We start from the raw sequence: 71,877 nt of genomic DNA, 5'->3' as shown, positions 1-71,877 counted from the left end.
CACAAATAAACCTATCGATTCTTGTCACTATCATGCAAGTTCCATCATAGTCAACTGTTATTTTATATACACATAAAACATCCGACGCGCAGTGCGAATCGTCGCTCACGAATTCCAACATACACTAATTACTGTCCAACCATCCATCTAGGACATATCTCATATCACCTTTCATGTGGTACAACTAATGCCACCATGTTACTTGGCGACACGACTCAGATACAACTATACTCACTTTAAAGAATCAAAGAAAATAAGTTGTTATAATTCAACAACAAAATATTTATAATAAAATTTTTTTTTTTTTTTTTTTTTTTTTTTTTACACATGACACCAACCACCTTATAAACAACTACTCACAATTTTATAAACAAGCAAAACATTACTCGGAAACAATCTTTTTATTTCGTGACATTACTCTTCCCCTCTAAAAGGAACTTCGTCCCCGAAGTTCACCACCCAAATACCAACGCATATTACTTATTAGTTGTATCTTACTCATTAAAGAAAACCGTATTGTTTATTATGGACATTATTCACTAATTATACACTCGTTAAATTAAAATCCTACCCACGTCATCGGACTAACTAGCCACCGATTGATAACATATATTAATATGGTACGCACAAACATACGAGAAGCTACAACTCCGATAAATAGATCGTAAAAGGCGCATACAAAATAAAAACAACAAGAAATTATTACCGCTTCTCTAATTGTGACAGATACGCTTATAAAACTTCAATCACGACTTGTAACATATGAAATTAACGGTTCAAATGTGTTACTATGCACTCGCAACAACTTTAAACATTAAACTCGCAAGTATAAAACCATTGAACATTTTTAATCTTCAAAAATCCCCTGTAACAGTGACACTCGATCGAGTAAGTAACGGTACTCGATCGAGTGCCATGCTACTCGATCGAGTGCCCTGGCTACTCGATCGAGTGGCCTACAGATCAGAAACTTTTTATCCCACTTTCCCGCAGCTACTCGATAGAGTACGGGGTACTCTATCGAGTACCTACAGGTTAAATTCCTTATGAAACCTGTCATAAGCTAACATATAACACACGATTGACACATAAACTGAGTAGGGATGGTGTCCCGACTCTCAATAATCCTGCAAAAGTTAGAGTAGCAATTCCGGCCTTAGGGCCAATCGTACAAATCCGACTAAGTCTGAAAGATAAAAGGAAATAACTACCAAAGTCTAACAACAACGTTACCATCTAACATCAACTACTATCAACCAATATGAGAACGAGGAGTATCACTCCCCCTGCTGCTGCTGCTCCAGCATCACCTCATCATCACCACCACCCGAAGTACCAGCCCCTGACGTCCCAATCCCCGCATCCACTCCTGCTCCTGCTCCTCCTGCTCCTGGGCCTGCGTACCATGGAGTCAAGCCACCGTAAGGAAAGGACTGAGGTGCTCCCCATGTCGACTGTTCCACCCCGTAGGAATGGAAAACCCCCGAGTAATTCCCAACGCCACTCCACCATACTGGATGCGGTCCCTCGGTCCCTATTCCCGAGTGTACGCCATCTCATGCATGTTCCGGAGTGTCAAGGTAGATGACACTCTCTCCGCTAGGTAATCGGATCGCGTCTCGGGGTGTCGAGGTAAGGGTAGTACGGGAAGGGCTGCTGCTGCTGCGGTGCCTCCGGCTGTGTCCTAGTCTCCGGGGCCCTCTCTCTCACTCGACGGGGTCCCCTCACCACCCTAGGCCTCTCCGCCACCTGAACTCCCGCGTTCTCACCCTTTGTCGGCTCCGGCATCTCCGTGAGGATGGTACCATCAATGAGATAGGTCTGCAGCTGGCGGGGTGTGTCCTCATCCTCCTCCTCCTCCTCCTCATCGTCCCCATCCACAGTCACCACTGTCGGCTCCAAGGGCTCTGTGGCTGGGAGGTGCTCAGGAGCTGGAATCCTCATCCAACTCATGCCAAGCACTCTCCATGCTAGGCTACCGTCAGCCAAGGTTCTCAACCACTTCAGGTCGAGGTAGTACTCACGATCCATGGTAGGCACTGGGGTAGCAAGTGGCACGTGCGCCGGAGAAGCCTCAAAGGAGGTTAGCTTTTCAGCTAACCGAGTGGCAATGGCACCACAACTCAGGTATCGAGAATTAGAAGAAGCCATTAAGGCAAGAGCAGCACAAACTATGGAAGGAGCATTGAAGACCACTTTCTTGGTCCGCTCCGGGTTCAGGTACGACATCAAAAGTAAGACCTCATGGTTGTTCAACTTACTGATATCCTTTCTATCATAGAGGAGGTTTGAAAGAGAACGGAGGAAGATTCTCAAGGTGATGTGCTGAACGTCATTAATCAGCATATTGCTCGCGGTGGGAGCTTGCTTCCCCGTCAAGCAAGGCATTAGGCGGCAGACGCCGCACTCAGCTGGGATGTCGGTGATGGAGTCCTTGGGAGGCTTGGCCAACCCAAGGTGAGAGGCAAACAGATCCATGGTTAACAAGAAACTGGTATTCATCAATCTGAACTCAACAGTTTGACCCGCTGGGTCATAGTTAAAGGAACTCATGAACTCAAGGGGGAGGAAAGGATAAGTGTGCTTCCTCAACCGGTACAAACCCGTAAACCCCAAGGTCTCGAAAATATGACGGACATCCGTCTCTATTTCCAACTCTTCTAACACACCGGTGTCAATACACTTTGTGGGTCTCATCTTGCGTTTTTGTAAAGCTACAAAACGCTCCCTTTGCTTAAAGTCAACAAAAACAATGAAGGGTACTTAAAGCTGCGGGTACTACCGGTCCACTAGCCTCCCCTCTCAAGTGGATCAACCCTTCCCCGTTTACTCTGACGGGTTCCAAGGTTTAGTCTCGGCATCTGTTTTAGGCATAAGTCCAAACAACTTGCATAAACATCCAAACACTTATTTCATGTAACTTGAATTCACATATCCAGCTAAGCACAGAATTTCCCAACAATTTTGACATGTGAAGCACATAATTCATATTATTAAACTTGAATATTAAGATAAGTGAACATGTTTATCAACGGTTTCCAATTTTTGACATAGCAGTTCAAGCAATTTGTATAAGACATGTGGGCATATACATCATGTAAATTGGGTTCTATATACTTAGTAAGTTTACTAATTCATCAAACAATTTCCATGTTTAAGGCACATAATTCATGTTTTCAAACTTAGTTGCTCAGCTAGGTACACACCAAATTTCCAACCATTCTCAGCATGTGAAGCACGTATTTCGCGTTGTTACTTTGGTTATGGAAATAAGTATACATGTTCTTTAGCAGTTTATACGATTTCAACACACTAGTTCATATTATTACTACTCATAAGGCATAGTGGTGTACGTAATTATCATGATGGCCGCATATGTTCAGCGAATTTGAATACCCTACCATGCTTCTGAGGGTTGTTCCAGTACATTGCTAGATACATGTTACTAGTTCGAGAGAATGTATAATTTATGACAAGTCAATATCACTCCTCACTATTATGTAAAACAACTCAATCAAAATTTTCAGACGGTCTTTACAGCTGTGAGAATTGTGGCATGTATCCATCAATCATTGTTTCTTTTATCATGTTGGAATTTTATTCATGCTTATATTGTCAATTACAACATCAATTTTCTCATTCTAGGTCACGAATTTCTCATAAGACACTTTTAAGACGGAGTTTTAAGGCAACTTTCTAAGGGTAAAATCGTTAAAATCTAACCTCCAACATGATATAAACCATAATTAAAGCTCAATTTTACTATCTAATCATTATAAAACAGCCAAAAATCGATTTCAAATTGGAAACCCTAGAAATTTCGGGTCCTACTATTGCAATTTCTAATCTAATTTACAGCATATAATCACCAACAACCATGAAAAAGAAGACATATGAGTCATATCTCAACAATTAAACGCACCAATTTGCTCATTATAATCGAAAATTTCAGATTACTATACTATTTTGACATATTCAAAATAACAAATCACATAAATTGAGAAGAATTACATACCTTGATTGATTAGTAAGATAAAGAAACGAATTAAACAAGAGAAATTAACCCAAATAATCACTACTAACCCAAGAGATAGAGAGGATTTGAGAGGAAATAAGGAAATTGAGAGTGATATAGGATGGTTGTGTCGAGATATGGGAGAATAAGAAGAAGAAATAGAAAGGTAAAGGGTTTTAAGAAAACCCGTAGGAGTCTTCGCTGATAACCTACTCGATCGAGTGCCTGGGGTACTCGATCGAGTACCACCCTACTCGATCGAGTAGGAGCTAAATCATCGAGTAACTGCGGAAAATTTCCCACATTCCGACGTTATAGCCTCCTAACTAGATCGAGTGAGGTCTACTCGGTCTAGTACGCACCCGCACTCGGTCAAGTATAGCTAAGTGCTCGATCGAAAGAACGAAGTAACTTGAAGGTCCCTGCAAAAACATCATCGCGTGTCGGTTCCAACTAAGTTCGGAATTCGACACTAATTACCGCATTCAATCACGTTTTATAACCATCGTCGCACAAAATACAACTTTCCAACAACTATGAGACATATCACATTACGTTATACAAACTACCCAACTCGGTCTACTATCACCGAGTTATGTATAAATCTGGCCGTGTCATTTTATTACATTTAAACCTACCTTTCATGCTATTACTAGACTCGTATTTACATTAACTTGAACGTATAGTTCACACTATTTCCCCATATTTACTTATCACATAATTATATCCATTACCAATCACTTAATCTATTATGCGTTATATGTTATTCTAAGCAATCTATTTTGCATAATTCAAATATTTCGCAGCGGAAAAATTCTAACTAGCTAATAGAGCAAATACACATTACCATGTACCGTAATTCGAATTATTACTCACCCATATTATAATTGTCATGAGTTTTACGACAAACCCTTACATGTTCGCTACTCCTATTACACATTCAAATGCACACTTTCACGCATTTCCATGACGAGGAATTTCGTCACGCATCCCATAGCTATCATATAGGCTCACAAATCATTCGAAGAACTCATCACTTCATCAACAATTACCACATTCAATCCAAACATTACCATTACACCGCCACTAATTCTAACAAATCTTAACCGGAGATAGCTCCGGCACAATTAACATTCCTAGTACACATTGAAACACGGACTCCACATTCCCATCCCGTGTGACTGGCTTAAGTGCCATGGGGCCAAGATTTTGAAATGAGGGCGCCTACTCACCCAAAATCTAGCATCAGCCGGGGCTCCCATTACACATACACCAGGTTCATTTTATTAGACTCTCTACGTTCATTATGTTCATTTGTTACAGGTTCCAAAATCGTCGCTCTGATACCACTTTGTAACACCCCCATATTCAGAGGAGCCTTAACTAGGCCTTCCTTAGCATATAAGGGCGTTACCATCTCGGTTGCCCGAGGAGAGTAATTATCATACGCCAATAAAAGAACTATTACGTTAATTTACAAGTGATTCAAACCAAAATACAACATAAAGGTACAACTCAAAGACTACTCGTTATGACCACCGTATCTCGTGAAGACTCATCCCTGCCCGGACCTCAGCTAACAACGACATCAACACCTGCTAAGACCGACTGCTCACCATAAGGGATCACGGCAGACACATAACAAACAAACAACCACACAAGGTCAGTACTGAGGCAAGATAAGACAATAGCAACCACAAACAACAATACAACCAACGACACTAGTCTCTACCCCAACCTCGACAATCCAACCGAACCTGTCACTGGCTGTCCACTGGACCAGCCCTGCCAGTGGGGGACCGCAGCCGTTCCCACCTAAGCCCCGCTCATCGAACGAGCGATAACCCTGCTCATTAATGTGCACATCCCTTCTGTGGCGGGTTCCACAGAAGGCGAAACTAGGGCGTGAGATCACTCCCGCAAGTGACCCCACTCAGCCGAGAACGCATCTCGAGAGCCATCAACAACCATAACCATAACACAACACAATTACTATGTCAAACGACCACAATACAATCACAACGACCGACACACTAGACGATCTACAGCTACTGAGTAGGCGAACCTACCTTACGCATCCGCAACCAATCCATGCCGACAAACACAGCATCCAGCGCACAAGCAAAGCCTATTACCACCATGCAAATATCTATTACTACAAGCAAAACCCTAACTATGAAAACAAAGGCACGGATGATGATTATGACATACCTATTAGGGAGAGACAAGGCAAAAGGCCGCTACCCGACTCAAGAGACGCTCTCCTAAGGCTCAAGATTCTTCACAAGGCATCCATGGAGGTTTTGAGGTGAAGGGAAGGGAAAGAGGCGGCTGAAGGATAGGAGGAAAGTGGCGAAAGTAATTTGCGGATTTAACAAAACGCGATATATAACCCTCGCTGAAAACCAGGCACTCGATCGAGTACCCAACACACTCGATCGAGTAACCCCCTACTCGATCGAGTGCCCTAGCTACTCGATCGAGTAGCCTCTACTCTATCGAGTACCACCCTTAAAACGCACCCCAAGATGGTTTGACATACTTCCCTAAGGCTACTCCCGCCCCCAAAGGACAGTCAATGCTGGTCAAAGGGATCCCTAAAAGGGCGGGTATTACAGCCGCGTCATCTTCGTTATTACCAACAATATCATCATCCTCAGACACAACATCAGGTGCTGTTCTGCCACGGCTCTCCACATACCCAGGACCAAAGCAATCTGGGTGCTTTACCAACTGTGTATCAATGAAACCAGAACCAAACCGATGAGCTCCCCTTTTTTCTTTAGATATTCGCAAAGATATCGCTTCCTTCGTCCATGTACATAATGTTGGGAACACCCGCTTAACTGATCTAGCCTTAAAAACCATCCTATCGAGGTAAATGAAAATTAAAACCATGATAGGACCTTTATAGATCTTCTTGCAGCTCCCATTGGCCTCCTTCTCCTTCTCATGTCTCCACTGTTCGACACTTGCAATTAAGTTTCTTCGGGTAAAATCGCACCATCTCAGTTTTGGAATCAAGGAGACATCGCTCAAACACTTGAGTATTCGCACACTTGGAACACTTCCCTTAATTCCCATAAGAAACGCAGACACAACATATACGATAAAATTTCTCTTGAAATCATCCCCACCTTGTCTCTGTTCAGCCATCTTATGCAATATGTGGGTGTTGGTAACTTTGTCAACACCCTCAAACTGAGACTTCCATGCAGTAACCATCTTTACAAACACCTCGGTCTGATCAAAACGAGTGGCTTGCATTATTTCTACCTCACCCATAGGTAACCCCGTGGCAAGATGAACATCGTCATCCCGAATAGGCAGCTGGTTGTTTAATAGGGAAGACGTGAATGGATCAAATCCGGAGATAAGCCAGTGTGCTAACTGCCCGGGAAGCATATCCGTTTTAAGGCACAGTATACCGCCAAAGCCCATCTCTTGAATGTCTGAGATTTGATTGTCGGAGAGGCCACTATTGATGAAATTTAGAAGACCACTAGGACTCATCCTTGTTTTCAATACCGGAAAATCTTCAGAAGGATCACATCCACCTTGTTGCATACTTGTGACAGGGACTTCTCGATGTCTGCTTGTCCCTTCTCCGTCTAGTGCCGACGTTTCTGAACGTGTTCTCTTCATAATGACACCTGTTATCATAAAAAATGTAGATGTCAATGTAATCAATGTACCTAACTAACAACAAATGCGTATGGGCATATGTGATAAACTGAACCTATATCTCACGGTGCAAAACACATAGTAGCCTCATTGAAAATGATCAAGCGAAACAAAAATAAGCCATGAAAAAGGTTTCCAAAAACAATATGCATAGGTACATTGATATACACAACATAAACTAAAAGACGTATCCAGCAACTCATTAAACGTACATATAACCCGTATTGACGTACATGACTGGCACATAACCCAATAAATGAACAAAACTCACATCAACACACAAACAATCCATGAAAACAAAAAACTCTCCCTACATACCAAGGGCACTGATGCAGTCATTGTTATTAAACTCAAAAATAACGTACGTATGGGCTAAATAGACGTGATTAACGAGTATTAAAGTGCACCTACACCCTAAACTACTCATTAAGTGTAAAACCCCAACTGAAACACACAACAAAACAAAAACAAATAAATAAAATAATACAAAAAGTCAAAAAAAGCATATAACGCACACACAAACTTATGCCAAGCATACAAAAATGCCACAAATACGTAGGACATATCAGAAAGTCAAACAAACCACATGAATGTACCTATGAACCGACAAAGTGTGACTGATAACAGTTGTGACGTACCTAGCTGATACGGAACCATTAAAACGTATGAAAAAGGCAGATAACGCACACACAAACTTAATTCTGAAGTAAACACAAGGACATAACGTGGAAAACACACATAAAATTAGCTCAACAAGAAAAAACAACAAAAAAAAAGGTTGTAAACAACACAAATTTCAGAAAGAAAAACTTCAAAACTACAATCATGTTAAACTTAGAATGCTAACACAGCAAAAAGGAGGAAAAAAATGTAAAATCAAACAAATAAAGTAGGGAAAATATAATACCTAGTTGAGAATACACCAAGACGACGATGCTCTTAAATTGAAACAGAACAAAAACCTACATGCAACCGAATGGAAGTAAGTATCAAATAAAATCAATGAATAAGCCGAACATAAACAAAAATATACCTAAAATTAATCACGACAGTAATAACAAATACCTAATTAACAGAATCTCAACCGTAACGCAGATAAACCTGCATTAATGATTTCGAAAGACAACAACGAAGTTAGATTCAGCTTATCAAAGGATAATTCAGCTTAATAAAACAAATTATCGAAGAAATAGGCATTAACAACTACAAGTTGAAGATCAAAACATACCAAAATACTTGCGAATTTTATAGAAATAGAGCGATTAAGTAGAGTAGAACGAGAAAACGGCAGACGAATGATAATCGATCATCGTTATCAACAATTAATTCACCGCAAATTGACGAACAACTGATTTGGGGAAGAAATTAGGGTAAACCTGCATTAATGATTTCGAAAGACAAATACGAAGTTAGATTCAGCTTATTAAAGGATAACTCAGCTTAATAAAACAAAAAAACGAAGAAATAGACATTAACAACTAAAAGTTGAAGATCAAATCATACCAAATTACTTGCGAAATTCATAGAAATAGAGCGAATAAAGGAATTAGAACGAGAAAACGGCAGACGAATGATAATCGTTCATCGTTATCAACAAGTAATGCACCGGAAATTGATGATGAAATGATTTGGGGAAGAAATTAGGGTTTATGGTGATTTGGGGGAAAAAGGTAGAGAGAAGAACGAAACTGAAAAAATGAGAGGAGAGAGAAGGAAATGAAAAAATCTCACAAATATATATGAACCGCGTAAAATAGAAAAAGTAGAAAGACCGTATAAAATCTGTTATAAAATCCTACTATTGTAGGTCGTTCTCACCGTTTGCACCGAGTGATCGTTCTCACCGGATCCTAAATCTATATATATATATATATATATATATATATATATATATATATATATATATATATATATATATATATATATATATATATATATATATTGGACTTTAATATAGGTTATTTATATTTCATACTAAAATTAAAAGTTTATTAGCTATTATTGTTTGATTAGAAAGTGTATTTTCTCAAATTTCTTATGTATTATAGTTAACTACATTAATTTTCTTGTATTAGTACCTTTATTATTAAATAAAACGGATTTTCAAATTTATATGCTCTATTTACTCAAGTTAATTATTTTGTATTATTAATTATAACGTTACCTAGTTCATGAGATCTCGATGATGAATGGTGAATGATTTGTTACACCAACCCGAGAGATTGGCACCTTTATATTTTTAATTTAATTGTAATTGGAGTGTACTTTACATTCATTTTTTGGGTATGTAATATTAGACCGTCATTTATATTTTTTGGGTATGTATTTTTGGTTAGGTAATTTATTTTTTTGGGTATGTAATTTAATTTTGTGTATGTAATTTTGGCCTGCAATTGTTATTTTATGGGTATGTAATTTTTTTTGGACTGTAATTAATGTTAATTTTGTTTATTTGGTACAGATTATTTTGGAGGTTAAATAACATTTGTTAAAGTCTGAAAATTAAGTGAACATGGGAATTTGTATTATATAATATAATCACATTCTAGTCATAATATATAATATAATCATAATATATCATAATAAAAGGGAATTTAATTATGCTGAAATGAGGAGAGAGGGAAATTAAGTGTGTAGATTAAACGTGGGTGAATTTTTTTTCCTGAAATCATGGAGCCAATGAGAATCATTTATTGGCTTCAGCTTTTATAGTAAGGGGATAACAAAAAAAGAAGATAAAGGAATAAAAAAAAGATGACTATGTCATCTCAATATCCGCAGCTACCCTACGAATATTTGTCGTTGGGCAACGGGAACGAAGACCCCGACAATTACTAAAGGGACTACCGAGTTTGACTGCCACTCCGGCTTTGTAGGCCCTATCTCACAAGCTGGGGTCGCACACTCAGGAACAACAGTTCCAGTAGTGGTGGTCACCGCTAAAAGAAGAAGTGAAACCTTCAAATAAAACACAATGTATTTTAATTAGCTTTCTTAAATGGATTCAAACTCGAAGTTTTTACATAAGCTTTTTTTACAAGTTTTGAGCTCACTCAATATGTGGCATGACCTGTGCATTTTTTATTTTGAGGGAGCACAGGTGAAACCAGGAACTTAATCTACTTGTTACTATAATAAAATTTATTTGAATTTAAGGAGACCCTTGTCATCATGTAATTAATTTATCATCAAAAAAATGTGCGAGTAACATAAAAGCAAAGCCATGTAACTATTCAGGTTACAAAAACTTAACTATTCAAGTTACAAAAACTTACAACTTAACTAAAGAAAGGACAATCAAATAAATGGATCCCCGTTATTTGTTTACTTATTTCGTTTTAAGGTATCTTAACTAATTAACTATCTTTCTATTATGGGAATGCTTTTGATGAACAATTTGATACTCAACCCTCAATTTAGTCCACTTATCTTCAAATAATTAATCTCTTTTTTTTCTCTTGAACTTTGTGCCAAAATCAAAGGTAAACAAATAATCGGAACGGAGGAAGTATATCATAATTAAAATTCATATGGTTAGTATTCTCTCTAAACTTGAATGAAGAAAATTTTCATGCAGTATAAATAATGTATTTGAAAAGAGAATCTTAATAAATGGCAAATGTATAAATGTAGCAAAATCGCAAACATAATACCATATAAGGTTTCGAACCCCACTCCAATCACTTACCCTGGAAAAAACACTATCACCACCAACCCACTATAATAACAAAGAAGTAGTTGTATGCTACATACTTTCGTATATGGAAATTTATTTGACTAAAAAAATTCAGGTTATAGCCTAAAGCAAAATGGCCTAGGTCAATGGGGAGTCGCTGTCAAGCTACTCCCCTTCATTTATACTATAAAATAGCAAAAAATATCCTTTATGTTCAGTGGCCATGTATGCCATAGAACAACTTACTTTGAAATTTAATGATTAAAAACAAAAGTGATGACCATATACCCTAATTCGTGTAATTAGTTTGAAACTAATACCATTTTTTTATACTTCAGGATTAAATTTCATTGAATATAGAAATATATTCCGTACAAAAAAGGGGGGAATTATGCGTTTCTCTAAGAAAAAAATATAAAGAATTACTTATGGGCTAATAAATTATCCATGCTTTGGCTAATAATAATACAAAATATAAAATAGAATAAAATGAGAGAATAATACAATGAAGAGAGATATACTCATACGTACTTGGCTACGACGTGGTCCAGCGGCAATGCCGAAACCAAAGGCACTGAAGCTCAGAAGAGAGGCAATTGCGAAACCAAAAACACTGAATGAAATAGGCAAATAAATTGCAAACATAATTGCTTATCAAGGGATATTTAAAATAGAAAACAAATAATTGACGGAGACTCTTTAAGGGGGTCGTTTGGTTCGCACAAAGGTATCGGCATGGAATTAGGAATTAAACCAGTGTGGTATGGGTTTGGAACTCGATTCCTCATACCTTGTGTTTGGTTCAATTCTGGAATGAGGAATCGAATTTGTTGTATGTTTATTTTATTGATAAAAAATGCCCTATATTCATATGTACTAGTTGGAAAGCCCGTGCGATGCACGGGACTCCAATTAGGATTATCTTTAACAATGTGCATGTTGAATGTTCCAAGAATTTTTTGAACAACATATTGTAAACGTTGGTTTACATTGCCATGTTTGGTAGCAGAAGTCAACTAAACTAAATATAAAAAAAAGTCCAAATATGTTAAAAATTGGAACGCATAAAACTTCTGGTTGATTTAGTTGATTACTGCTGGATCTTCAGTCCCTATAACGTAAAAGTTACTCTCTTTGGTATTAATTATATCACTTGTATAACATCCAAAGAGACAGTTGTATTATTCAATTATGTAGTTACCTATTTTTATTGTTGTAGATACCATCAGTTTTTAGTTAACATAAAACGGTATTGCCAAATGTGGTTTAATTCTACCAAAATAAACATGTGATAATTAAAGCTAACCTTTATGTGCTTCGCAAATTAGATTAACCTACAATATCTACCCATATATTCGACTTTGTAAGCATAAGACGGTGTAAAAGCTGAATGAGGTTACGCAAAACAACAGGTATCTCGATCATATATGTAGCATGTTTGGAGAATTTTTATATTTTTAACCAATATAATTTGTTTTCATAATTTACAATTAAGACTGATTATTTCCTATGAGCTTCATGTAAACAATATCTTTCGTGTGACATTGGTATACTTGTTCCCTATCAACAATGTAGAGCATTCATCCCTTGGTGATGTTGTTTTTTTACGTTGTTACTTAAAGCTAACCATGACTAAAATCTGAGTTTATATAAATTTCAACATGATTAAGTGACTGCCTCTTACCTCTATTTATCGTCATGGCGTAGCATGACCTCAATGGATATTGTCTTCGGTTAAACACGAAATATATTTTTGTATCTGAGAACCCATCATTACCCCCGTGTACATCTTTGAAGATATGAGTCATTAAAGTTGCATGTCTTATATAGATGTATCTTTATATCTTAGAGAATAACTAACTTCTTCAATAACTAAATACTCCATCTGTCTCAATAAAATGTTTACATATGCTTCATATACTCTCTCCGTCCCGGTCAATAGTTATCTATTTATATTTTTGGGTGTATCATTGAATAGTTATCTATTTCCATTTTTGGCAACCTTTTGTGGCTCATGTGCATGTGGTCAAATTCAATCATATTTATTTCCTTAATCTTTGTGCCAAAAGTAATAAATAACAATTGATCGGGACGGAGAAAATATATACATAAAGACCAAGGTACAAAGAGAGGGGAATTGATTTTATATTTTTAAAAGATAAAGTAGAGAGTATAAAACATACCTAAAACAGAAACGTAAATTATTGACTGAAACACTCAAAAAGGGATGGTGTAAACTATTGACCAGGGAGGGAGTAAATGTTTAATTTTTTAGAGTTTAGGATAGATAGTAGGTATTACTTGTAAATCCGATTAGATCTATATTAGTTTTATTAAAAAATTTGATTATAGGATTAGTTAACTGGCAATATGATTTATATTAACTTCATTGTGTATGTACTTTATTGTGAAATTTTCAAGAGCAAATTTCATCTTGCCGAGTCCAACTCAAATACCTAGTTAAAGTCGCGCATAATGAAAGTAAAAAATGACTCATTTAAAAGCAAGGATGTCATATGGAGAAGGGGCATGAACGATGGTGGAAACCATAACTGCCTCAAGAGTTATGAAGATGTAAATATTAGCTTTATGTATGTCTTAACGCCCATAGTTGACACGATGTACAATTTAATACTGGCCTAATAAATCGCCATTTACATTCACTCCAACCAAAACAAATGCACTGATATAATTGAACACTTTTAATAGAGTTTGCTTTCTAATAAAAGTGATTTTCTTATTGTAGTGCTAACTATTCTTATATTTACGATAAATAACATTTATTATGACCAATTGCTTATTTATTCCATTCATCACAATTATGGAGTATATACATATGTTTCTTTGTATTAATCTACTAATAATATTTACCACCATCATTATACAGCTATGTTTGGCTATATGCCCTTTTTTTTTTTTACAAAATATACAATGTCTAATTGATTTTGATTTTGACTATGCTTTTATAAGCGTTTTTTGTCAAAAAATTATTAAACATTTCTCTCATTTCCAATAAACTAAAGTACTTTGTATTTAAACATTTTTTCCCCTACTATCTTAATTATTTACCAAAATTTTGTTATACCCTGCCAAATACTGATTTTTTTTTTTCTGTGACTTGCTGAATATATTATTTTGGATTACAAATTTAAGGGTGGCCGAAAATTATTGAATCGTATCAATTCTTTTAAACATTAGGACTCACTCTGGTTCTCCTCTTCTATTATATACACCGTACTTAATAGTTTATTTTTCGAAATTTTAAGCGAATTGTGCATTTGGTATACTATTTCAATGCACTAATATAATTACCTTATTGGTATACATCAATAATGTAATAAAAGATTATTTATAGAATTAGGAGTCAAATTTGTATTATAGTCCACTTAAACTAAATTATATACGTACTTAAACTAAATTATATACGTAGTAGTAATAAGTCCTGACTTAGTAGTAGGATCAGATCAACGTCTAACATGGTTAGGGCACTTCAAAATCATACCTCTACCCAAAACTCATATACGGGGTATTTATTTATAGTTTTATACTGTCTTTTATGTTTAAGTAGTTTGCAGATATTAGATTTGCTAACATAACTTGAAAATGGTCGGCAAAAGTGAGATGTTATGCACATAAACGTCACTATAGTCTCAAACGAAGCATTAAATAATCCACTCATTCTATTTTTATTGACCTTTTTTCCCCAAAATTTATCCCAAATCAACCATCCTCTGATAATGATAAAATCGATGGACTATTACTATTACCCCTAATCTTATACTATTACTCATTCTATTAAGATGACATTCTCCCCCTTCTTTTTAATTAAGGTATAGAGTAGTAATATCACCTATATTTCTTTAATTTTTCAAAATGAAAATAAAACAATAAAAATGGAATGAATAACTATTATCTTACACTAAGTATACTCTAATTTTTTATTGCTTAGATAAGGTAACTATTTGCTTTTCTTTGGACGTTCTAGTGAAAATTAATTTTGAAGCTCAAGCCATCATATTATAGTAGTTCAAGACCAGATAAAAATTTGTGTCGCCGTACGATTACTTACGGAATATTTAAGATTGAAAAAGTACGTCTTGTTTAAGATGGAATATCCGTCTTAAATCTTAAAACGGGTCAAAGACTACCACATAGTGGTAATAAAGACAAAAAATTTGACATTTTCTAGGCAATTTGTCATGTGATTTGGTATATATTTGACCCGTTTTAAGCTTAAGATGGATAATGTCCATCTTAATTGAGAATTTGTGTAATATTTTAAATGAACTAAACTCTAGTATGTAATTATTAACATGAATCTTGTACCTATAACCTAGATATACAAAATTATTTCAAGCTAATACTCATTTTTGTAGACTCTAAATAAGAACAATTGTCGGCATACATTATTACTCATTTACACACTGGTTTCATCAATATATATTTGGTACTTTAATTTGAAGGAACAATTGCATTTTATAGTACTCCGTATATGATAATGATAATGTGGGTCCTATTGATACAACTACTGGTCCTTGCTTTACCACTCGGAAAACACTATGCCAATATCACAAATACTCATGGAATATAAAGTACTAAACCGCCTCCTATAACACTTTAGTTCATTTATTTTCTACTTATATTAGGATAAAATTAAATAAAATTTGCTTTGTTCTTAAGAAATTTACTTTTATAAGGATGATTTTTTTTTTTTAAATCTACTTTTATTAGGATACATTAAATGACATTTTAGTTCATTTTCAACTTAAGATAAAATGAAAAGTTGTTACTCACAATTACATATAAATTTATAATCACTAAAATCTACATATATGTGTGTGATTTAATAAATTCAATCTACTTATATTAGGATATAAAATTAAATAATTTTTTTTTTTTAAGAAATCTAGTCTTATTAGGATAATTTTATAAATTTAATATTTTTTTTAGAAATCTACTCTTATTAGGATAATTTATTAATTTTTTTTTAAATTATAGGATTTCTAAAAAAATTGGACTCTCTAATATCGCTCGAAAAGTTTCTGCTTTTTCTTTAAATTATAGGATTTCTAAAAAAATTGGACTCTCTAATATCGCTCGAAAAGTTTCTGCTTTATATATATGTATTGATTGATTTTACTAAATTTATTTCGAAATCTACTCTTGTTAGGAATTCTAAAAAAGTTGGACTCTCTAATATCGCTTGAAAAGTTTCTGCTTTATATATATGTATTGATTAGTTTTCTAATTTAAATCTTCTATATAATTTTTGTATATATGTTATTTTTTTAGATATCATAATATTTTTGTTCTTAAATTTATTTAAAATGTCGAAAAAAAAATCATTATTTGTATTTTTCCAGAAAAAAAATCTGGAAATAAAATAAAATTTTATGAATATTTCATTTTTGGAGAAGTATTTTTCCACATTTTCCTTTTGAAGTCTCTTCTTTGTATTTGATACCCAAAGGTATCAATCTCATACCCACCTCCCCCTTGGGTATGAGAAACCCATACCTCATGGGTTTGAGGTATGAGTATGAAAACTAATTTTTTTGCAAACAAACACAAGGTATGGGTTTAGCTCATTCCAAACCCATACCTTATACCTAAAATGGGTGAACCAAACACCCTCTTAATGAAATATACAAACAAATGACGGGGATTGAGGGAGTCGTAGAAATGAAGAGGCAAACAATAAATATGTGGTTTTTCCTGTTTTATAACACATTTTCGTGCCCAAACGACAGCGTTTTAATAAGGGATTCAGTGGAAAAAATTATGTGATGATGAGTGATGAGTATTATAGCATTAGTGCACTATCACATTGAACACAAAATTTCTCATATGTTCAAAGTAATTTCTTTAAATAGATTCTTACTAAGTTTCTTAAGTTCTAACTTTTTTTGAAAAAGAAAGAAAGTTAGGCTCCGTTGGACAAAAAACCAAACTACCTATGGATTTTAATTTTAATTGTTCATCTTCGTCCTCTTCAAGTCTCGATCCGCTTCAAGCTGGCGTCCATATTGTGCTCCCTACTTACCTCAGAATGAATTTGACGGGGGTTAATTTCGACTGTGCTTTGTTGGGTCGATTCATTGATCAAAGATTTCTCACTCCTGATCGAATCTTGCAGCTCATTTCAAAGTGCTGGACTTTAAAAGGTGAAGTCTTTCTCCACAATTTACATCCTTTCTTCCTGTTTGAGTTTTCAAATGTTGAGGACCTTAAGTATTTGGAGAATCTTCACATAATTAATTTGGAGGGCAGTCTTATGGTGCTAAAGAGGATCACATCTACTACGATTCCTGAGCATATTAATTTCTTTTTAGCCCCTATTTGGATTAGAGTTTTAAATCTTCCTCTGCAATTTTTGCACACCTCTATTGCGGCACATTTGTTGGAACATGTTGGAACTATTTGTGAAGAGGAGTCTTATTCGAGCACCTTACCGCCACGAAATTTCGTCCGAATACGTGTATGGGTTGATTTATCCAAGCCATTAATTCCGGGCTGTTATTTAGCTTTAGATAACCTTCGGAATCAGTGGGTTTCGTTTGCTTATGAAGGCGTTTTTCGATTCTGCAAAAAATGTGGACATGTAGGGCATAGAATTTCATTTTGCCCGGTATCGAAAAATCGAGGCAATGCGGATATTGAGGCTCGACTTGCAGAATTATTAGTCAAAAATTATTCTATTCTACATGGTCAATCGTCTTCTGCCTTCTATACTCCAACAATACTCGGTCTACCTTCAAAATATAAATACCTTAATACTATGGTCAACTCTTCTGATACAAATACTTTTAAGCGTGAAGCCTCTGGAAACTCCACCGCCAGATTCTCCTTTTCCTCAAGCTCAAGCTCTAATGACGATAATGAGAGTCCTGATAGTTCCAGTGTGGTGATGCCCGCTAATCTAGCAAACCGGCTCCCTGTAGATAATTCATCTGAAGGACTTCCTCTTAGAAACACTCTCAGTTTAAGGGGACCATACCCCCTCCCTCCCACTTCCAGTGATGCACCTAGAGTTGTTCCCACTTCACCTCCATTTCATATGTTGCCTCTGAGCCCGAAGGATGCTGGACAGTTGGAGCAGGAAACCTCTTCGCAAGAATATCGTCAAGGACAACTCCATTCTCAAGCTGCTAGGGTCACCTCTTTTACTGAATCATCCTCGGGTTCCCATGTCCCTGGCCCAACTCGGACTGGCTTTGTCCGCAAACGGAAAAGGAATTTGGTGTTTGATCCTTTCACCCCCCCGGTATGGTTGTCTCACCCGAAACCTCCTTGGTTTCTTGCTGAACTTGATCCCCCTCCCTATATTTGTTCTCGCAAACGGAAAAGGAATTGCTTTGATGGTTTGAGCTCTGTTGACGATTCCCTTGATCCACCAGCTAAACGGACTTTGTTTTCTTATATTTCTTCTGGCGATTTCTTTTCTACTCGTGATAGCTTTCTTACTCCTATTCAGTTGGTCCACAGCCTTAATTCTCACTCTCCGTTGAATGGCCAGGTGGCGAGCCTAAAATCGCCACCAGGGACACCATGAAGACATTCTGTTGGAACTGCAGGGGTTTAGGTGATCCAGACGCCCCTGTAGTTCCCTTTCTTGCCTGGAGTATTCGCAAATTTGGCATTTCTATTATGTTTTTGCAAGAAACTAAGTGCAGTCTCCAGGCGGCTGTGGATAAAACAAACTCTCTGGATCTTCCCTCTTTTTGCGGTATTGACTCCGTTGGTCTTAGTGGAGGGTTACTTCTCAGATGGGGTGTAAATGTCAATCTTATACCGATGTCTATTACTAATCACTATATCTTATGTAAAGTAGACTGTATATTAAAGGAGAAGGCAATGTTTTTTGTTTTTGTTTATGGTGAACCCCGGGTATCTTCTCGTCCGCTTCTATGGAATCAACTTTCGGCTTTGCGGAATGACTACGAGCCTTTGGTATTTATGGGTGACTTCAACCAAGTTGAGTATTTTGCGGACAAATTGGGAGGCTCTCATGTAATTCGCGGCCGTGATGATTTTATTACATGGAGAAATTCGAATGATCTCTTGGAACTACCTCATTTTGGACCAGCTTTTACTTGGACAAATTGTCAAGACAAGGAACACTTGGTTCTAGAGAGACTTGACCGTGCATATGCCACTCCCTCATGGATGAATTTTTTTCCCGAAGCTTTTGTTTTGCATCTTCCGATCTTGGTTTCCGATCATGCCCCAATTATTCTCCATCTTGCTATGGATAAGCATAAAGCTAGGAAACCTTACAAAATTGACAATTGGTGCTTACAACACCCGGATATTATGGATCTTGTTCAACGTGCTTGGTCGAATCCAGTTAATGGTTCTTCTATGTTTGTCTTATCAAGGAAGCTGGCCAAGACCCGCTACGCAATTATGGAATGGGTAATCCGACACCGACGCGTTTGTGGGATTAATTGGAACGAGATACATGATAACCTGCTGCCTGTTGCTTCTGAGATTGATAACAATATTGCAGCCACTTCTTTTCTATCTGCTCGGAAAACTATGTTGGACAACATTCATATTCAGCGACAATATTGGCTTCAGAGAGCCAAGATTAAAGCTACAGCACAAGAAGGTCTTCCTTCAAAATATCTTTTTATTAAAGCCAAGACAAGATCTTCGCGTCAACGCATTCTAGCTCTTAAGGATACCCAAGATCAATGGCTTCATTCCAGAAAAGAGATATCAGACCATATTGTCTCTTGGTTTGAGGACCTATTTCATCCTAATCTTTCAGCCACTCTTTCTGTTGAAGACTTACTAGACTCTCTTGAACTTCCCTCTCTCACTGCTTTGGACCATCATTCTCTAATGGCTCCCTTCACGGAACGAGAAATCAAAGCGGTTGTTTTTGCAATGGATGGCTCGAAGTCTCCAGGACCAGATGGAATCACTCCTAAATTTTATCAAGTCTTTTGGGATCAAATTGGTCCGGATGTCACCTTGGCCATCCTTCGTTTTCTCAATACTGGGTACCTGTTGAAAGAATGGAACAAGACCAATATCGTCCTTATCCCCAAGGTTGACCATCCAGAAAATGTTTCGCAGTTTAGGCCTATTAGTCTTTGCAATGTTGTCTACCGCATTGCATCCAAATGTATGGCTACCAGGCTCAAGAGAGTTATCCCGTCTCTTGTCTCTGACTCCCAACAAGCTTTTATTCCTGGGCGCCAAATCTCCGACAGTTGTCTGCTTGCGCATGAGATTCTCCACTATTTAAATAAAACAACACGGGGATCGACTTGTTACGCTGCTCTAAAGCTGGATATGAGTAAAGCTTTTGACCGAGTTTCATGGTCTTTCTTAAAGATTCTTCTGAAGAAGTTGGGCTTTCCTACACACTGGCAACATCTTATTTGGGAATGTATATCTTCTGTGAGTTATAATATTCTGATTAATGGAGAACCTTCACGCACTATCCACCCTTCTTGCGGGATCCGTCAAGGAGATCCTATTTCTCCTTATTTGTTTATTCTATGTATGGAGGTTCTATCCCAGCTTCTCCTTAAGGCTGAAACCCAACGTCAGATTCAAGGTATCAAGATTTCAAGATACGCTCCTCCAATTTCTCATCTTTTCTATGCCAATGACTCCCTAATTTGCTTTAAAGTCACGCCCTCTTCTTGTGAGACTCTTAAGGATATTTTTTCATGTTTTGAGCAAGCTTCAGGTCAGATTATTAATCATCAGAAATCCTTTATTAAGTTTAGTCGAAACGCTCCGGTGGATTTCAAGTCACATATTGAAGCCATTCTTTCTATGTCATCTCGATCCTCACTGGGCTCATACCTAGGTGTACCTGTCGATATTCCTGCAAAGAAAACTCCAGAATTCAGCTACTTAATTGATCGTATAGCAACAAAGACATCAACTTGGTCGACAATGCACTTTAGCCAAACAGCGAAGCTTGTGTTAATTAAAAGTATTCTTTTGGCCTCGCTCAATCATGTCATATCTATAATGCCAATCCCGGTTAGTATCTGCTCAAAAATTGAATCTCTTATACTTAGATTTTGGTGGAGTAAAGCCAAGGATCACAGATCGACTCACTGGCTACCTAAAGAAACTCTTCAGCTGCCATTAACGGAGGGTGGACTAGGTATCAAAAGTTTACCTATTCTCAACCAAGCTGCGTTGTTAAAACAATATTGGCGAATTCACCATCATTCTACTTTACTTTTGTCTCGGGTTCTTAAAGCCCGTTACAAGTCCGATCTTCCAATTCCGGCTTCCCGTTCTAAAATCTCCAAGCCTTCATATGTTTGGCGCGGTATCTGTAAAGCAGTAAATCTTGCGGCAGATGGAATTGCATGGAAAGTTGGAAATGGTTTCTCGGTTAAACTTTCCAAAGATAATTGGGTAAATGGAAGTGTCCCACAAGTGCGTCCGCAATTTTTGAATACGGAGTTCTCGCTTAAGGATTTACTGTTGGAAAATAATGCATGGAATCCTACTTCTATCTACAAGTTCTTTGCAGAATCCTCTGCAACAACAATTTTAGCCATGGAACCCCCTGCTATCTCTGAGGATGACTTTATTTACTGGAAATACACTTTTGATGGTCGATATTCTATCAAGACTGGTTATAATTTGCTGCAAAAATCTCATCTAGCAACCCATAATCACAGAGTGCCAAGCTCCTTTCCATGGAAATTTCTATGGGCTCTTCCCATTCCCCCAAAGTTCACTTTGTTTCTGTGGAAATTAGCCCATAACATTTTACCTACTTCAGCTGTCCTCCAACGGCGTGGACTTATTCCCTCGGACTCTTGCTCATTCTGCCATATGGAGCCGGAATCTACGGACCATCTTTTTAGAAGTTGTACCATTGCTAGACATATTTGGAGCGCTGGTATGCTTGGTTTAAATGTACACTCCAACTGCTCTGTCCCTTTCTTGCAATGGTTAGCAGATATGCTCCGATATCTTTCCCGACTTGATCAACTGCCCAATGAGAGGTTATTTTATTTCATTTTGACTATTGAAGCCCTTTGGCGACATAGAAACCTCATTATTTTTCAAGGTGTGTTACTTAACCCTATGGAGATTCTACGCTCTATTCGTTTTCATGTGGATCACCATTTACACGCACATGCATTTGGACGCAGAATTTTGGTTACTTATCGCAGCGACTTTGAGCCTATTGTATCTACTTTTCATGGGAATCATAACACTGTTTGCTTCTTTGTGTATGCTAAGAAAATGCAGCCTGCATCTACCATGTCCATTAAGTGGGATAATACTAATGGAGCCTCGTCAGGATGGCAACGTATTAAGTCCAGCTCTATGCTCCAAGCTTTGGCGAGTACTCTACTTGAAGCTATGGAAACAGCTGACCACGAAGCAATCGAAGACGCTGTATTTTTTACCAAGAATGACGGGATAGTTAGATTACTAAAAACGTTAATAGTTCCGCCGATTCAAATTTACTATACTATTCTCAGGCTACGACGCCTGTTAGCGCTACATAGCTTTTGGTCGGTTAGTCTTGTAACTAGTTAAGTTTTTATTATTAATAATAATGTTTCATTGTTGTCAAAAAAAAAAAAAAAAACCAAACTACCTTAACATAGTTGCTTTGTGACAAATCAATTGCAATAATCCAATTATTGACAACGGTTAATTTGTGATGATTCCAAAGTTCTTCTGTTGTTCATTTTAATTTTTAAATAAGAAAAGTAGATGAATGCATGGACATTTCATTTCAAGTAAAACGATCATGAGAATTTTTTCATAAATTAGTCAGGTCTAAAGTGTTAATCTATGTTTTAACTATGAGATTGTACCGCCTAGTGGCTAGAGGTATAGAGAGTAGCGTTTTTACAATCCTCATAAAACTGTAAACAAATTTCTAGCGTCTTCGCTGGTAAATCTATTTTTTTCTGTTTGGTTTGCATTGTTACTTCAATTAAGTAGACTTCTGCATTCCCCACGATAAACATGTCTTTGGACCTGAGTGCGGAAAATAGAAATATTGGTTTAAGGCAACGGGATAATGTTGTAGTAATCTTTTCCCTAGTTTTTCAACAGTTCAGTATTAACAAACTCTTTAAGATCCATGTTTGACAGTTAATTTACACAATAGGTCTTGGTATAGACGGGTGGGGCGAACAGACGGGTAAAGACCTCTAATAAAATGGGTAGGATGGACAAGGTGAGGCACCCCCATGTGCTTCCCACTTTATGGCAAATGAGTATTTTGTGAGGGGAAATGGTATCCGTCTATACGTATAGACGGATAGTGTCCGTCTATAATGAGAATTTGTGTAATTTACAATACGTGATTCCATGAAACTTAGTTTGGCTCAAGACGATTAGATGAAAGTCTAGTATCCAAGTTGATTATCATTTATCACACTATTCATTCATTTTCGGTTCTGATTAAATTTGCTACCTAGAAACTCTCGTGTAAATCTGTTTTATTTTATACAACAAATTAATGTCTGAATTATTATATATAGTTCTGAAACTAATTTGCATAGGAATATTTTTTTTTTTGTTGACAGCAGTATAGGAATATTTTGATCATTAGTAAATACAGAGTATACTTTTATTGTATACTAGTTTGAATGCCCGTGCGTTGCAACGGGGTAATTAGCTTATTTATAATGCAAAAAAAAACGTTATAAGCGTTTAATGTTTACATTATATGTCTAATGATTTGTTTACATATTATTAAAATCTCTCTTTCAAAAAAAAATAAAAGATTAATATATACGTGGGGTTAACTCTTATTTATAATCATATAATCATCCCACCTTATACTAATCTTTCGATGTGAAACAATTCTACTATTTATAAGTAATATATTCACAAAAATTGGATTTTTTTTCTGATGTGGGACAATTCTAATATTTATACGTAATATATATTTATCAAACCGGCATTATTTTTCAATGTGGGACAAATAAACATTAATTACTCCATCTTTTTTGTACTTAGTTCGACATCCAACCAGATCTCGAATACCGAATACAGATAATTGCTGCTCATTATATCTAATAGTTATATTTAAATTTAATAATATGATCAAGTATTCTCCATTAATATTTGTACGTTGTTTTTCTTCAAAAAAAATTTAACATAATTGAGATACGGAAATTTTCCGTGGTACCCCTTAATTTTGTTAGATTTTCCATGTTACCCCTACTTTTAAAAATCTGCCTATAGTACCTTTGACGTTCCATTTTTTTGTCCATGGTACCCCCTAATGTAAATGCTGTTAAATGGACGTTAAGTTTGATGGCGTGACAATAAAATAACAATTAAAAAATAATACCCCCTTTATTGTTTTATTGGTACGGATATCTCTCTTTTAAATGCAAATTTTATTAACTATATCATTATAATATTGGAAATTTCTCATGGTAACCTTGAACTTTGATAGATTACATATGCTACCATGGACGTTTGTTTTCTATTTTTTTTATCATAATTAAAATATGTGCAAAGGATAAGAACCTATACTCTAATGATAGAATATTTTTTAACACAATTCTAATTATATTATTTAAACATAGTATATTTACCACACCTACATTATTTTTCAATATGGGACATATAAAATCTATAGGTAGAAAATATAATGATATAAATTTTTAAGAGCTCTCCAAGACAAAACTTAAGCGACTCAAAAGATTTTGGGTTGATGCCTAAGTTCCAAGGATGCTCATAGAATCACCCAACTTATGCATGCTATATTTCGATATGGGAAAATTTTATTTTTTATATCTAGTATATTTATCACACCTATATTATTTTTCAATGTGGGAGATATAACATACTATGAAATACACCATCTTTAATATGTGCAAATTATATGAAATCTATATATACTCTAATGATAGCATTTCCTACCATGAATCTAATAATATTATTTTCATAATTTTTTTACCTACATTATTTTGTCAAATGAAATTTAAAAGTTTTTATATAAAAATTAGAAACATTACTTGAATATAAAATAAGAAATACATAGTATATATTATAATAACTAAAAGATTTTCCAAACATTAACTTAAGTTAGAAACCATTATTGTAGAGACGGTAATACAAACTCTTTTAAGAGTTATCCCTGATAATACTTAAGGGAATCAAAAGATTTTGGGTTATGACTTCTATTTATAATCATAAGATCACCATGCCTTATGATAATCTTTCGATGTGGGACAATTCTAATATTTATACATAGTATATTCACCACACTTACGTTACTTTTCAATGTAGGACAAATAACATACTAAGTACACCATTTTTTTTTTGCATCTACTTTGACATCAACCCGATTTAATAATGAGAAAATACAATACAATACAATATACATTCTAATGATAGCATTTTTTTGTCACAATCTAATTATATAATTTTCATACGATACTTTTTTTTCAAATGAAATATAAAGTTTTTATATCAAAATTATAAACATCACTTTAATATAATATAGAAAATGTATATATATGGGACATATCTATTATTTATACATAATATATTCACAACACCTACATTATTTTTCAATGTGGGACATATAACATGCTAAAAAGTCTATATCTTTTATATCAAAAAATTTTGGATTAATACATAAGTTTCAAGGATGCCTCCTATTTATATTTACAGAATCACCCTACCGTATACTATTATTTCAATGTGAGATACATAATTTAATTATTTAGACGTAGTATGTTCATAATGCCTACATTATTTTTCAATGTGAAAGATATAACATACCAAGAAATACATGTCTCTTCTTAAAAAATCACTATTGTATACATATTATTTTTCTTTGAAGGTAAAATCACTCAGTCTCGATCATTAGATATGGATCTCTACATCGTACATATAACGACTCATTAACGCTCTATTATCGCATTGAGGAAGACAACCATTAGTAAAATCTTTAGTTTTGTATTGTGTCAGGAGATTACCATTAGTAAAACCTTTAGTTATTTTTTGATTTTCTTGTTCATGTTCTTAACTCTTTCCCGGGTAGTTCCCAACGATTTCCACTTTATTTTTTATATCATATCGTAGATAATGATAAAAAATCTTAAGAACTCTTTAAAACAATATTTATGAGACTCAAAAAATTTTGGGTGGATACACAAGTTCCAAATATGCAACCTATTTATAATCATAGGATCACATCACCTTATACTAATCTTTCGGTGTGGGACAATTCTACTATTTATATGTAGTATATTCACCACACCTACTTATTTTCCAATGTGGGATAAAACATACTAAAAAGTACACAATTTTACGTATTAAGAAGTACACCATCTTTAATATGTGCAAATAATATGAAATTTATACTCTAATGATAGCATTTTTTAATACAAAGCTAATTATATCATTTTCATAATTTTTTTAACGATATTTTTTTGCCAAATGAAATGTAAAAGTTTGATATAAAAATTGGAAATATCACTTGAATATAATTTAGGAAATATACATATTATAATAATTAAAAGATTTTCCACTTTATTTTTTACATCAAAAATTATACTTTCCTAAATTGATTTTTGATGATGTGGACGCTCTCAGATCGCTCGAAAAAACTCTCTTTTATATATATACTAGATTTAATGCCCGTGCGATGCACGGGCCTATTTGTTGTCCTCTGTCTCGTATAATGTAGTAATTAAGGCCTCTTTCTGTTCGATCGGCTGAAAAGAGTTGTGCCGAACTAAACTGAACTGAACTTAATGAAGCTGAATTGAATGAACTGAACTGAGCTATCGCCTTGTTCTTTCTCGCTTGATTTCAGCTCATATCAGTTTAGTTCCGATTTATTCAGTTAAGTTCAGTTCAACTCAGTTCTCCTTATTTCATCACAAATTATCTCTTGCTTCAATTGCATTTAGTTCAGTTAACCTTTTTTTAGTTCAGTTAAGTTCAACTCAGTTCAACTAATCTCTTCACAAATTGATCATGTTCTTTTTGGCTGATAAGAGCTGAGCTGAATAAGCTGAAGTAAAATAAGCTGAAGTGATGAACTGAACTGAATAAAACCAAACTGAATAGAGCTGATCAACTGATTTGAAATGAGCTGAAATTAAGCCAGAAAGAACATAATCTAAAACTTACTTCAACTCCATTCAATTCAATATAACTCAGCTCTATTTAGTTCAGTTCAGCTCCTATCAGCAAAAAAACAGGCCTAAAAGCTAATTTGTGAAGAGATGAGCTAAATTGAATTGAATGAAGCTGAACTAAAATGAGGTAAAATTAAGTAAAAAAGAACAGAGCCTAAAAAATGTTTGCACGATCGAAATGATATGCCACTGTTTTTTTTAGTGTTGTACCCATGTATGAGATTAACGCTCTCATTAACTAATTGCACATCTAATATCTAATGGAAAGTAAATGACAAACTTATTCCTCCATAAATAATAAAAATTAGTAAATAAGCTAATAGTGGAAGACTGAGACGATAAGAATTTCTTAAAAAGCAAATATAGGGAGGCAAAGTTGATCGAGTACATACGTATCAATCAATACTATATATTAATTCCAGAAACCAAGGGACTTCAATGTAATTAAAGAAAGTTATACAAATTAATTATACTATATAGTTTTAAATCACTAGCACCGTGTGATGAACCCGATTAAGGGATCTCAATGCAAATATTATATTATTTGGGTTAAAATTAAATTATATAGAAGCTTGGTAATTTTCCTAAACATTTGTAAGAGATTAAAATATGGTCAATTTCCTTAAAATAAAATAATTAATTAAGAAGGTCAATTTCCTTAAAATAAAATAATTAATTAGGATGGTTAATTTCAAGGAGACTAAAAGAAAGAAGATGCTTGGTAATTTTCCTAAATATTTATAGAATACTAGAAGATGGTCAATTTCCTTAAAATAAAATAATTAATTAGTATAAACATGCACACTTATGCTATTAATTATTATCATCATAAAATTATATATTAAATTTAAAATCTATGCAATTTTATTAAAATTTATAGTTTATTAGATGTATAAATATGCTAATTATTTAACATACAAAAATATAATATAAGTAGGTTATAAATAATTCAAGTTAGATTCCAGAATATATAATACTCCCTCCTATTCAGGGTTTTCTTCCCTATTTCCATATTCGGTTATTCGGGTTTTCTTCCCTATTTCCTTTTTTGGGTTGATTTGTGTGGTCCAAATTCAATGGCATATGGGGTAATGTGTTTTGTGTGGTGCAAATTGATTTCCTTATTTTTTGGGTAAAAAGTAAAGGGGAAGAATATAGTGAATAGGAGGGAGTATTGTATAATTCTTTCGATTTGATTTAATGCATATATGTAATATATTTATAAATATATAATCCTCTTAAAATTACATGCCTAAGTAGTAAAAGTAATTTCGTCAGTAAAGAAAAGAATTGTAGTAACATTGGATATAGTTATATGATAGTAATCACTCATTTGAATAGTAAAAGTAACAATATTATCAGCGAGATTAGTGAAAGTGGTAGAAACAACAACGGGAGTATGAAATAATCAATATTAATGCGGCAATAGTGAAAGTAAAAATAATTACGGCGGGAGTAGTTACAATTATCAATATTACCGCGGCAGTAGTGACAGTAATAATAATTACGGTGAGAGTAGTGAAAGTAACAATGATTACGGGCAAGTAGTGAAATGTTATTACTATTGTTTCATTAGTAAGAGTAAAATATTAATAACGGGAGTAGTGAATTTGTCTCAAAATTTATTTAATCGTAATTTTAGGATATGTCGTAGAAAAATAAAATATATTAATAATAAATTTATGGGTTATGCAACTTTAAGTAATTTTATTTAATGCAATAAAAATTAATGGTAAGTAGAGGTAGCCCGGGCGAAGCCGGGCACCAATACTAGTATATACAAATCATAGGACCAAATTTCCCTTATCATTTTATTTATTATCGATATCATATTAGATTCTATTTTTTTGTTATGTATTCTAATGCGTTTTAGGTAGTCATAAATATTGGATTCTCTAATATTGCTCTAAAGAGTTCTATAAAAGTTAATTTTTTTCTTAAAAGTATTTCGTAAAAGCTTCGTAGTTATATATTATAACTCAATTTTTCTATTTACGACAAAGGTTTCAAATACATTGATTATATTAGTTGTGTTACTGATTGAACTTAGACTTCTCACAGGATTAGAGCACGTGGCTACGAACCACGGTGTTGGGGGTTTGATACCACTTCCCCATGAATTTATCTTGAATCGGAAAAATTATTCCACGATACATCTTATTATCCACCCTTCTCATCTCCAAACTTTGTGTGCAACCAATAAAGATATAAGAGTGGGTGATAGTCATATACTCATAGCTGCTCGGGAATTTTATGTCACTCTTTAATTCTTAAAAAGCACTTTATTAAATTATAGGAGCAACACAACTATGTGGTAAGTTGTGTTCTAATTGGTTTTAGACACTTAGCTTCAAAACTTAATCCTAAGGCATAAGGATTAGTTTGTTGTGTTTTAAGTTTACGAACAGAAACACTAACACTCTTGTATTTATGATCTTAGCTTTTATTATGCGATATGACATAACTTATCACGTGTTGACACTTAGGTCGTTCTTCTTCATATAATCGTTTAAACTATTAACTGTTAGGAATCTAAGGTTTACTCTATATCTAAGGTCTTTTCTAAAACTTGGACTCTCTATAAACGCTCGAAAAAAGCTTCCTTTATTAATATAGATAGATAGATAGATAGATAGATAGATAGATTTTAACTGATTTATACTCCGTTTAATTAGTTTGTAGAAACTCGTTGTACCGGGCTCCTCTCACAACTCAATAACTCCTAATGGAGTTACGGATTATAAATCCTTAATTAATGGAAAATTCATCAAAATATTCGATCTTCTAGCTGTGAATTCTTATCAGTTATCATAATGGAAATTAATCTTTTTACTATGGTTAAAACACTTGATCTTTTAGCTGTTAGTTAATTTTCGATATCTTAATTATCAACTGGAATCATATTTAATTAATACCCATCTACGAACCAATCACCAATTATATAATGATCTAAAATTTGATCATTTGACGGGAAGAAGAAGAAGGAAGAGTCCCAATTAGCAACTAAACATGTTATCTAAACTTTTATCTTTAACAAATTAAATTGATTAAATTGATGTCGAAGAGGATGATTAGAAGACCAACTCTATTAACAAAACTATATAAACCCCTCTAATCCTTCCTCCAAATACTCACCTCCAAACCTCAACATTCAATTCCAACCGAGTTTAGAAACACACCAACTCACAAACCTCAAAACCCGAAAAAGATGAAGACCATGATGGTAGTCCTGGCTATTCTAGCCATCTCATCTGTTGCTTTTGCACAACAACAACAACAAGTGGATGCACAAACACAAAACGACTTATATGATCAACAACAATGGTTTTGGAGACACCCTTATTTCGTGCCACGCCCTTATTTTCATCATCCTCACTTTCCACACCCACATTATTTCCCCTCCCTGCCACCAATGTCCGCCCCTCAAGTTCCCGCACACGGTAACTTGAGTCCTTGCGTCGATGATTTCCGTTTATTCTTGTCGACTCACAAGCCCTCCATGAGTTCTGCTTGTTGTTCTGCCCTTAAGGACGTCAAGGCCCCACTTGTCGTAAGGCTTGTTAACCAATACTGCTCTGCCGCCTCTGCCCCGACTTCTTAAGCATTGGATTAATCAAGTTTATTTATAATCTAATAAATTAGGAGTTTATATGTTAGGAATTAGGATATTTTTGAATAAATCACCCTGTGCATGCATATGGTGATATTAGGAGTGAGTTTATATTGTCTTATAATATTAGACAAATTATTAGAGTTTATTAATTAATAAGATGACAGTAATAATGTCAATTGTCAAATTTCATTATTTTTGTATGAATATATGGTCTTTGTTTAGTGAAACTTTTAATTTGTTTTTAGAATCGAAAAAAGTAGTAGCTAGGCCAAACACCCTAAATTATGGAGTTTTAAAACAGCTTTTAAAAAGTCAAAAAGTAATAACTTACCCCTAAAAGTAGAAGTAGATATTTTCTACTTCTACTTTTCACATAAAGTGCTAAAAATTCATTACTAATAAGCTTTTTTTTTTTTTTTTTTTTTTTTTTTTTTTTTTTTTTTTTTTTGCAGAAGACCATTACTTCTTTATATCAATTGGTCTTGCTTTAGACGAGTTATTTTGGTTTGAAATAATAAGATAAGATTTTGTAACCATTTTACACTCAAATGTGACCATTATTGAAAAACAAGTTATCATAAGCTGTAACACTGGTTGTATCATTGTGGTTACATTTCATCATAAAATGGTCACATATGACGAAAAGTGACCGTCTGAAACAGGAATTTGTGTCTTTACAACTCTTGTTGTAACTCCACTTTTTCTCTTCTCTGTTTGGCCAAACTTATACTCCGTAGAAGTCTTACATCGTGAGACCGTCTTATAATTTGTGCTATAATTTGTGAGACCGTTTTACATATAAGTAATATAGTTAACAAAAAACAAAGTGAAAAAATAGGATAAAAGTAAGTAGGCCAAACATATCAATTTTTTAACAAACTACTTTTACAAATGTTAGGCCAAACAACTTCAACTTTTTCAAGAAGCAATTTCTTAAAAAACTCATTCTAAGAAGTAAAAACACTTTCACATAAACTTGGCCCAACAGCACCTATAATTATCTACTTGTGTTACTATGTCGGATATCAGTATATCACCCTCTGACATACCCTTATACATATCTAATAATATAAATCATCTTTTAATCTGAGACCAACACATGAAACTAGTATAACACATGAGAAACCGTCTCAAATGAAAATTAGTAAATCATGTATAAACAGTCTATACTATAAACAGTCCATACTATTAAAATTTTGAGACTGACGCATAAAACTAATGCACTTGCGCTATTAAATTATATGAACAGCTTCGCGATACCAAGAGACCGTCTCAAATGAAAATTAGTAAATCATTTTAATTAGCAGTAGGAGTGGCAAACTGGCAATGTACCACGAAGGATTCAACACACATCTAAGTCAGTTTGGTGTTTGCTAATTATAGAATTTCAACAACCGAACTTTGCTGATGTACTCCACTCTGAAACCTGAAATAAGCCTTACATAGAAATTTCAGACGATTTAAACATTTTTTTTTAATTTCATAGTAATTTTAAGAGGTAAAAGAATTGCAGGAATATGGGGGAGAGAAATCCATCATATGTGAAGCTAACAAAGGAGCTTGATGCTGTCGAGATTACCCCGGGAGAGCTTAATCAACCTGTTAATGTTCCTCAGGTCTTTATTATATTTACCATCCTCAATTAAAATGATTTAATCTATTAGATCAAGTAATTACAATATCGTTGATCCATGCGTCTTTGATTGGTCGTAATACATTGATCACTGATAATATCGACAGTATTTTCATTATGGTCGTCTAAAAATAGTCTGTTTATGTTTTTAACACGATGGTCGTAATACATTGATTGTTTTTTGTGTATCGCCACTCAGTATGTTGTGTCGTGTGTCGATATGATATCTTAATGCATCATTTCACAGTTAAACGTTAGGAGATGTCCGGAATGCGGCCAACCTTTACCTGATGGGTTTGAAACCCCGTCCGATGAAGCATGGACGAGTGGAATTTGTGGATGTGCTCAGGATCCTGAAAGTTGTAAGTATCAGTTATACTCAACGCGGAATTGGACTCACCACGTCCTAATCTCGGTCATTGCTTGCTTGGCTGTCGTTCTTGCAGGTATGACCGGATTGTTTTGCCCTTGTGTATTATTCGGCCGCAACATTAATAGATTGAAGGAAGAAGTACCATGGACGAACCCATGCATCTGCCATGGAATCTGCGTTGAAGGTGGCATTGCTATTGCGGCCTTGGTTGCCTTCTTCAATGGTTATATGGATCCAAATACCATCCGTCTTTTTGGTGAAGGTTTGCTATTTGCCTGGTGGATATGTGGAATTTACAACGGCTTGTTTAGAGAGGAATTGCAGAGGAAGTATCACCTCGAGGTAAGGCCATACATTTTATTCAGTCGGGTCAGTTTTGCCGGATCTACTTCCATCCATAAACTTCAGCATAGAACTCCTACAAGGCAGAATGCCTGTAAATTATATATTTCAGAATTATGTATATGTGCTGAGTGAAGCCATTGTCGTTACAGAATTCGCCCTGTGACCCCTGCCTGGTGCACTGTTGCATGCACTGCTGCGCCTTATGCCAAGAACACCGAGAAATGAAGGGGAGACTATCAGAAAATCCTACAACTCCGACAACTGTATTGAACCCTCCACCACCACAGGAAATGGTTTCTGACAGCCGTCTGTCATCATCATCATCATCATCTGAAAGAGATGGTCATCACAAGAGAACAGGTTTTGAGATCCAACCTGTGTAAGTCGAAGAAAAAAGGGAAAATCGGAATATTTTCTTGCCTGCATTTTTCCACTGTGTTTCATTTATCGTTTTTCGGGTTATGGTGAAGTTGAGGATGCTGAATAATATTTATGGTTGGATTAGATGATGTATTTTTCTTAATTCCATTTTTCATAAGAAATGGAGCTAAACAGTTCAGAATTTATTTAGGATTGATCTAACAGTCCTGGATTTATCCTGAACCCTAATGGAACGATGATGTGAGACGGAAAACACACCATAAAATGCTCATGTACAAAGAAATGGACCGCTCCAGAAAATAGAGAGGATCCTATCCCAATTGCACTGACCTTCTGAGTTGCGGCTTGTTTCACAGCAAAACAAAATTGTAGCCTTGTAGGATGCTAATCGCATCAATTGGTGTAAATGACATCTCGAACAAAATCAAGATGGCAAAATACTATTACCAAGTCAATCATCTCCGTCCATCATTCTTCCATTGGCGTATAATGTCTCTTGTTGGGCAGTACCAACTAGGCAACTACCAAGCTACCAAAGTCAAAATAATTGCTGAAACATGACAGTAGTTTTCAATTTTTCATGACGGATAAACAAAGTATAAACAAGAAAGGGCAACTAGATCAACAGTTAGTGGGGAAAATTACTTCGTCTTCTTTATTAATGAATGGTAGGAACATGTTCTTAACACAGGCAAGGCCATAAAGATTTTGCAAGACCTACTTCCACAATAATGGTGAAGTTTCGAATAGTTACCACTCTTCACAATCAGGGAAACGCTTCTCGCTGTTTTGTAGGTAATTCTAGTTCTGGTTCAGAATCGCTAAGAGGGGAGAAATATTGATCCACCATATCCTCAGAGACTCTATCCAAGCTTGGCGGATCCCACTTGAAAGAAGCAACAACACATTATTATTAGAAACTTGGAAACTTTTACGAACTCCAATATGAACAAATTAATCTATCTTTCAATTAAAAAAAATACAAAAATACTTCTGCATACCATATGTTGCATTAGTATTATTGTAAAAGCGCATGTTATTTGACCCAAGTACCTTGATAAAAGAGAACTTTAGTAATTACTAATTACTACGAAGTACTCCTATAATTTATGACATGATTATAGGTATCTTCTATGAATGGTTTTACCGTATCTTACTATAAGAAACAGTTTCACAAAACACTTTATGAAATATAAATAATTGGAGAAGTGAACTGTCACGAAAAACATGTTTGTTTATTCATGTTCGGAGAAGAGGGTGTTAATCATTGCATATGTGGCCGTCGTAAAAAAAATCATGTTTCTGTGTACCCTTTAGTATTAAAATTAGAAAAGAAAAGATAACCAATAACATAACTGGTGAAAGTTGATGTACCTTGGGTGAGAAGTCTCTATCCACCATTCGTGCACGGACACCCTATTTAAATATGAATGTAAACATAATGAGAATGATAGAGAGAGAGTTAAGGTATACAGAGAAAGCCCAATAACGTTAATACCTCGCTGAAGTCCTTTGAAACCTTGCCAGAAATTCCTTGAAGTGACATCCGGTACTCACGCTCAAGACATTCAGCAAGAGTCTGATATCGACCTTCCCTAATCTGGGGTTAAAAAAAAAGTACATGTATATATGTGTAAAGTGAAACTTCTTCTATTGGGCGTTTCCATTTTGGGTTTGCGGAAGGGCAGTGGACTGCTGACTGGTGAGTCCATGAACTCAAGAATGACAGAAAGAACTTACTGATCTCAAGGAAACCTTCAAGCTCAATGGTGACACCTCCCGTAGCCTCTTTAATGTGGAAGCACACCATGCATGATCAGTTTTGGTTGCCTCATTCTCCTGAGCCACAGTGGAAAAGAATCACATTAGAGACTTGTTAACTTGATACTGAAATCTGCCCAGATTACCAACTGTTTGACTGATCAACACCAATGCGAAAAGCAAAAACCACGCTTAAAACTTTCTCCTTTTCCCTAGACAGCACAATTGGGGCAAATTTTCCATTTGTTGCACTATCAATAGAGAGGCAACAGCAAAAGAACGTCAAAAGTAATCAGGATGCCCCATAGGAGGAACCACACGTGTTTGCAATATAACAATATAACATAAACAACCATTAGCCAAGCAATAACTTAACCTCTCAATTGAAAAAGCTTTACAGAATAGGAAATGAGTAGATTGTAGTAATTTAGTATACTTTATTTAAAAACAAGAAAATTTTCTAGTAAGGGAGTGAAGGACAGAAGGAGCAACAAATGTGTAGATGTGTACCCATGTAGGCTTAATACTTGGCTTAAAACTCTAAAATGAAAAGGCTCAATAGAACAGGAAATAGATTTTAGCATACTCTAATAAAACAAGAGCATTTCCTAGTAAAAGAGTGGGGTGACAAATGGATAGGTTATAGGTATGCACGCTTGTTAGTAATATCTCAGTTTTGACTTTTGACTTACCAAACAATCAATTATTTCTTCTACAGTGTCTTGGCTGAAACATTCGTTAAGTGTCTCCAACCTGAACAACGTGATAAAGGAACAGAATTGGTATAATGCAATGTGGAATTGGTGTACAATGAAGAAAAAAAAATTAAAATTGGGCATCTATAGTCAGATCTCATTCCGAAGCAGTCGCAAGCAGCTGTATCATGGCTGATGGTATCACCACGGAAGACTACCATGAGTCTATGATATGGCAAGATTACTCCACTATGTTTCATGAAGAACATCGACACATTCTTGCCTAACTACATATCAACTGTCAAGCCATCAAATACATATGTACTTCCGCAGTGGCACCCTAACCCATCTTAGGCAGGACAGCAGGAGTCTCTTTATAGCATACATGATATGATATCGTGTGCAGTAATAAAAGAGCTATATGATGAAAGACAAGCAGACACATGGAGAGGTAAATCAGAGATATTTGCAAATTTGTGATAATGCATTGACGTAGCCAACACTTCAACTAACAAGAAATATAACAGGTTCGCATAAAGCCTTTTGCTTCCGATCAAATTTCCACTCATAGGGGGTAAAAGCAAGGCTAAAGGTTTAATTTTCTCGAGGATTTTGGACCAAAAAACAAGTCACAAGAAAACCAGTCACTTTTCATAGATGTGGAGCTAATCAGCAGGTGGAAGAGGGACCAACTTCATTGTTTATGAGCTTCCTAAACCACAATCCCTGTATTCTAGCAGAGATACAGAAAAAAGCTCAGAACCTTGTTACAATTTACAAGTATTCTCGTCTCATTTTTCACTGTTTCATTTTGCAGCCATTTATTCAGTCAAGGAGTTGAACAGTATAGATTTTGTAGCCCGGTAAAAAAATTGCTACTTCGCAATTAAATTATGGACTGCAGGAAGCCGGATCAAAACTCGCAAAGTACAGCTAACCTGTGAAATACACTCATAGTGTCAGGAAGCACAACGTCAGAAAATTCTTGTAGAGATGTATCTACGACAGAAAAATCATTGGTGGCCAGACTGCCTAAATGCTCTTCAAGTTGAGGAAGCTTCTGAGATGCTCAAAGAAAAAAGAAAATAATTCAACCATTCACATCACTGATATAAATAACATCAGTATTCAGTAGTGAGAATAAAATTTATCAGAACATACCACACTGAGGGAGTAATGTGTTGCAAGCCCACACGCAAGCATCTCGGCACCGCTGAGTTTTTCACCAGTCAGAGCCAAGTACTCCCCTACAACGAAAGCAGATTTCACAATGGCTCATCACTTCTTATTAGACAATGAAGTAACCATCCCACCTAGAAAAAACCGTATGGAAGCATATGCGATCAAGATGTCATTTAGAGTTTAGATTAACCGGTCCAGCAAACAAGCAATTTACGCTGTCGTACATAATTACACCAAAATTATGCATAAACGATTGCATCAACAGAAGGGTCCAAACTACATTTTCGTAGCTAAATCAAAATTCTCAAAATGTGAACTAAAGACAAGAAAATTTCCGGTTCATGGAAAGATTTTCCACATCAATGTTTCAAATACATAAGCAAATCTTGACGAGCATGCATTTTAATAAGAATTAATTGACATAAATTCAGCTTGTACACCTTATGATCAGTTTTTCTGACAAGTTTGAGTCGGGTAAGGCTATGTTGAATAAAGATACTCACTCGGTAACACGTTTTTTAGGTACTTGGTAACATGTTAGCTACTTTACAGAGTGAAACGCCTTTAAAACAAATGAACACTCTTTTAATCAACTAGCCAAATTTCAAAGAGCTTATTTGCCAGAGAGAACCCATATGAATATGAACACTCACACTGATATAAAATTAGAGTGTAGAAGCATAAAAAAAATAAAATGAGCTACATTTCCTAACAAATTACTCTCTGAACTGTCATCAGCTCAAATCTCAATAATATTGTATCATTTCTTTTATATGACACAATTGAACAGGAAAAGGATCAAAGGAAAAAAAAAATATGAAATAGTAACATTCCCTTCATTGGTAGTCAGTTACTAGTCACTTCACCTAGGGCTTGTTTGGAATTTGGATAGCAAAATAGGAGGAAAAGGGAGGGCATGAGGATAGGGGAAAAGGAAAGGGAGGGAAGAGAAGGGAAGGGACTGGAGTATGGGCGTTTAGATACAATTTCCCTCCAACTGTCTCCTATGGTGGCGGGATTTTGATTTGCCTTGCGAGGAGGGAAAATGGATCCCTCCAAATTCCTGCCCTCCATTCCCCTCCTCCTTACCCAAACAAGGGATTTTATTTCCCTTGCTCCCCCTCCCCTTCCTTTCCCTCCAAATCCCCTAGTCCAAGCAAGCCCTTCCCTACTAAACTAACCAACATAAGTTAAATCCATGACAGAAAGAAAACGAAGATAAAGATAGACTATAAACATGTATTGAATCTACTGCCAATTCAAGAGAACAAAGACACAGAAGAGCATTACAGAAAACGCCGAACATAGTTAATCTCACCAATGTGCCCAGGTAAATGTGAAAGGTAAAAGGAGGCCCCAGCATCAGGATGAAAGCCAATTATAGTTTCTGGAGTAGCAAAAACCTGAGACAATAAAGAGATGATTCAGGCCTGGAACTAACCATAATAACATACCCCACGGGACTTGCATTTTATGTTTATAAAATAAATGATGAAGCTGAGAAGTATTACTGTATTAGAAACAGAAAATAACACACGGTACCGTTTTGTCAGTTGCCACACGGAATGTTCCAGGAATTGAAACACCTCCTCCACCACCCATAGTTACGCCATTCAGAAGGGCTACCTACCAAATATTTTCAAAGCACATAACAATAAATGAAGCATTAAGTAGAAAGTCTAGAAACTTCTAATTTTTATACAGAAAGTCGATAAAGGAGTTTTCATTCATTTCCAACAGAACCAATGACTTGCTAAGGACGATGCTTCACTAAAATGGTTGCGCTTCTTATATTATGAAGTAGAATTTAAAGATGCTAATATGCTATACTAACGCAATTTTCATTATAGGTCATCTAGATTAGCAAATTGAGAACACAAGAACAATGTTGTGTGCATGTGGCCCCTCTTACTCCCTAATAGGCAAGACTCTTTGATGCACTGCATATATCGCTGTTGCCAGTCGATAGGTGTTGCATGGGAACCTTATCATCAAAGGTGATAGTGGTGTAAGGTATCACAATCAACAATATCTACACCTAATTATTCATCAAAGCTGAATATCATACCAATTGCGGAACTAGATATAGTTGAGTAGCTCCAAATCCTTACCGAAATGGAACTCTCTTTTCACTTTGTTTAAAATAAATAGTGATTGCCGAGATCTAAATTGAATTGACCTATATGCAAACTCATCAATTGAATAGTTGTTCCATCTACAACCCATACATGCCATTCTAGCTGCCTGGTAGAAAATCACATATTACTCTTAAGTACACAAATATTTTCAACTGTTCACCCCCTTTCACAAGTCAAATCTACAGGAAACAAAGAACACATTAACGCAACACACACTATCACAAGAACTTTCTGCATGGAATAGACACCTCGGGTGATAAAGCAACAGTGAGACAATTAAGGGAACAAAGGACTCACATGAGGCTTTAAATATGTGCCAAGTAGGTACATGAACGTATATAGTGTCCTAAAGAACTCTTTAGAGGCTTCTATTTTCCCTGTATATAGGACAAGAAAATTTGTCAATAAAGGCGGAATTTATGGAAGTTACAAGGAGCAAAATGACAACCAAATCAATGGAAAGTTTTAGAAAATATATAACAGACTAAATCTTTGCGTCAAATGCCAATTTAGGACAAACCTTCACTAATTTGATGATATAGTGTAACGATATCACCACCAGCACAAAACGCCCTGCCACTGCCCTTCATATATTGAAACCAATGACAATTAAGAGTCCAACACAACTCTCAAATATAAAAACACATGAGAAAAATGATAATCCAAGCTACCTTCATCATTACAAAACCAATATCAGGATCATCTTCCCACTTGCTGTACAATTTCTGCAGCCTAGCAGCCTAAGTTTGTAACAAAAAAAATAATTAATTAGCATAATTTTAGAATAGAAACATATAAATGGAGGATAAAAAAGAAAAAATCAACTCACCACAAGTTTGTCTCCCAGATTATTGTATAATTTTGATTGCACCTTCAACCTCAAACATACAACCCATGGCATTACACAATGTGTCATTTCAGTCCTCTACAATACTTATGGACAGATATCAGGTCGGTAACTAAGCCTACACTCCACCGGGGATTGCACTACACTTAACAAATACATCAGTGACAATAGAATCTACCACAAAAAGAGGTCTGTGAAACCAAAAGAAAACTAACCAGTAAATTTTCACAAAACCTCTCTGAACAAAAAAATAGTCAACTCCATTTAATTTGTTGGTAAGGAAGTGATAACTGATAAATAAACATAGTAGGAGACTTGCATGGAATTACCCTCAAAAGACCACTCTCTTCATCTCATTTGTATTTTCGTTCTTTAACAAAATTCCCTATTGACTACTATTTTCTAACAGGAAACAATAGATACAAGTTCTAGAAAATATATTAGAACTATAGTTTTGATAAATCTTAAGTGGCTACTCCGACACTCTACAGTTTACATCTATTTTATACGGAGAGATTAGTTGGTCAAAGTTCACCATCAACGTCAAAAAAGACCGGTATAAATGAGGTGAAGATAGCACTTACTAACCAAACTATATAACAAGGCAGAATTTTGTTGAAACCTCCAATAGTAAATAGAATAGGAGTAATCACAAATGCCCACGAACCTCATTTCTAAAGCTCAGCTTGTAAGCAACAAATCATTACAATGAGAACAGATCCTTCATTGTTTAGCTCCTATTTAATGGTCATAAATTAACTAAAACCTAAGTTCAATTGAGCACAGACATTAGCTATCGCAAACACCTAATATCCTCATTTTTAGAGCTCAACTTGTAAGCATCAAGTCAATACAATCCGAAAGAAGCCTTCATTGATCAGTTCCTAGTTTTCGGTCGTAAATCAACTAAAACCTAAAAGCTAATTGACAAGAGGCATTAGCTATCACAGACATCAAAGATTTCATTTGTAAAGCTCAGCTTGTAAGACCTCAAGTCAATACAATGCAAAAGAAGCCTTCACTGATCAGCTCCTATTTTCGGCCGCAAAAATAACTAAAACCTAAAATTCAATCGACCTCAGGCATTCTTACAATTTCTAAGGTTTTCGACAGAACTTTCTCTGTATCGACTTCAATTTCAAAATTCCGCAATTCAATAAACATAAATACATGAATGATCCCCATTTGCATCACCTTAAGACCAAAAAAACAAACGAGAAGAAACAGAAAGAAGAGGTAATTACTCTAGTAAAATTCCTCAATTCAATAAACCTAAATCCTTGATCGTCATTCTTATACTCCTCACAATTCACAAGGAATAAAAAAGGTAAAAAAAAGTGGAGACGAAGTCAGTAAGGTGTTTCATAGCACTTTTCTTCATATCAACCTCAATTTCAAATTTCCGCAATTCAATAAACCTAAATCCTTGATCGTCATTCTATACTCCTCACAATTCACAAGGAACAAAAAAGGTGAATAAATGATGGAGACGAAGTTACTAAATTCTAAGGTGTTTCATAACACTTTTCTTCATATCAACTTCAATTTCAAATTTCCGCAATTCAATAAACCTAAATACTTCAATGATCATCATTTCTTTATCAAATTAAGACAAAAAAAAAAAAAAAAAAAAAAAAAGACAGAAAGAAGAAGAAACTACCATGGAGGTGGTGAGAGCGTTAAGAGCATGAGGACGGTGAAGAATTGCTGTCCGCGAATTCGATTTTCCTTCGACGAGCACCGGCGTCTACTCAATCAACAATATAATTGAAACAAAAGGTAAAAATTACGAAAACAAATAAGGAGTAGTAATTACAGAAGCAGTAATTAACCACTAAATACGCTTTAAAAAATGCGGAAAAAAATATAAAAAAAAAAATTACCTCGTCGGAAGTAGTGGTGGTGTAAGAGTGAGAAAAGGAGGTGAGGTTTCTGAGTAAAGACGAAGTTGTTGTGGTTGATTGAGTTGTTAATTTGCGCATTAATGGCAGAAATGTCGTCGTCTTCTTCATTTTCTCCGTCGATTTCTCTCTCTTTCGCAATGTGTTTTCCGGCAATGAAATGACGATGCTTTACTGATTATAGCCTTATATGGTTGGGGGCAGGCGGGCAGGTAGGGAAGGCAAGTAACCGTAAAACTGTACGTAGAGACCTCTATAGCACTTAGTTGGCTAGTCGCATTGACTTATTGTCCACAATATCTCCGTCTTAACCATTAGACTAAGACATGTTCGGTAATAATGGATTCATGTGACTATGTAAGACTGTAAAAGGGTGGTACCCAATTTCGGTGTTATTCGGTGATGCCTAATCATTATCCTTGGCTTAATAGGCTTGAAAATTTGAGCTTGAACACGGCTCAATGCTAGTTCACATTAAAAAAATTATATGTCGACCTTCGTTTGGGAAAAATGTGAACGTTTGACTTAATTTAACTATATAAAATACACATTTATTGAAATTACTAGGTTAGGACTTCTGTAAAATTGTACGGACATATACAATACAATATAAATAATGTTTAAAATTCATATTTTTATAAAACAACGAAATAGTCATGATATGACTACAACTCTGCAAGTTATAAATAATTTTACAGAAGTTTAAGATTGATGGGTTGATTAAGTTAAGCTTAGTGTCATTTGATTTACGGTTCGGTCAAATTGATCAAAGACTTTTTGACATGGCGAGCTCAATTGTAACTAATCTCAAAATCTTTCAAAGTTAAAAGAAAATAGTTTAAAAATATCTATAAAACCGTTTGAATGTTAACGCATTGCCATAATGGGCAACTTTAATGTCGATAAGATTTGAATCACAAGAAATAAAATTAACCCCATAACTTATGTACTACTATAGTATGTGCAAATCAACCCCTAAATTTCATTTATAGCAAATTAGCCCTATAAGTTTCCAAAAATGTGCAATTAAGCACAAATCAAGTTTTATACCATTTTTTAAACTAAAACCTATTATTTTCTATTATAAAAACCATTTTAGATATATCTAACAAAAATTAAATACAATATTTACATATTCAACGGAAAATGTGAACCAAATTTAATATAAACAAAAATTTGATCATGTAACTTTTGATTGTAACTTTACTAAAAATTCAATATTCTTCAACCAAAATAAATAAATAAAAAATATTTAAACATGCTTTCTAATAATTAAGAATTTTAGGATTAATATTTGATCAATAATTTTAACTTTCAACAATAGTAAAATAATTTATTTTGTAAATTTCGTTCTTAAAAATAAGATATGTGGTTAATTGCACATTGAGAGAAACTTATAGGACTGATTTGCTACATTTATAAGTTAAGAGATTTGATTGCACATAGTATTAAACTTATGGGGGTAATTTGCTATATTTCCCAATTTCATTACTTTACCAACTAAACCCACAAAACTTCAAACAATTGGTATTTTACCATTGACTAACTCACCTTTGGCATCCAATTTTTGCAGTGTCATCCAATTTTTTGGGTTAGCAACGTTTATTATTTATTACAAACTTTACATAAAATGCAAATATCTTAAAAACATTCATAGGGAGACTGTAACTAAAATTTTATGGGTTCGCGACTGCTTTTTACATTGTTAAATTTGTTTATTTCAAGAATTTTATGCTTATGACATCCTGTAATAAAGACAAATAAATAAATAACGATTACACTAAGACCTAGGGATCCATTGTCAAAAAGAGGCAGCGCATAAGATGATCTAATTAATTCTTGATCACTGACTCACTGTCGTGTAATGATAAGGACTAAGGTCTGGCAATCTACAATTGGTCTCCCTTGTGACGGGTTACCATTTGTGACGGATATTTTGTGAGATAAAATGGTAACAAAATGGGTTAGTGGAGAAAGGGATCACATGAATAGTGTTGCAGAGAGAGAAAAAGTGGGTACATTGTGAGGTAAAATGGTATCCGTCTTCAGCTTGTGACGGATATGTCATGTCTTCAATGAGAATTTGTGGGCAATCTAGGAGCTGATGTCATATACTCCTATTTCAGGATCCATCATTTGATTTTTCTTATGACAGCCATATTCGTATTAAAAATAAAACGGATCAAATACCACCCGATATATATATTATACATAGATGAGACAAAACTTTTGTCATTCCTTATGGATTTTGTATTTGATGCCCTTTGCTCTATACTTTACTTTAGCTTAAAGCCCAAGTAACTCCAAACTTGTGCAGACCTACATCCTGTTCTCTGGTTTTGATTTATCTACGTAGCTTGCATTGCATGGCACTGCTACACAGTTATTTTATTCATGGGATAAGTATCTAATTAATGAATAAATAGTTCGTATATAATAATGATGGAGAATAATAGCATATATTTTCGACAATAATCGGCTAGAAGCAAGCTAAGATCAAGAGCTTATAATCATGTTGTTCTCATTTCTGGAGGATATGGAGATATCCCAATTACTCGAAAAATTAGCAGTTAATTTAGATGCAAAAGTGGTTGAAAAAATTGGGGTTGTTTCAGTTTGTTTTGCTCTGTCATATATGTTGATTAAGCACATGTATATCTCCATGAAAATGGACAAGGAGCCCATTCGGGTTCTCGTCACTGGTGCTGCAGGCAACTTCTCTTCCCCTCCTGCTTGTTAAAATTATCGACCCCATCACTAAATTCTTAAAATAATGAGCGCTACATAAGGGCACGTGAGAGGGTGGTACTGAGACTCGGTATCACCCACTAGCGCGCCCTATAACCATTGTTAGTAATAAATAAAGCAAGTATCAGCTAATTTAACCGATAAATTTTCTCAAAAGCAGGGCAAATCGGGTACTCGTTGGTTCCAATGATAGCAAGAGGTTTGATGCTCGGGTACGATCAACCAGTAATTCTCCACATGCTTGACATAGAACCAGCTTCAGAGGCCTTAAATGGCATTAAGATGGAACTTATTGATTCTGCCTTTCCTCTTCTAAAAGGTTAGTAAATAATTTGTACTCCAACTCCTAATTTTGATTCATATGCCGGTTATGCATGTGATTAGTTTCTTTGGACGCATTCTTGGCTCATGTTTTGCAACTTGAAATCGATGCAGGCATTGTTGCAACGACTGATGTTGAGGAAGCCTGTGAAGGTGTCAACATTGCTGTAATGCTTGGTGGGTTCCGAAGGAAGGAAGGGATGGAAAGGAAGGATGTATTGTCTAAGAACGTGTCTACTTTTAAGGCTCAGGCTTCTGCACTTGAAAATTTTGCGGCTCAAGACTGCAAGGTGAGTTATAATTTCTATATTTTCAAACCGAGAGATAAGGCCGAATACATCCACCGTCCCCTTACCAAAAACCTAGACACAATCTTTGGTTCTGACATTCTTGCAGATTCATCTTATGTCGAAAAGATGACTGATTTTGCCTCAAAACAGTCACTATCTCCTTGAAAACCAGGAAAACACAGTCGTGCTTATTAATGGCCGAGATTTAGCACATTACATTAAATTAAGCTGTGTGCCTCTCTTGACTTGACATTCCTCTGGTGTCGACATATGCCATGAAGGTAGTGGTGGTAGCAAACCCTGCGAACACAAATGCAGTGATACTGAAGGAACATGCACCTTCAATTCCTGAAAAGAACATTACTTGCCTAACACGGCTAGACCATAACAGAGCTCTAGGTCAAATCTCAGAGAAGCTAGACGTTCATGTCAGTGATGTGAAGAATGTTGTGATCTGGGGAAATCATTCTTCAACTCAATACCCAGACGTAAATCATGCAACTGTTGTCACTGATGACGGCATAAGGCCTGTTACAGAACTTGTTGCTAATGATCATTGGTAAGTCTTTGTTTATATCTATTAATTAATGATGCTTGCTTCAGTTGCAATTTGTAGGGAACCTAACATGGTTTCCTAAATTTGATGCCGTTTTTTAGTCATTAGCTGCAATTATAAATGTATCTTCGTCCTGGGTCACCCCCGATATTACTAACACACTGCTGTAGAAATCGCAACACAGAACTCTCCAATAAAGTTCTAGACTTCTAGTCTCCTATACAACTATGACATGTATGTCTGTTTTATAGGTTGAACACAGAATTCATGACCACAATACAAGAGAGGGGCGCAGCCATAATAAAAGCACGGAAGCTCTCAAGCGCGATGTCAGCTGCAAGTGCAGCTTGTGACCACGTACGCGACTGGGTGCTTGGGACTCCTAAGGTCTAGCATCTGAACTTGAGCTTTATCCTAACATTCGCGCTATTTGCTTGCTCATGTTTTTCCTTCCCTTTGTTTTGTTCATTATTCAGGGAACCTGGGTTTCAATGGGTGTGTGCTCTGATGGGTCATATGGTATCCAGCCTGGTCTTATTTACTCCTTCCCTGTGACTTGCCAGAAGGGAGAATGGTCTATTGTGCAGGGTAAGTTTCCTGTCTTTACTCTTAAGCCGATTATTATTATTTAATATTTATTTTTATGACGAGGGGTTTAATCCCCCAGGCACATGCAATACCCTGCAAACCACGTGTGCCAGGTAAGATATCCCTTAGGATGACAGGTAACCGCAGCACTCCCGTGTAGGGAGTCGAACCCGGGACCTCTCAATTCGTTGCCAATTTGCAACGCTTTGAAGCATTCCCGCGCTCCACTACACTCAAGCCACTTTGGCTCCACTACACTCAAGCCGACTATTATTTGATCTAATGTACTCAGTGTGAAAATGTTAGCTAGATTATGTGGTAAAGTCATTGACAGGGAATGCTCCTAACATGGTTCTCAAACATCAGAAATTCAAAACTACCCTTGTGACTTTACCAAAAAAAAAATTGTGTGATATGCTTTATTACTTTTCGATTCAGAGTATGATGAAATAAAACAAAAGTGATCACTAAATCATTCACACTTAACATATTGTGACATAGCAGTGAATAAACACAATTTCAGGCGCAAAATGCATTGTGGGTCATCGAAGGGAAACACTTGAGGCATTGAGGTTAATGATGTTGTTATAGTCATTTTACATGTTTGTTTCATGCTACTGCAGGGCTCAAAATCAACGAGTTTTCGAGGGAGAAAATGGATGCAACAGAACAGGAGCTAATTGAGGAGAAAGAAGAGGCTTATTTGTGCCTCAACTGATTACACATCTCATGCTTAAACAAATTATCAGCAATTACTTGAAGTTATCTTAAATCATGGAATGTACAGTATAGGCTGATATATAATCTTCTAGCAATAACTCGGGTTATTCACAGATGTAAGTACATTCAGCACAGGCTGTCAGGCTGATATACCTTTTCATTACAGAATTGTACCAGAGTTATCCAGGCTACATGAATTCACACTATTAAACGAAAATGAAGCCTGATTAGTCTTTACATTATACATACCTCATTCTTTCCATTCATAAGGAGCACGATCAACAACTAGATAATCTCCTCGTATATCTTTGACAACTCGAATGTCATCGTCCAGGTAGACAGATTCAAACCTACATATGCATACGGGTAACCATTACACACAGGACATAGCTAAATATATATGTTTCAGCGATTAATAAAATATAACATGAGAATGCAGATTAGACGAGATTGTATTTAAAGGCTTAGTAGGTTGTAACAGCCTAACAGTGCAGTTCATCTAGTACACAAGTAATGCTATATGCATCACATAAAATTTGTATTCGAATGTTAAAAACATACGCCCATATCAATTACTCTCTTTCCCCGCTTGGAGCTTCTTTACAAACTCCGAAGCAATTTAACCATTTACATGCAAAGAAAATAGTTGAATGACTCCACGTCTCCACCTAAGAACCAACAAATAGTTGTACAACATCACCACCACCACCACCACTGAATGTCTCAAGGTCTCCTACAAACGTAGGGGAAAGAATGTCGGACATATGCAACCTTATCCCTGCGTTAACAACATTGAGAGACTATTGAATAGATGTAACTTGGAAAGACAAAAGCAACTAGATCAAAGAGAAAAAGGATTGTACATCAGATGTACTACATCATACTTAATGACTTTTTGAGTTTTTGTGTATTTTTTCGAGTACTATAGAGTTTATAAATTACATTTTAGTTTCATGATGTCAAAAATCAAATTTTTTTGAGCTTATATGTAATTTTTTTTTGAGATATTATGTAACTTTTTGAGATTAAACTTTAGTAAATAAACTCAAAAACTTTATAATAAAACTCAAAAAATTTAGATTAAAACTCAAAAACTTTATCTTAATGCTCAAAAAACTATACCGTCTGATGTACTACATCAGATGTATAATCCTTTTACTGCTAGATCAAACTCACCAGCCTTGCCCAAATGGTGGAAGAGGGACCTCCCAATCCTTTGTCCGCAACACAGCACTGGTAAACCTGAAAAATCCCACGTCTCCGAATCATTTAACAACCCAACATAACTTTCTATACATATACCATTATACCAACCTTCACAAACAAAAGAAACTAACCCCTCCAAATAACAGGACAAGGTAGAACTAATTATTGAAATTGGCTTTTCGACTATGAATACTGAGAGCGGATTCTCTGTCCCATTTTGTGTCCCACTATACTCACCTTGTGACACATCATTAAATTCGCCTAGTTTAAAAGAATTTGCTATCAATCTAATCATATGAATGATAATGTGTCGCAAGATAAAGACAATGGGACAGGAGATGGAACACGAATCCGAAGAATATCTGTACCTTAGGTAACTAGTAGCTTATCAATTAAATTGGCTAAACTGATAAAGCCAAAAAGCCATAAGCCAATACAACATTAACCCAGTGCCTCAATAGCTTCCGTCTATATAATTGAAAGATGGATAGGCAATTTGGGCGCCACCCTCTCACATGGGGTGAGTGGGGACCCCTTCAATAAAGAATGGTTGTGAGAGGGTGGCACCCAATTTGGGCGTCATCCGGTGGCGCCCTATTTGCGTGTTAAAAGACATTGGCAGTCGTATATCATTCCATATAGAGAATTAAGTGAGTCATTATGCTTCCTTCCATTATATTCTAAAGCCGAAAAATAATGGGTCGTGGTAACAACAATTAGCTCAAGTTGTAAGAACTCTCTTACTCCAACGCGCGATATAAGTGCGCTCATTTGAACCAAAAAAAAAAAAAAATAACGAGTCATATTCGTAAAACAAACACCTGTGCTAGACAAATACCTGAAATCGACTCTCTGATTAGAAGCAATCTCAATGGTAGACCGAACAAAGAAAACCCCAGTTGGAGGAAACGTTATCACATTATTAAGCTTCAGATTATCGACATCGATAACTTGTAACACATCACCAGTTTGAGTACCAAACAAATAAGCATTCTGAATGATGAAAAGCTGTTCTTTCTCAGTAGTCCACATCATTCTCCAAGTCCCAGATAGCGAATTATCCGTGGTAGTCGAACCCGATCCCAATTCCGCAAGGGAATCGATGGCTTCGATGATTTGGGATCGTAATTCAGGGTTTTTCTGGGTTTTTAAGCCACGATCTTGATTGGAAATGAGGTTAAGAAGACGGGTTTTGGGTGAGACAGATTGCGATGAAGATAGAGAGAAATGTAGAGATTTGGAGGGAATTGAGGGGTTTTGGATTGAAGGATTAGGGTTGATATAGGGTTTATGGGGGTGAGATTTGGCGGGAAAATTGAGAATGGTGGCCATTGATTTGGGGATTTTCTGGGTTGGATTTTGGAGGAGGGAGGAAGTTAAATGTCGTTACAATTAACGGTTAGGGTTCGTTGTGGATAAGTGGGGTTAGGGCCTAGGAGTGGCAAAAATATACGATACGGTTTTAATATATACGAATGTGGTATAGTATATGGATTAAACTAGCTTAAAATCCGTGCAAAATTGCACGGGCATATATAAAAGAATTTAAAAAGTTGACATATAAATTTATTGCAAAATTAATATTTTTTTTATCCACTTTAAACTTCTTACTTTAGAAAATATCTTAAGCATTTCTATCAATCCTTTTGAATCTAACTTATCATATTTTTACCCAATGATTTTAGCGGATAATTACACCAATAAAGGTTCTTAAGATAACAATATTAGTGAAAAAGCATTAATCATGCATTACAATTAAAACATTTAAAATTTAGCCCGGCCCAACCCTTAAACCCGAACATTTGATCCATTTTACGGTCAAGTTCCGTAAAATATAACATGCAATCCGAATGATCCACAACTCTTAATGAGTCGTTATTTCAGGGCCAAACCTAACATGTTCGACCTAATGGATTCAAATTAAGATGGATGATACATGTATGTTAAATATCTCTTAAATATTAATAATTAATGGTATATATTGTTATGAAAATAGTTAATTTCTATGTATAAAAAATGGAATAATAAATAATAACCATTACTAAGTTGCGATTTTTTAAATTATAAACATGATATAAAAAATAACTGTTTAAAAGAAACTTTGTTATTATAATTTTTCAATGTAAGAATTATGACTTCAATAAGAAATGAATATGATTAAAATAGTGGTATCAAATATGATTTAGTTGAAAAATATATTTTTATTGTAATGAAGATGTTAAAAAAAGGTGTTAAATTGTTTTTACCAGTATTCTAACTTTGGTCCGCCTCTGACCCATATAACATGACACGTATTATATATGACTCGTCCAGTATATTAACCTTGTTAATAGACTAAATACAAAAAATTAGCTTTCCGTTTTCATAAAACCTCATATGATGACACGTTCAAAGACCAATTTGCTCGTACACCCGTGATCATTTGACAAAAAATAACTTTTATTTTTCATAGTACCATATAAATGACAATTAATGATGCTAAATTCATGATATTGAGACAATTGAGCAATATTAGGTTGTCGAAACTCAATTTAAGATGGCTTAAAATAAGAGAAGTCTAATAATTTTTAGAAAATCTGTTCAAAAATATTTATATGATGATTAGACAAAAAAATTAGGCTTATTTCACTGACTATATTGCTAAGAAAAATAATTTCATGTATATGTTAAACTACCATAAATATAATTTCATTATGGACTCATCGCTCAATTATTTTTCTTACCGCATGATACATATAACTGTGTAAGGCTAGTTAATACATACTAAGAATTTCAAAAGCAATCAATAGTTACAAGTTACATATTATCGTTTAATACTTTAATTGCTAAGTATAACTTAGAAATACTATGTACCAAAAAATATCTTAAAATATCGAAAATTTATGGTATTTGAAAATGAGGTAACAAACTTAATTTGTTTTTCTTTATTTATTGCTTCAATTTAGGAGTTATTTTAGGAAATACATTAATTTTCAATAGAAATGAGGTATGAGTAGTTTGGCGGGGAAAAAATGTGTTATGGTTGTTGTTTTATTATTTAGTATAGATTACATGAATTTTCGTATATATGATATGGTTTTTCAAAAACATATTTGGTCTGGATCGGATAAAAACAAAACCGGATACGCGGTTTTTGATACGATTATTGAAAAAAAAAAAAATGTCTCACATAAACTTTAATAATTTAATCATGATCAAACTATTGTGGTAAATTATATCATACACCCAGGCACAATTGTTGTGAAAAAGGTGAATAAGTTTCGCGCCTGAGATTTTCGCAAAAAATTAATTACGGTTCTTTTACAACCGCTGTAGTGTTCCCGCTGTTATTGTCCTAATATGTACAACATTTTTTTTCAAAACAGATTCATACAAAAAATATCGTATAATTTGTGGTATTAAATATAATTATTTAGATAGCTTTAGTGAAATTAATGTAAAACTTAGTCAACATAGTACTTGTGTTACATATGACAAATATAAGTTAGAAAATGTCATGGCTCATTGGCTCATGTAAGGTGTTAATTTTTTATACTCGACAAGAAGAAATGAGAAATAATATAATAAAAAAGATTACTAAGGGGATGGTTTAATTAGTTTCACAATAAATTTATATATTGAAATCAATTTATCAAACTAATATAATAGTTAGAAATTATCTCCCAAAATCGTATTCGCCAAATCATCATCAAAGAAATAATAATAAACGGAATAATTCCATGATAAAGATCTTGACACCATCAATCATGAACCAATTTAATTTAATAAAGTTTGACCAATAGAAAAACAAGACAAATAATTATACAATTGAATCAAGGACGAATACTGATTCCATAATAAAGAATATATACTCGGAACGGAGGGTAAAATCACAAGTTGCGGGGATAGCTCAGTTGGGAGAGCGTCAGACTGAAGATCTGAAGGTCGCGTGTTCGATCCACGCTCACCGCATTTTTTGGCTTCTCGATATTTTCCTAACCCGCTTCATTCATCGTATTAATTATTTTTTATATTTACCTAACTCATCCCATTTGTCGTATTTCGCTTCATTTGTCGCATTTATTATTTTTGATATTTTTCTAACTCACCCCATTTGTCGTATTTGTGGTTTTCCCACACAAATTCACAACAAAAGAAATCATATAAAAGAAATCATATATATCCATAATTGATTCTTCCATCTTTGCGTGCGCAGTCCTAAAAGATAAGACGGAATAATATACGGAGTACGTAACTTAGACGAGACGTGTCGACGTGAGATTAATCCATTGAGAAGTACTATATAACATTACTGATTTACTGAGTGAACAATCAGTAGAAAATAATCATCATTCACATATCACAACTCTTAAAGAAAACATCACATACAAAACTCACCCAAAGCACAATCATAAACCTAGCATGGCCTGTAATCGACCTTGAAAGACACGGCCGAAGTCTCCTTTGCCTATTCAGTTTCAGGGTCCTCACCCAAAAGATTACAAACATGTCAAATTAGAAGTTGCTAACCTGTTCTTGTATACATCCAAAAGTCAACAATGAAAACCAATCACAAACTCAGCAATCATGATGTCATAACACAACTGTAACTGTTAACGAGTAACGAATGCTTTCATTTTATTAGTAAACCCTAATCTAACTGTTAACAGTACACAGGCTAAGGGACTTTTATGTTAAGGTGAAATAGATAGATATCGAATAAATCAGAATCCGAAATGCCAAAAAAAGAAAATGTAAATACACTTAGTGCACTTAGTGGTCTATCTAATCTCTTCTTCTAATACCATATTTCTCATCCAATAAGTGATGTTTATCATCCTTACGAGGCTCATGGAAATCGTCTTCATCATCTATCCGAAACCTGGTGGTCCTTTTGATGACTTTTCGATCCTTCCTATGCCTGTGATGCCGTAAATCATGCTCCTGGTCTTTATCCAAATGTGACTCCTGGTCCTGGATCAATCCAACATTTCGATGCCTACCATATTTCTGTCTGTCCTTGTGGACATGGTGGAGGTAGTGATTGTGATCATTTAGCTGCATGTGTGCGGTTGACTGGTGATGCATATACTCACCATGGTTTCTCCTGTGATTATGGTTCAGCTCATGTCTATAGTGGCGATGGCTGGCTTGGTTCCTGTGATGACCACGGCCATGAGTATTATGAACTCCATGGTTTCTGCCTGTTTTGTGGATCTGCTCACCGTCCCAACATTGGTCTTCCCACCAGTCGTATATTGGATCAAAAAATCCCTTCTGATGCAAAAGCCATAGCAGTACAAGCACTGAACAAGGCAAATTATGAGAATACCATTAAGTAAATGTAATTACACTTGCACGGTTAAACCAGCTGGTAAACTATGCTACGTACGCTCAGATACAAGACATCCGTAAGCAAGTTTAAATTAAAAGGTAAGTGAATGTGAAATGAATCGGAAGGAGTAATGGTTTACCAGTAGGAAAGATGGACAGGAATAAGCCAAGCATGACTACCCAACTCATGCAAACATATTGCATGTGGCAGTGGAAGTCGAATATCCCCGAACACTTGCTTCTGCTCAAAACAGCATTATTTAGAAGAATCCAATCAGAACTCACATCAATCAAATGGTCTATATTTAAAAAGATTAACAAGCTTTCAAGTTTCGCAGAGTCAAAAAACATGTACCTGCAAGATTTTCCTGTGACGAAGTCTGACAAACCAGCCCAGAATTTGTTCCATAAGCTTTTAATGGATTCAAAGAAACCTTTTGCAGACTATGGCGGTTGAAAGGAGGGTCCCTGCAGTTGCTATCATCGTGAATTATTTTGCCTCGAGAAGTAAATAAAGGTTGCTATTAAATATATGATATCATGGAACAAATTCTACAATGGAAAACATGATTTACACCTAATGCCTCTCAAGTATTTTTCAATTTTTAAAATTTAATCTATATTTCAGGATTCAAGTAAACAATTCTACAGTGGACGGCGAATAGCCCCGAAGACTTGCTTCTGCTCAAAATGTGATTTCTTTCACAAGTGGCTGTACAGATAAGATACCTGTGTTCCATTGTCTAGCACTGTGGCTGTGGTGGTGAACTGGCACTCGGCTCTATCAACTTCTTTGAACTCCGAGTCTTTCAGAAATGCTGCATCAGGGACAAATACATGTTTGCAAAAATCAAATTCTGAAGTCCCATTAAAAATGATACTATAAACAGACAAAATAAGAAAAAAGAGATGAGCAAATAGCTTTACCGGAACAAGCGTATTTTGCAGCTTGATCAGTGGTTAGGTTTATTTTAAAAGACCGAGTGACTACCTCTTCTGGCTTCATGATAAAGAATTGCTCCTGCGATTACATTTTCAAGGAAGTAGCATTCACTTATACAGACATAAATCATGTAAAACCCAATTAAAGAACTTGAGAGTATCGTCACATGTACCTCCATCATCATCACACCTTTTGAACACTGAAACTGCATAAAAGAAGACAGACACACTAATCTCAGAATCGTCAGCTGATTCATGAACATTACAATTTATAAAGACAGAATGAAGTATAACACAGGGCACAACTTTGAGAGACTAGGGTACAGTCTTCGACTTTTCCATGAAAAAAAGTATATAGATCTTTCAACTCAGGTTACGATTGAATGTTTAACTAAAGAGGCGCTAAAACAAGTTACTGTAAGTCTCTTGGCACCTGTTCTCACCGGACATAAAAGATCAGATTCGTGTTCTGAATTTCAAAAATTTGGCAAATCCATATTCGATCAGCAAAAATGAAAAAGAATCAACATACCGTCAAACTGTAGGATGCTTCCACTTCACCAACATTCTTTGTTTCAATCTTTGCAATCCCAAACTGAGCAAGTGCTTCGAATGTAGGCACAGTAATTCCTAAAATTTTGCCAGGGCTCGGCTCCTACAACATAAAATTCAAAAACAATTTAAAAATATTGCAGAAATGATTCTAAAATGAAGAGCATCTAAAATTAATTATACTTCATAGACAAAAATATTAACCTCTGGTAAACATATTCGATGTCATCGGCTCCTAGTTCAATCAAGAGATTTGTATTAAGAAATTCAGTGATACCGATGGAAAACGAACGAGGCCCTGCATCCTACACACACTGGTAGTAAATAACACTGCCACTTTAACTACATAATAATACTATTGTTACAGAATAAAGAACTCAACTGGATAGTCATTGATTCTCTCAAACCTTCCAACCACGCCATATAAAGGCGGCTGATTCCTGCCAATCCGATTCTGGTCAGCCTGCAAAACAGTTACCTGGAGTTAGGATCCTACCAGTCCTGCCCAAGGGGAAATATCCTGAGCTAATTTAACTCCCAATGTCCTATCGTAGTCAAGAACCCAAGAATAGCGAGTCAATGGAAATGGAAAGTCGGAAACATGTCACTGTAAATGATTAAAAATGCACAAAATCACCAAAGAAAGAAAGCATGTACAGCTTGATCTACTAACTTCAAAAACATTCCACAACTGGTTGTGTAAACAACTCCAGAACGGGGCAGCGCAGAAGTCTGGCTGGCCATTAAAAGCCTCATAACCGACACCAATCTTATTGCATTCAAGCCCATCAAGGGTGAATCTCACTCTCTCGAGAAGCATCCACAACGAAAAGTTCCTCCCTAAATCTGGAGGTTGTCCTGGTCCATGCTTCAAAACAGAAATCGAATGAAAAAAAAAAACATCTCAGTGATTATCAGCAATTCAGCATATCTTGTATCGGCCTTAGACTGAGTTCAACTTAGTTAACCTTAATCACATAAGGTAGTAAGCATACCTGCCTTGGTATCACCAAGTAAAAATCCTCAAATGACGGAATATTTGTATAACCAGCAAAATCTCCCACCATATTCACTCTGAGAAAATTGTCATTTGATATCGCAGTCCGGTTTTCTGGACCAACAATCACCTCCTATAACAACAGCAATATGTCAAAAACTAGCCTCCTTTACATCATCTTTCTTTAAGACTTTTGATCATATTCTCAAGCGTGAGCGTGTCGTAGAATACAAGTTGTTATCACAATTTCCAAGCATTCAGAAAACAAAGGTAACCCTCTACACAATTTAATTTTGGTGATTCTGTACAGATATAATCAAAAAGAAAAACTCTGAGGACTTACTGACACTTTAGATGCTGTCTTGACTGCAATCCGAATGCTAAACCCCAGGGTTCGCTGTCCGATACCAAAAACATGAAACCTACACGACATAGAAAGGCCATATAAGTAGAGCAGTAAACCATTCTAATACAGAATTTACAACAGAAGTGTCGGCCTACTGTGAACAGAAAACAAGGAACGAAGCGAAAAAGAGAGAGTAAACATACCAATCCCCGGGAAATCTTAGACAATGTGCAGTATTTGCTTTTCCTTTTATTATCTTGTCAACTGGTTGACATAGAGTACATGAGATTATATCACAAATACTAATGTAGACGTCAAATACGAGACACTTACAGAAGTTCCCACATGACGAAGGTACTCGTCTCCGATCTCCACAAGGACAGCAGATTGGCTGAATGTGAGAAATGAATTGAAACACAAAAGAAGATGAGAAGCCGGTTGTTCATGCCTCAATCTATAGAACAAATAAGTCACAGGAAATACAATACCTCAGAGGCTTCAATAATATGTCCTTGTTCAAATATCCTAAAACCGGATTCCAAGCAGAAATGATCATCAAGTCATCAATTTAGAAACTTCTGGAGAAACTCTGAATTATCATGCGATAAACGTTTAAGGAACAACAAGAGAGTGTAATTATCAGCTTCAAAGCCCCCTTAACCATTATATCATGGTAACATAATGCATTTTGCAAATCCTCATTGAAAATGAATCCTCTCATAATGGTATTGTAAGTGACACTATCGGGAGAGCATCCATTATGCCTCATTTTGTTTAGTAGCTCTATAGCGTCAGTCATAAAACCTTTTTTACACAGGCCTTTGATCATGATATTGTAGTTTTAAGATCTGGTACCAAACCCTTGGACAGGAGATCAGAAACTAGGTTATCGGCATCTTTCACTTGGCCTGCCTCACACAAGCTATCAATTACTCCCTCCTATTCACCAGGTTCTTTACATTTGATATTTGGGTCGCTTTTTTAGGCAATTGGTATTAATGAAACCAATTACACTTTTACCCTTTACATTTGAGGTTGGGTTAGGGTGGAATACATAAAGAACCAAGTGAATACGAGGGAGTAGGATATTGTAGATGACAATATTAGGAGCAACTCCATTAGACTCCATCTCCTTGAGAAATGCCACTGCCTCATCAAGTTGTGCATTCTTACATTGCCCATCTAGCCAACTCATAGTTGACCAAATCATTAATCTTCAAGTCTTGACAATTTAGCAGGAAAAACTCTCTGGTTTATCATGCGATAAATGGTTACGTAACAAAGAAAGAGTGTTAGCATTAGCCTCAAATCCCTCGTTAACCATTATATCACGGAAACATAATGCATTTCGCAAATCGCCGTTGAATATGAATCCTCGTATAATTGTATTATAGGTGACATCATCGGGAGGGCATCCCACTTGCTTCATTTGGTTAAGGAGCTCAATAGCTGTATTCATAAGACCTCTTTTGCAATACCCCTTAATCATTGTACTATAAGTTATATGATCGGGTACCATACCCCTTGATAGGAGAACAGAGACAAGGTTTTCAGCATCTTTAACCTGACCAGCCTCATATAAACCGCGAATTAGGATAGTGAAGATGACAATATTAGGCGCAACTCCATTAGACTCCATCTCCTTGAGCAATGCCTTCGCTTCATCAAGCTGTGCATTTTTGCATAACCCGTCTAATAAGGAACCATAAGTGCAAACACCTGGCTTAATTCCATATATTTGCATCTCATTGAACAGCTGACGTGCCACTGGGATCCTATTAAATTTACACAATCCATCTATGAGTGTGGTATAAGTCACGACATCAGGAGAGCATCCAATTTGCTTCATTTTGTTTAGAAGCTTCATAGCTGTATTCATACGACCTTCTTTGCAATACCCCTTAAATCATTGTCGTATAAGTTATATGACCGGGTACCATACCCCTTGATAGGAGATCAGAGACAAGGATTTCAGCATCTTTAACCTGGCCAGCCTCACATAAACTGTCAATTAGGATAGTGTAGATGACAATATCAGGAGCAATTCCATTACACTCCATCTCCTTGAGCAATGCCTTTGTTTCATCAAGCTGTGCATTTTTACATAGCCCGTCTAATAAGGAACCATAAGTGCAAACATCTGGCTTTATTTCATAGATTTGCATGTCATTGAAGAGCTGACGTGCCATTGGGATCCTACCAGATTTACACAACCCATCTATAAGAGTGCAATAAACCGCTGCATCAGGGGCAATCCCTCGCTCAAACATTTCTTGCAACACGTCGAAGGCCTTGTCAATGCTTTTAAGTTTAACATATCCATTGATCAGAGTACCGTAAGTCACAACGTTAGGTTGGCAGTGGGTTTGAATCATTAAATCAAATACCTCTCTTGCCTTGTCCATTTGGCCGCACAAGCAGTAGCCATTCAATAAAGTATTATAAGTAAATACATCAGGAGCCACACCTTGTTTAGTCATTATCTGTATAAGGGCTTGTGCTTCATCAATCATCCCGTCTTTACATTGCATGTGAATCAACATGTTGTAAGTATAAACATTGGGTGCAATGTTGCTCTCAATCATCTCAAGCAACATTTCCTTAACCTCAGCTAAGAGTTTATCTTTTCCCAGACTATGGATAATAGTGTTGAACATGATGAGGCTAGGCTTACAACCCAAGGGGCTAGAATTCAATTGGCGGAGCAAGTGGATAGCGCCGGCATTGTCCCCAATCCCGCATAGACCTTTCACCATGGTATAATAGGTAAATATATCTGGCTGAATACCTAGCTTAACGACAACTACGTCGAACAACTCAACAGCTTGTGGAAATTGGTTATTGTGCACAAGGCCATTAATTAAGGTGGTAAAGAAAACTAAATCAGACTCAAAGGGATACTCAAGCTTAAGGGACTTGGAAAGGAGAGAATACCCGAAATCAACACGGCCTAAGTGGCAGTAACAATTAGCGAGGATGCAAATGGAATACAAATCGTGTCGGGTACCGGATAAGTCGCGATGCGAAAAGAGAGAAATGACAGTAGTGTGAGGATGTAGTCGTTTGAATTTGAGCATGGCGACAAATAGCCTACTAAAATGGGTAATCGAAGGTCGGCGCACGAGAGACATCATTTGATGGAATAGATTAAGGGGAAATTGGAGATTAGTAAAGCCTAATTGACATTGTTGTCTAACATAATCCAGAAACATTCGAGAATCAACAATAGGAGTAGCCTTATAATGCGCAGAATTGCAGAAATAACGGTAACTAAATTGCAAATTAGGGAGAAATCGAAACCCTAATTTAGAAAAAGGGGAAGACATTTTTTTCCAGAAAAAAGGAGAAAGAGAAGAAGGAATCGATAATAGAAAAGTAAAAGCTCACCAAATGATTTAAGAAAATTACCAGAATTCAATCGGAGAAAAATGACGATCGATTTGCAGCAGTGAAAATGATAGTGATGAAGATGACCTGATCGGACTATTAGGTGTTCGTTCACTTAGTGTTCCGGACTAAAGACCTGATCGCACCACATTATTTGGTTCGGACCAAACTGAACCGTATTTTATTTGGTCCTGTTCACGGTCTATTTTTTTTGCTCTACTTTGGTCTTCGGTCCGGTCCCAGACCAAATCAAATGGACCACAAACCGGATCATGGACCGAACTTATATAAGAAAAGAATCTTTAATATTGTAATATCATTGATTTTACTAGTTTGACACTCGTGCGTAGCAACGGGTTAATTAACTTAAATAATGTGACATCTATGTTTAATTATCTGTTTACATATGATTAAAATATCATTTTTAAATAAAATAAAAGATAACACTTTGTTAATGAAAAAAGGTTGTAAATCTTATAAGAGTACTCAAAGACAATACTTATGAGATTCAAAAGATTTTGTATTGATACCTAAGTTCAATTATACTCTTATTTATAGTCATCGGATCAACTCACCTTATGATAATCTTTTGATGCTGGGCAATTCCACTATTTATATGTAGTTTATTCATCACACCTACATTATTTTTCAATGTGAAACAAATAATATACTTATAACTTAGAGGTACACCATATTTTTTGCACCTAATTCGACATCAAACTCGCCTTAATAATAAGCGAATACTATATTATCTATTAATATTCTTAAGTTTTTTTTTCTATTTTTTTTATCATAACTAAAATATGTGCAAATGATATGAAATTTATAGTCTAATGATAATATCTTTTTTTTTTTACCACAAATCTCATTATATAATTTTCATAATATTTTTTTACGATACATTTTTGCCGAATATAAATAAAAATTATAAATATCACTGGAATATAACATAGAAAATATATATCATATCATGGAGATAATGATATACTCTCTTAAAAGCTCTATAAGACATACTGAATATAACCAAAAGCTTTTGGATTGATATCTAAGTCCCAATGAGACCTTCTATTTATAACCATAGAATCACTCCATCTTATGCTAATCTTTCGGTCTGAGACAATTTTATTATTTATACGTAGTATATTCACCACACCTATATTATTTTTCAATGTGGGACATAACATACTAAAAAGTATACAATTTTTAATAAATGCAAATAATATGAAATTTTTACTCTAATGATAGCATTTTTTCTACCACAAATCTAATTATATATTTTCATAGTTTTTTTTTTAATAAATATATTATAATATCACTAATAAATCATCATTTTTATAAATATTTAAGTGCTCAATATTTGTAATATCGAAATAAAATATCGGAATTAATTGTTGGTGTACGTTTATTATATATGTGTACCATGTTATTGTATACTCCTAGTAATAACAAGATTAATACATTTATTTTATATATGCTCTTTACATTGGTACAAAACTCAGGTTAGACCTGATGACGAGCCGGGCCAGGCAGGCATGCCTCCTCTGGACAGGCGGGTCCGCCTCCACTGGCCAGGCCTTAACTCAGCCAGGCCGGGAGGGGGTGTTAACTAGCTGCACAAGTGCACAAGGTAGGGTCAGATGGAGAACTAGCTTATAATGAGCTGTACGTGAGCTTCTTAGCGGAAGCTCTAAATTAATTTACTGGTTTACATTAAATTTCGAAAGACACAAAATCTCATTTGTGATGGCACGTATCCGTCACTTTGGAGTGACGGATACCATTTTCCCTCACAAATGACCCAAATAGAGGAGAGAGTGAAGCACATGGGGGTGCCCCCACCTTGTCCCCCCTATCCGTTTTGTGAGTTGATACGAGTACGGATACAAGTCGATGGAGGGATTAATTTAGGAATAAATAGGGGTTTAATTGAGCTATTAAAATAACTTTATTAGCTATCTTAATTGGTTCATTATGATTATCATTATGTGTCATAATAACTTTTCTTAATAGCATGGCTTTTAGGTTTCCTTTTACTATTTTGTAAGGCTATATATAGCCATCCTAATCTCTTGTAGAAACACACGAGATTTTGAATAAAAAAAGAAAAGCCTAATGTTTTACAAGTTTGTAATTCATGATTGATGCATTCGATCCAAAAAATGTTAGAGTTTGACGCGATCAAACTTTAGCCCGAGTAATATTCAATAGGTCTTGAGTATTCTCACTCATTACTCGTGTTATAGGTCTAGCACCGAGTAAATATCCCATTGACTTGAATTCGACATAAGAATTCATGGCAAATATCCTTTTATTTTATTTTTCTATTAATCCGCTTCCACATAATCGCATCATATGGTATCAGAGCTTCAGCTCTTGATTTTTCTAAATCTAGACGGTCCTAGGCGTATCAAAACCAAGTTGTTAGTTGAATTTCCGATTGCGATTGGAGTTCAAGGGTTAAACTCAAGCAGGTAGTTTGAGGGTTAATCGGTTTTGCATCTCGGGAACAAGTTTCTAGTGATTTGTTATTCAAGGCGTGACGGAGACAAAAAGACAAAAAAACAAAAAAAATAAATAAAAAAAATACTGTTCACGAGCCGTGTTACTGTTCATCCGTGAAAAAAAAAAAAATTGTTCCCAAACGGTCTTAAGGCATGTCAAAGTCAAGATGTTGGTTGAATTTCCGGTTGCGATTGGAATTCAAAGGTTAAACTCGAACGAGGTAGTTCGAGGGTTGATCGGCTTTTGATAACCCATATTATAGGTCCAAGAATCGGGACGATTCTTTTTGAAGAAAGGGCGGATGATACGAGTACGGATACAAGTCGATGGAGGGATTAATTTAGGAAGAAATAGGGGTTTAATTGAGCTATTAAAATAACTTTATTAGCTATCTTAATTGGTTCATTATGATTATCATTATGTGTCATAATAACTTTTCTTAATAGCATGGCTTTTAGGTTTCCTTTTACTATTTTGTAAGGCTATATATAGCCATCCTAATCTCTTGTAGAAACACACGAGATTTTGAATAAAAAAAGAAAAGCCTAATGTTTTACAAGTTTGTAATTCATGATTGATGCATTCGATCCAAAAAATGTTAGAGTTTGACGCGATCAAACTTTAGCCCGAGTAATATTCAATAGGTCTTGAGTATTCTCACTCATTACTCGTGTTATAGGTCTAGCACCGAGTAAATATCCCATTGACTTGAATTCGACATAAGAATTCATGGCAAATATCCTTTTATTTTATTTTTCTATTAATCCACTTCCGCAAATTCTCATCATGAGTGGCATTATCCGTCACTTGCTCTGACCCGTTTCAGCAAGACTAATTGTTCGAAAGATGCTTTGTTGTAAGATGAAAGAGGGAAAATGATGTGGAGCGATGTAACGAAAATAGTGTTATACTTGAGGGGCGAAGTATGTTGCATTATGAAAAAGAGTAAAAAAAAAAAAACCACATACTCTATATTGTATATTTCCAATAATGATGGTATTTACTAGGAATGTGTGTATAAATTTAACTCTATTTTTGATGGAAAAAAACATCTCAGTTAGTCTTGCTGAAAACGGGTCGGAGCAAGTGACGGGTAATGTCACTCATAAAACGGATAGGGGGACAAGGTGGGGGCATCCCCACGTGCTTCCATCTCTCCTCTATTTGGGTCATTTGTGAGAGAAAATGGTATCCGTCACTCCAAAGTGACGGATACGTGCCGTCTTCAATGAGATTTTGTGAAAACATCTAGGCATTTTATGCATCTCACTAGACCATACAATAGTTATTAACGACCCAATTTGAGTTGTAAGATGATAGTCAATCAAGGACTCTAATGAGACAATATACTCTGTAATTATAATGATTATTATTAGGAATAAGATATAGATAGATTCAATTTCGTACAAGCTCAGATTTTAATGTGTATACCCGTGCTGCACAGACGTCATGAAAAATAAGATTATTTTGTATGCACATAAGACATTACCCGGGTAACGCCCGAGTATGAAATCTAGATATCAAGATAACGGATAGAAACTTACTGTCCCGAAAAATATTCACCAAATCATCAGCGAAGAATTAATGATAAATGAAATAATAAAGAGATTGAGACTATTAATTATGAACCAATTTAGATTAATAACGTTTAACCAATAGAAAAACAAGACAATAATACTAATACAATATACTGTTAATGTAATAAACAGCATATAAAAAAGAGTGAGAACATGAAACAAGTTGCGGGGATAGCTCAGTTGGGAGAGCGTTAGACTGAAGATCTGAAGGTCGCGTGTTCGATCCACGCTCACCGCATATTTTATTTTTTGTTATTCTTAAGCTATATTTTTATTTTTGCTATTTTTATTTTCGCAGTTCAAAATTCTCTATTTTATTTTGGCTATTTTTATTTTCACATTGTTAAATTTTTGTACTTTTTGTTATTTTAAGCTATATTTTTAATTTTGCTATTTTTATTTTCGCATTTCAAAATTTTCTATTTTATTTTGGCTATTTTTATTTTCACATTGTTAAATTTTTGTACTTTTGTTTTCGCTATTTTATTTTTGCTATTTTTAGTTTCGTTTTCTTTTTTTGTGTTTTATCAAATAGATCAGAATCGAAGACGTCTAATAAAGAGAATGTAAATACAATTTGTTATAATGCTGCTACCCTATATTCATACAAATTTAGAACGTGATTACATTTGAACATAAATAATTTGTTGGTCTATCTAATCTCTTCTTCTAATACCATATTTCTCATCCAATAAGTGATGTTTATCATCCTTACGAGGCTCATGGAAATCGTCTTCATCATCTATCCGAAACCTGGTAGTCCTTTTGATGACTTTTCGATCCTTCCTATGCCTGTGATGCCGTAAATCATGCTCCTGGTCTTTATCCAAATGTGACTCCTGGTTCTGGATCAATCCAACATTTCGATGCCTACCATGTTTCTGCCTGTCCTTGTGGACATGGTGGAGGTAGTGATTGTGATCATTTAGCTGCCTGTGTGCGGTCGACTGGTGATGCCTATACTCACCATAGTTCCTCTTGTGTTTATGGTTCAGCTCATGTCTATAGCGGCGATGGTTGACTTGGTTCCTGTGATGACCGTGGCCATGAGTATTATGAACTCCTTGGTTTCTGCCAGTTTTGTGGATCTGCTCACCGTCCCAACATTGGTCTTCCCACCAGTCGTGTATTGGATCAAACAATCCCTTCTGATGCAAAAGCCATAACAGTACAAGCACTGAACAAGGCAAATTATGAGAATTATTACACGGTCAGATACAAGACATCGGTAAGCAAGTTTAAATTAAAAGGTAAGTGAATGTGAAATGAATCGGAAGGAGAAATGGTTTACCAGTCGGAAAGATGGACAGGAATAGGCCAAGCATTACTACCCAACTCATGCAAACATATTGCATGTGGCAGTGGAAGTCGAATAGCCCCAAACACTTGCTTCTGCTCAAAACAGCATTTATAATAATATTGATTTAGAATAATCCATCATCAATCAAATGGTCTATATTTAAAAGTTTGACAGTTTCAAAACATGTACCTGCAAGATTTTCCTGTGACGAAGTCCGACAAACCAGCCCAGAATTTGTTCCATAAGTTTTTAATTGATTCGAAAAAACTTTTTGCAGACTCTGGCGGTTGAAAGGATGGTCCCTGCAGTTGCTATGATCATGAATTATTTTGCCTCGAGAATTAAATATGCCACTCGATTATTTTTTAGGTTGATTTACATGTACTGCAAGTTTTTAATTTAATCTATATTATTTCAGAATTCAGACCGAAGCACATGAACCTCTAAGAGCTGCATTTGCTACCACAACTGAACTGATAATATCTTACATATGCAGGCGTCTTACTTTCCGCTGTACTCGTATGTATATAAGTATATTCTACAAGAACCATTTTACAGCTGGTTCATGCATACTCGTCTGTCATTCTATGATTTCTGAAAGCAACGCACATTGTATGTAATACTTGATATTTCCTCCACAAGTGGCTGTACAGATAGATACCTGTGTTCCATTGTCTAGCACTGTGGCTGTGGTGGTGAACTGGCACTCGGCTCTATCAACTTCTTTGAACTCCGAGTCTTTTAGAATCGCTGCATCAGGGACAAATATAAGTTTGCAAAAATCAAATTCTAACTGTTTGCCAAAGTCCCATAAAAAATAATATAAACAGACACAAAATAAGAAAAAAGAGAGGAGCAAATAGATTTACCGGAACAAGCGTATTTAGCAGCTTGATCAGTGGTTGGGTCTATTTTAAAAGACCGAGTGATTACCTCATCTGGCTTCATGATAAAGAATTGCTCCTGCAATTAGATTTTCAAGGAAGCAGCATTCAGTTATAAAGACATAAATCATGTAAATCACAACTAAAGAACTTGAGAGTATCGTCACATGTACCTCCATCATCATCACACCTTTTGAACACTGAAACTGCACAAAAGAAGACAGACAGACTAATCTCAGAATTGTCAGCTGATTCGTGAACATTACAATTTATAAAGACAGAATGAAGTATAACACAGGGCACAACTTTGAGAAACTAGAGTACTGTTTTCGACTTCATCCATGAAAAAAATTATATAGATCTTTCAACTCAGGTTATGATTGAATATTTAACTAAAGAGGCGCTAAAACAAGTTACTGTAAGTCTCTTGGCAGCTGTTCTCACCGGCCATAAAAGATCAGAGTCGTATTCTGAATTTCAAAAGATTGGCAAACCTTATGCAGCACAAATGAAAACGAATCAACATACCGTCAAACTGTAGGATGCTTCCACTTCACCAACATTCTTTGTTTCAATCTTTGCAATCCCAAACTGAGCAAGTGCTTCGAATGTAGGCACAGTAATTCCTAAAATTTTGCCAGGGCTCCTACAACATAAAATTCGAAAACAATTTAAAAATATTGCAGAAATGATTCTAAAATGAAGAGCATCTAAAATTAATTATACTTCATAGACAAAATTATTAACCTCTGGTAAACATATTCGATGTCATCGGCTCCTAGTTCAATCAAAAGATTTGTATTAAGAACTTCAGTGATACCGATGGAAAACGAACGAGGCCCTGCATCCTACACACACTGGTAGTAAATAACACTGTCACTTTAATTACATAATACTATTCTTACAGAATAAATGACTCAACTGGATGGTCATTGATTCTCTCAAACCTTCCAACCACACCATATAAAGGTGGCTGATTCCTGCCAATCCGATTCTGGTCCGCCTGCAGGTTTAATGAGTTATTTTTCCTTATCCCATCGTAATCAAGTAGCTAAGAACAGCGAGTCTTTGGCCTCGATTGAAATGGAAAGTCGGAAACAAGTTACTGTAAATGATTAAAAATGCACAAAATCACCAAAGAAAGAAAGCATGTACAGCTTGATCTACTAACTTCAAAAAAATTCCACAACTGGTTGTGTAAACAACTCCAGAACGGGGCAGCGCAGAAGTCTGTCTGGCCATTAAAAGCCTCATAACCGACACCAATCTTATTGCATTCAAGCCCATCAAGGGTGAATCTCACTCTCTCAAGAAGCATCCACAACGAAAAGTTCCTCCCTAAATCTGGAGGTTGTCCTGGTCCATGCTTCAAAACAGAAATAGAATGAAAAAAAAAAACATCTCAGTGATTAACAGCAATTTCAGCATATCTTTTATATTGGCCTTAGACGGAGTTCAATTTAGTTAACCTTAATCACATAAGATAGTAAGCATACCTGCCTTGGTATCACCAAGTAAAAATCCTCAAATGACGGAATATTTGTATAACCAGCAAAATCTCCCACCATATTCACTCTGAGAAAATTGTCATTGGATATCGCAGTCCGGTTTTCTGGACCAACAATCACTTCCTAGAACAACAGGGATATGTCAAAAACTAGACTTCTTTTACATCATCTTTCTTAAAGACTTTTGAAGTCAAGCAAAAAATAGGCAAACAAGGAAAATTATGTGTTCATATTTTCAAGTATCAACGTGTCAAGCATTTGGAAATCATCAAAGCTAACCCTCTACACAATTTAATTTTGGTGATTCTGTACAGAAATAATCAAGAAGAAAAACTCTGAGAACTTACTGATACTTTAGATGCTGTCTTGACTGCAATCCGAACACTAAACCCTAGGGTTCGCTGTCCGATACCAAAAACATGAAACCTATATGACATAGAAAGGCCACATAAGTCGAGCAGTAAACCATTCTAATACAGAATTTACAACAGGAAGTGTTGTGAACAGAAAACAAGGAACGGAGCAAAAAAGCACGAGTAAACATACCAATCCCCGGGAAATCTTAGACAATGTGCAGTATTTGGTTTTCCTTTTATTATCTTGTCAACTGGTTGACATAGAGTACATGAGATTATATCACAAATACTAATGTAGACGTCAAATACGAGACACTTACAGAAGTTTCCACATGACGAAGGTACTCGTCTCTGATTCCCACAAGGGCAGCAAATTGGCTGAATGTCAGAAATGAAACACAACAGAAGATGAGAAGCTGGCTATAGAACAAATAAGTCACAGGAAATACAATACCTCAGAGGCTTGAATAATATGTCCTTGTTCATCCCTCAATCTATAGAACGAATTATAAGAAGTTAAAATCATTCTACGCTAACAAAACAGACGCGCACATTCAGTAAACATCGCAATAAATAAGGAAGAAGAAAGAGAGATTGCCTCTCACATATCTGCACTATTCTTGCATCAGCATCTGGCTCGCATTTACGTGTCTGGACATAAAATTCTTGCGGTTTATAAGGCACATCCTGAAAATTAATCAAGGCCATGTAAGAAATATACTGAACCGCCATGACAGCAATATAATAGTCCCATATAGCTAGTAATCATACTCGTATATAAGTCAGCTCGAAAAGGGCATAAGCAGCAGATTTGTTGATTGTAATCACGGGAGGTACACGCAAAGTCTGCATCTTGTTAGTAGAGTTTTCCTCCACCTCCACAACTTCTGCCACCATGGATGATTCACCGCCACTCTGAAAACAAAACCAAAAAACACGACAGTCGTTATCATTACACCATTTTACGAGACGACCAGCATTTGACGACCACAGACAAAGGAAAAGAGGAACAACATACAGAGTTGCTAGGAATAGCAATGTTAACCAAAATCTTGCGAGTACAATTGAGGTCGCCATGAATGTTAGCATCTGCAGACGACCTCTCACATTTCTCGAGTTTTGATTTGGATAGAATTTGTAGTGCCTCTCCAAATGCATTGTTGTTGTTAATGTGAATTCCAGAAGAAATATAAATAATGAAATAAACTAACACTGATGCCTTCATCACTACCATACTATCTGCCCTCGGCATTCCTTTAACGCATCGAAAACTGTCCATCAAATCACAAAAACAAGGATATATTCAAGATATATTCTAAAACATAACTTCATTGTTATGAAAATGTTGGTTTCTTTCTTCTTTTCTAGATTTTTTTTAATACAATTAAGTAGGAGAACAAGAAACTAAATACAGTAACCGCCTTAACCTTTTACACTAACTAGTAAAAAAAAAAAAAAAAAAAAAATAAGCAACTCTCCCATAGAACCGTCTATAACATAAAAGGGTAGGGTCCATCAAAGAAGAGACCAATTATTTAAGATTATAAAAGAAAAGAGAAAACAAAATGCAAATTACGTAACAGTTAGCCTATAAAGAGGGTAGCGCATAATTTAAAAAATAAAAAAATAAAAAAAAATAAGCCGGAACCACAAACATAAAATTTTGACATTAGAATTTACGAGTTCAATTATGTGTTGTTTGTAGTGTAAAACTTTTTAAGTTTCTAAAATAAGATACCGAGTTTACTTACATCTTAAAAGTGTCAGTTTCTAGACTACTCAATCCGTCTCAGTCATTTATTTAATTTTAGTTTTGGTATAAAACTAGGGAAAGAGGAATAGATTAGTTAATTGATGATAAGTGGAACAAATTGAATATGAATGATTAAATTATCTCATCAAAGCATTCCCGAATAAGAAAGGTAAACAATTGATTGTGATGCCCTAAAATAGAATAGGTAAACAAATGATGGTGACGAATGAATAAAAAAAAACTTACATAATCTGATTCCGCATTTCATATCTTCAAATTATCATCATATCATATACTCCCTCCATTCAACTTTTATCACCCCACTTCAATATAATACCCCTCACATAAATTGGAGAAATGGGGTGATAATTGTTGAATGGAGGGAGTATTATATTAAAGAAGAAACCGTTTGCCATGTGTCAAAACTACAAAGAAATGGCCACGTGTCATCTTATTATGTATGGGCTGCCAAATCAAAGATTTCAAAAGAACATGAAATGATCAATTGACCATCCTTGCGTAAAAATGGAAACAACCTTCAATTAGGTTTTGACCACTATATTTCAAAATCCCGTGATTTTTTATTCTTCTAAATTTGAGCAGTAAATCAATTAAATTTATGGCAAGTTTTAACAAAATTTCCCGTAATTTTTGCTCAATTATTTAATTTCCTTGGAAAATAACGGTAATCAATGTTCCAGTTTTAATGCTTTTAGATAGACTTTCTATCACCTCTACTTGCAGTGATATATTTACACTTCCTTTATTTCTCCCTCGCAAAATAAAGAAAGTGTAAACTATAAACATATCTCCGCAACAGAGAGAGTAAATTTTTAGCGAGCATATCCACTAAGCGATAGATCAGACCATAGCAATTATCGTGCTTGCTTAGCTTGCAATGTGCACTTATTAGAAGCTATTCATTTTGTAAGGTAACATTTGATCAAATAGACAAATACGATTAGAATACATTATTTGGTATTTGTTAAAATTAGAAACTAATATGAAGGTGAGAAAATTTCATGAAACAATTTCTAATGTTGTGAAATAGATTGTTATATAACAATAAACCATAGTCAGATTTTCAAACAAAACCGTCTTTTGAAAAAAATTATCATAAGACGTACCCATATAACCAAATAATTTTTTTTTTTTTTTTTGGTGCTAATATAACCAAATAATTAATATTGATTAAATTAGTTTGTTTCGCATAGTATTATTATTTTTTTGTATTGCACTATTCAAATATCTCTTGAAATGTACAAGAGCATACTCTTATCTGATATCGAGTTCTTAAAGGGTCTATATTAGGTTTGATAATAGGACATGATCACATTAGATTATCGTTTGGTGGAGAAACGAAAAATCTTGATAACATATTATCGTAATTATTCTATCTAGCTAAGAGTTTAGTTGGCGTTTCAATTTTTTTTGTTTCGATTGAACTCTTCAAGCTCAATCGTTCATATTAGAGAAATTTGTTTGCAGACGAATAAATGCTTTACACTTGAATGAAATTGTGATTTACAAACTCAAGGAAAGTAGGAAACAAGTTAATTCAAACGTCAATCGTATATCATATCATATATTATATTAAAGCAGAAATTATCTGCCACATATCATATGCAGATGGCTTCTGCCACATGTCATGATCATAAAA

At 35.3% G+C, this 71,877-nt stretch overlaps 6 protein-coding genes, 2 non-coding genes and 1 pseudogene across 10 annotated transcripts; 4 read left to right on the top strand and 5 right to left on the bottom strand.

The window, feature by feature from the left end:
• The first annotated feature begins 32,589 nt into the window (after positions 1-32,589).
• LOC141605213 (cell number regulator 6-like) lies at positions 32,590-33,968 on the top strand. Its single transcript, XM_074423900.1, has 4 exons — positions 32,590-32,731; positions 32,996-33,110; positions 33,195-33,463; positions 33,616-33,968. Exons 1-4 carry the CDS (start codon positions 32,633-32,635, stop codon positions 33,847-33,849), a joined length of 717 nt encoding a protein of 238 aa, XP_074280001.1. The 5' UTR covers positions 32,590-32,632; the 3' UTR covers positions 33,850-33,968.
• A 510-nt stretch (positions 33,969-34,478) lies between these two features.
• On the bottom strand, positions 34,479-42,574 carry LOC141605212 (3-hydroxyisobutyryl-CoA hydrolase-like protein 1, mitochondrial). 3 transcript variants are annotated; one of them, XM_074423897.1, is made up of 15 exons: positions 42,354-42,574; positions 42,131-42,217; positions 40,453-40,548; positions 40,295-40,363; positions 40,144-40,207; positions 39,921-40,000; positions 39,028-39,111; positions 38,804-38,888; positions 37,465-37,550; positions 37,242-37,363; positions 36,301-36,361; positions 35,588-35,686; positions 35,346-35,447; positions 35,222-35,263; positions 34,479-34,733 (listed from the first exon to the last, which is right to left on the bottom strand). In XM_074423897.1, the coding sequence occupies exons 1-15, from the start codon at positions 42,480-42,482 to the stop codon at positions 34,614-34,616; spliced, it is 1,326 nt and encodes a 441-aa protein (XP_074279998.1). In that variant the 5' UTR covers positions 42,483-42,574; the 3' UTR covers positions 34,479-34,613. The 3 variants fall into 3 exon arrangements, with proteins under 3 accessions (XP_074279998.1, XP_074279999.1, XP_074280000.1); XM_074423898.1 differs by having other exon boundaries at positions 40,453-40,494; positions 42,354-42,573; XM_074423899.1 differs by lacking the exon at positions 40,453-40,548 and having other exon boundaries at positions 42,354-42,572.
• A 2,162-nt stretch (positions 42,575-44,736) lies between these two features.
• On the top strand, positions 44,737-47,834 carry LOC141605210 (malate dehydrogenase, cytoplasmic-like). The gene is made up of 7 exons (XM_074423895.1): positions 44,737-45,082; positions 45,280-45,438; positions 45,555-45,730; positions 46,012-46,289; positions 46,538-46,673; positions 46,763-46,874; positions 47,498-47,834. The coding sequence occupies exons 1-7, from the start codon at positions 44,884-44,886 to the stop codon at positions 47,590-47,592; spliced, it is 1,155 nt and encodes a 384-aa protein (XP_074279996.1). The 5' UTR covers positions 44,737-44,883; the 3' UTR covers positions 47,593-47,834.
• On the bottom strand, positions 47,531-50,212 carry LOC141605211 (putative plastid-lipid-associated protein 11, chloroplastic). The gene is made up of 3 exons (XM_074423896.1): positions 49,639-50,212; positions 48,771-48,836; positions 47,531-47,944 (listed from the first exon to the last, which is right to left on the bottom strand). Exons 1-3 carry the CDS (start codon positions 50,130-50,132, stop codon positions 47,845-47,847), a joined length of 660 nt encoding a protein of 219 aa, XP_074279997.1. The 5' UTR covers positions 50,133-50,212; the 3' UTR covers positions 47,531-47,844.
• Positions 50,213-52,678: 2,466 nt separating this feature from the next.
• TRNAF-GAA (transfer RNA phenylalanine (anticodon GAA)) lies at positions 52,679-52,751 on the top strand. The gene has a single exon. It is a non-coding gene; the product is annotated as a tRNA-Phe (tRNA).
• A 715-nt stretch (positions 52,752-53,466) lies between these two features.
• On the bottom strand, positions 53,467-58,145 carry LOC141607143 (protein HAPLESS 2-like; annotated as a pseudogene).
• A 542-nt stretch (positions 58,146-58,687) lies between these two features.
• LOC141605209 (uncharacterized) lies at positions 58,688-60,472 on the bottom strand. The gene has a single exon (XM_074423894.1). It carries the CDS (start codon positions 60,274-60,276, stop codon positions 58,852-58,854), a length of 1,425 nt encoding a protein of 474 aa, XP_074279995.1. The 5' UTR covers positions 60,277-60,472; the 3' UTR covers positions 58,688-58,851.
• Positions 60,473-64,581: 4,109 nt separating this feature from the next.
• Positions 64,582-64,654, top strand: TRNAF-GAA (transfer RNA phenylalanine (anticodon GAA)). The gene has a single exon. It is a non-coding gene; the product is annotated as a tRNA-Phe (tRNA).
• Positions 64,655-64,897: 243 nt separating this feature from the next.
• Positions 64,898-70,560, bottom strand: LOC141605208 (protein HAPLESS 2). The gene is made up of 19 exons (XM_074423893.1): positions 70,464-70,560; positions 69,483-69,735; positions 69,236-69,379; positions 69,063-69,151; positions 68,919-68,958; positions 68,785-68,842; positions 68,655-68,715; positions 68,456-68,534; positions 68,097-68,231; positions 67,772-67,966; positions 67,523-67,603; positions 67,348-67,448; positions 67,129-67,246; positions 66,774-66,806; positions 66,586-66,679; positions 66,378-66,466; positions 65,906-66,018; positions 65,708-65,808; positions 64,898-65,593 (listed from the first exon to the last, which is right to left on the bottom strand). Exons 1-19 carry the CDS (start codon positions 70,478-70,480, stop codon positions 65,073-65,075), a joined length of 2,322 nt encoding a protein of 773 aa, XP_074279994.1. The 5' UTR covers positions 70,481-70,560; the 3' UTR covers positions 64,898-65,072.
• Between the last annotated feature and the right edge of the window lie 1,317 nt (positions 70,561-71,877).

The sequence above is a fragment of the Silene latifolia genome, chromosome 10 (genome assembly GCF_048544455.1).
Source record: "Silene latifolia isolate original U9 population chromosome 10, ASM4854445v1, whole genome shotgun sequence".
Lineage (NCBI taxonomy): Eukaryota > Viridiplantae > Streptophyta > Magnoliopsida > Caryophyllales > Caryophyllaceae > Silene > Silene latifolia.
Note: the sequence above shows the minus strand (reverse complement) of the source record. Positions and strands in the feature narration are given on the sequence as shown.

What these genes read in the sequence shown, in the direction of transcription:
- LOC141605213 (XM_074423900.1), top strand. Translation starts at nt 32,633, where the DNA reads ATGGGGGAGAGAAATCCATCATATGTGAAGCTAACAAAGGAGCTTGAT. An exon ending in TGCTCAGGATCCTGAAAGTT is followed by an intron (nt 33,111 to 33,194) that starts GTAAGTATCAGT and finishes TCGTTCTTGCAG; the next exon opens with GTATGACCGGATTGTTTTGC. An exon ending in AGAGGAAGTATCACCTCGAG is followed by an intron (nt 33,464 to 33,615) that starts GTAAGGCCATAC and finishes TTGTCGTTACAG; the next exon opens with AATTCGCCCTGTGACCCCTG.
- LOC141605212 (XM_074423897.1), bottom strand. Translation starts at nt 42,482, where the DNA reads ATGAAGAAGACGACGACATTTCTGCCATTAATGCGCAAATTAACAACT. An exon ending in GCACATATTTAAAGCCTCAT is followed by an intron (nt 39,112 to 39,920) that starts GTGAGTCCTTTG and finishes AATATTTGGTAG; the next exon opens with GTAGCCCTTCTGAATGGCGT. An exon ending in TGAAGGTTTCCTTGAGATCA is followed by an intron (nt 35,448 to 35,587) that starts GTAAGTTCTTTC and finishes TTTTAACCCCAG; the next exon opens with ATTAGGGAAGGTCGATATCA.
- LOC141605210 (XM_074423895.1), top strand. Translation starts at nt 44,884, where the DNA reads ATGTTGTTCTCATTTCTGGAGGATATGGAGATATCCCAATTACTCGAA. An exon ending in TCTCGTCACTGGTGCTGCAG is followed by an intron (nt 45,083 to 45,279) that starts GCAACTTCTCTT and finishes TCTCAAAAGCAG; the next exon opens with GGCAAATCGGGTACTCGTTG. An exon ending in TTGCGGCTCAAGACTGCAAG is followed by an intron (nt 45,731 to 46,011) that starts GTGAGTTATAAT and finishes TATGCCATGAAG; the next exon opens with GTAGTGGTGGTAGCAAACCC.
- LOC141605211 (XM_074423896.1), bottom strand. Translation starts at nt 50,132, where the DNA reads ATGGCCACCATTCTCAATTTTCCCGCCAAATCTCACCCCCATAAACCC. An exon ending in AATCAGAGAGTCGATTTCAG is followed by an intron (nt 48,837 to 49,638) that starts GTATTTGTCTAG and finishes GGGATTTTTCAG; the next exon opens with GTTTACCAGTGCTGTGTTGC. An exon ending in CCACCATTTGGGCAAGGCTG is followed by an intron (nt 47,945 to 48,770) that starts GTGAGTTTGATC and finishes ATGCATATGTAG; the next exon opens with GTTTGAATCTGTCTACCTGG.
- LOC141605209 (XM_074423894.1), bottom strand. Translation starts at nt 60,276, where the DNA reads ATGTCTTCCCCTTTTTCTAAATTAGGGTTTCGATTTCTCCCTAATTTG.
- LOC141605208 (XM_074423893.1), bottom strand. An exon ending in AGACAGCATCTAAAGTATCA is followed by an intron (nt 68,232 to 68,455) that starts GTAAGTTCTCAG and finishes CTGTTGTTCTAG; the next exon opens with GAAGTGATTGTTGGTCCAGA. An exon ending in AAGCATCCTACAGTTTGACG is followed by an intron (nt 66,807 to 67,128) that starts GTATGTTGATTC and finishes TCTTTTGTGCAG; the next exon opens with TTTCAGTGTTCAAAAGGTGT.